Source organism: Puntigrus tetrazona, chromosome 2, assembly GCF_018831695.1.
Source record: "Puntigrus tetrazona isolate hp1 chromosome 2, ASM1883169v1, whole genome shotgun sequence".
Taxonomy (NCBI): Eukaryota; Metazoa; Chordata; class Actinopteri; order Cypriniformes; family Cyprinidae; genus Puntigrus; species Puntigrus tetrazona.
Window position 1 is genome coordinate 6,000,353 of NC_056700.1, and position 72,089 is coordinate 6,072,441.

At 42.0% G+C, this 72,089-nt stretch overlaps 9 non-coding genes across 9 annotated transcripts; all 9 read left to right on the plus strand.

Annotated features, from left to right (window-relative positions):
* The first annotated feature begins 262 nt into the window (after positions 1 to 262).
* On the plus strand, positions 263 to 337 carry trnag-gcc. Its single transcript has one exon. It is a non-coding gene; the product is annotated as a tRNA-Gly (tRNA).
* A 3,992-nt stretch (positions 338 to 4,329) lies between these two features.
* trnag-gcc lies at positions 4,330 to 4,404 on the plus strand. The gene has a single exon. It is a non-coding gene; the product is annotated as a tRNA-Gly (tRNA).
* Positions 4,405 to 7,981: 3,577 nt separating this feature from the next.
* Positions 7,982 to 8,056, plus strand: trnag-gcc. Its single transcript has one exon. It is a non-coding gene; the product is annotated as a tRNA-Gly (tRNA).
* Positions 8,057 to 20,613: 12,557 nt separating this feature from the next.
* Positions 20,614 to 20,688, plus strand: trnag-gcc. Its single transcript has one exon. It is a non-coding gene; the product is annotated as a tRNA-Gly (tRNA).
* Positions 20,689 to 26,521: 5,833 nt separating this feature from the next.
* trnag-gcc lies at positions 26,522 to 26,596 on the plus strand. Its single transcript has one exon. It is a non-coding gene; the product is annotated as a tRNA-Gly (tRNA).
* A 4,417-nt stretch (positions 26,597 to 31,013) lies between these two features.
* On the plus strand, positions 31,014 to 31,088 carry trnag-gcc. The gene has a single exon. It is a non-coding gene; the product is annotated as a tRNA-Gly (tRNA).
* Positions 31,089 to 33,050: 1,962 nt separating this feature from the next.
* trnag-gcc lies at positions 33,051 to 33,125 on the plus strand. Its single transcript has one exon. It is a non-coding gene; the product is annotated as a tRNA-Gly (tRNA).
* A 4,828-nt stretch (positions 33,126 to 37,953) lies between these two features.
* On the plus strand, positions 37,954 to 38,028 carry trnag-gcc. The gene has a single exon. It is a non-coding gene; the product is annotated as a tRNA-Gly (tRNA).
* An 11,571-nt stretch (positions 38,029 to 49,599) lies between these two features.
* On the plus strand, positions 49,600 to 49,674 carry trnag-gcc. Its single transcript has one exon. It is a non-coding gene; the product is annotated as a tRNA-Gly (tRNA).
* The last annotated feature ends 22,415 nt before the right edge of the window (positions 49,675 to 72,089 follow it).

The window sequence follows — 72,089 nt, forward strand, 5'->3', positions numbered from 1 at the left end:
CTTACAAACCTGTTTCTCTCTCACCTTTGGGACTGTCTTTGAAGCTGCTGCCACAGAAACGGTAACATCATATATCAGTTTCTGTGAGGAAATATGCATGCATTCCTACCAGGACTTATTTAACTTATAACAACGACAAACCATGGTTCACTGGTAAATGAGCATGCTGTTCTCCAACGGGTTCGCTTCCCAAAATACACAGACTGAACGGAGTGTCTTTCAGGGGTTTGACTCTAGCACAATGGCACACCCCGCCCACGTGGCGGTCCTTGGTGGTTCAGTGGTAGAATTCTCGCCTGCCACGCGGGAGACCCGGGTTCGATTCCCGGCCAATGCTGGCAAAACCATTGCCTATGCAGTGGCGGACGAGAACACAACCTGGTTTAGCTCTCCTTAAAATTGAACCTGAAATTAAGTTCTACTCATAAAATACCTGCGAATGTCATTGTTTTTTTTTTTTAATTTAACATTGGTCAATAATACCTTCCTGATAGAGACTGGAAGAATTCTCGCCTGCCACACGGGAACCCGTTACCGATTCCCGCCAATTAAAAAAAAAAAGGTTACCATTATTTCAGAATTGTGAGTCTTTAAAACTCTTCTTAACACTAAAGCATGTTTTGCTTAAGGGACGTTCGTCTTCCTTTTCAGTCACGTGATTCATCAGTCTGTCCAACGAGCTGCTTTGGGAGCTCCTGTTTACTGCTTGGGCCATCTCATAACGACTCACAGATAAGAGCTGAAAACAGCTATACCTGTGCTTAGGATTGTAAAACAATGGACTAACGAAACAGAGACAACCTTACAAACCTGTTTCTCTCTCACCTTTGGGACTGTCTTTGAAGCTGCTGCCACAGAAACGGTAACATCATATAATCAGTTTCTGTGAGGACATATGCATTCCTACCAGGACTTATTTAACTTATAACAACGATAAACCATGGTTCACTGGTAAATGAGCGTGCTGTTCTCTGAAATGAGGTTTCCTTTTTCAGAATTATTAGTCTTTAAAACTCTTCTTAACGCTAAAGCATGTTTTGCTAAAGGGACTTCTCTCTTCCTTTTCGGTCACGTGACTCATCAGTCTGTCCAATTAGCTGCTTTGGGAGCTCCTGTTTACTGCTTGGTTCCTCTCATAACGACTCTACAGATAAGAGCTGAAAACAGCTATACCTGTGCTTAGGATTGTAAAACAATGGTCTAACGAAACAGAGACAAACTTACAAACCTGTTTCTCTCTCCTTTGGGACTGTCTTTGAAGCTGCTGCCACAGAAACGGTAACATCATATATCAGTTTCTGTGAGGAAATATGCATTCCTACCAGGACTTATTTAACTTATAACAACGATAAACCATGGTTCACTGGTAAATGAGCATGCTGTTCTCCAACGGGTTCGCTTCCCAAAATACACAGACTGAACGGAGTGTCTTTCAGGGTTTGACTCTAGCACAATGGCACACCACGCCCACGTGGCGGTCCTTGGTGGTTCAGTGGTAGAATTCTCGCCTGCCACGCGGGAGACCCGGTTCGATTCCCGCCAATGCTGGCAGAACCATTGCCTATGCAGTGGCGGACGAGAACACAACCTGGTTTAGCTCTCCTTAAAATTGAACCTGAAATTAAGTTCTACTCATAAAATACCTGCGAATGTCATTTTTTTTTTTTTTTAATTTAACATTGGTCAATAATACCTTCCTGATAGAGACTGGAAGAATTTCGCCTGCCACACGGAAACCCAAGTACCGATTCCCGCCAATTAAAAAAAGGTTTACCATTATTTCAGAATTGTGAGTCTTTAAAACTCTTCTTAACACTAAAGCATGTTTTGCTTAAGGGACGTTCGCCTTCCTTTTCAGTCACGTGATTCATCAGTCTGTCCAACGAGCTGCTTTGGGAGCTCCTGTTTACTGCTTGGTCCATCTCATAACGACTCTACAGATAAGAGCTGAAAACAGCTATACCTGTGCTTAGGATTGTAAAACAATGGACTAACGAAACAGAGACAACCTTACAAACCTGTTTCTCTCTCTCACCTTTGGGACTGTCTTTGAAGCTGCTGCCACAGAAACGGTAACATCATATAATCAGTTTCTGTGAGGACATATGCATTCCTACCAGGACTTATTTAACTTATAACAACGATAAAACCATGGTTCACTGGTAAATGAGCGTGCTGTTCTCTGAAATGAGGTTTCCTTTTTCAGAATTATTAGTCTTTAAAACTCTTCTTAACGCTAAAGCATGTTTTGCTAAAGGGACTTCTCTCTTCCTTTTCGGTCACGTGACTCATCAGTCTGTCCAATTAGCTGCTTTGGGAGCTCCTGTTTACTGCTTGGTTCCTCTCTCATAACGACTCTACAGATAAGAGCTGAAAACAGCTATACCTGTGCTTAGGATTGTAAAACAATGGTCTAACGAAACAGAGACAAACTTACAAACCTGTTTCTCTCTCACCTTTGGGACTGTCTTTGAAGCTGCTGCCACAGAAACGGTAACATCATATATCAGTTTCTGTGAGGACATATGCATTCCTACCAGGACTTATTTAACTTATAACAACGACAAACCATGGTTCACTGGTAAATGAGCGTGCTGTTCTCCAACGGGGTTCGCTTCCCAAAATACACAGACTGAACGGAGTGTCTTTCAGGGGTTTGACTCTAGCACAATGGCACACCCCTGCCCACGTGGCGGTCCTTGGTGGTTCAGTGGTAGAATTCTCGCTCCTGCCACGCGGAGACCCGGTTCGATTCCCGCCAATGCTGGCAAAACCATTGCCTATGCAGTGGCGGACGAGAACACAACCTGGTTTAGCTCTCCTTAAAATTGAACCTGAAATTAAGTTCTACTCATAAAATACCTGCGAATGTCATTGTTTTTTTTTTTAATTTAACATTGGTCAATAATACCTTCCTGATAGAGACTGGAAGAATTCTCGCCTGCCACACGGAAACCCGTTATCGATTCCCGCCAATTAAAAAAATTAAAAAAAGGTTACCATTATTTCAGAATTGTGAGTCTTTAAAACTCTTCTTAACACTAAAGCATGTTTTGCTTAAGGGACATTCGTCTTCCTTTTCAGGCACGTGATTCATCAGTCTGTCCAACGAGCTGCTTTGGGAGCTCCTGTTTACTGCTTGGGCCATCTCATAACGACCTACAGATAAGAGCTGAAAACAGCTATACCTGTGCTTAGGATTGTAAAACAATGGACTAACGAAACAGAGACAACCTTACAAACCTGTTTCTCTCTCACCTTTGGGACTGTCTTTGAAGCTGCTGCCACAGAAACGGTAACATCATATAATCAGTTTCTGTGAGGACATATGCATTCCTACCAGGACTTATTTAACTTATAACAACGACAAACCATGGTTCACTGGTAAATGAGCGTGCTGTTCTCTGAAATGAGGTTTCCTTTTTTCAGAATTATTAGTCTTTAAAACTCTTCTTAACGCTAAAGCATGTTTTGCTAAAGGGACTTCTCTCTTCCTTTTCGGTCACGTGACTCATCAGTCTGTCCAATTAGCTGCTTTGGGAGCTCCTGTTTACTGCTTGGTTCCTCTCATAACGACCTACAGATAAGAGCTGAAAACAGCTATACCTGTGTTTAGGATTGTAAAACAATGGACTAACGAAACAGAGACAACCTTACAAACCTGTTTCTCTCTCACCTTTGGGACTGTCTTTGAAGCTGCTGCCACAGAAACGGTAACATCATATAATCAGTTTCTGTGAGGACATATGCATTCCTACCAGGACTTATTTAACTTATAACAACGACAAACCATGGTTCACTGGTAAATGAGCGTGCTGTTCTCTGAAATGAGGTTTCCTTTTTCAGAATTATTAGTCTTTAAAACTCTTCTCTAACGCTAAAGCATGTTTTGCTAAAGGGACTTCTCTCTTCCTTTTCGGTCACGTGACTCATCAGTCTGTCCAATTAGCTGCTTTGGGAGCTCCTGTTTACTGCTTGGTTCCTCTCATAACGACCTACAGATAAGAGCTGAAAACAGCTATACCTGTGTTTAGGATTGTAAAACAATGGTCTAACGAAACAGAGACAAACTTACAAACCTGTTTCTCTCTCACCTTTGGGACTGTCTCTGAAGCTGCTGCCACAGAAACGGTAACATCATATATCAGTTTCTGTGAGGACATATGCATTCCTACCAGGACTTATTTAACTTATAACAACGACAAACCATGGTTCACTGGTAAATGACCGTGCTGTTCTCCAACGGGGTTCGCTTCCCAAAATACACCAACTGAACGGAGTGTCTTTCAGGGGTTTGACTCTAGCACAATGGCACACCCCGCCCACGTGGCGGTCCTTGGTGGTTCAGTGGTAGAATTCTCGCCTGCCACGCGGGAGACCCGGGTTCGATTCCCGGCCAATGCTGGCAAAACCATTGCCTATGCAGTGGCGGACGAGAACACAACCTGGTTTAGCTCTCCTTAAAATTGAACCTGAAATTAAGTTCTACTCATAAAATACCTGCGAATGTCATTGTTTTTTTTTTTTTTAATTTAACATTGGTCAATAATACCTTCCTGATAGAGACTGGAAGAATTCTCGCCTGCCACACGGGAACCCGTTACCGATTCCCGGCCAATTAAAAAAAAAAGGTTACCATTATTTCAGAATTGTGAGTCTTTAAAACTCTTCTTAACACTAAAGCATGTTTTGCTTAAGGGACATTCGTCTTCCTTTTCAGGCACGTGATTCATCAGTCTGTCCAACGAGCTGTTTTGGGAGCTCCTGTTTACTGCTTGGGCCATCTCATAACGACCTACAGATAAGAGCTGAAAACAGCTATACCTGTGCTTAGGATTGTAAAACAATGGACTAACGAAACAGAGACAACCTTACAAACCTGTTTCTCTCTCACCTTTGGGACTGTCTTTGAAGCTGCTGCCACAGAAACGGTAACATCATATAATCAGTTTCTGTGAGGACATATGCATTCCTACCAGGACTTATTTAACTTATAACAACGACAAACCATGGTTCACTGGTAAATGAGCGTGCTGTTCTCTGAAATGAGGTTTCCTTTTTCAGAATTATTAGTCTTTAAAACTCTTCTTAACGCTAAAGCATGTTTTGCTAAAGGGACTTCTCTCTCCTTTTCGGTCACGTGACTCATCAGTCTGTCCAATTAGCTGCTTTGGGAGCTCCTGTTTACTGCTTTGGTTCCTCTCTCATAACGACTCCACAGATAAGAGCTGAAAACAGCTATACCTGTGCTTAGGATTGTAAAACAATGGTCTAACGAAACAGAGACAAACTTACAAACCTGTTTCTCTCTCACCTTTGGGACTGTCTTTGAAGCTGCTGCCACAGAAACGGTAACATCATATATCAGTTTCTGTGAGGACATATGCATTCCTACCAGGACTTATTTAACTTATAACAACGACAAACCATGGTTCACTGGTAAATGAGCGCGCTGTTCTCCAACGGGTTCGCTTCCCAAAATACACAGACTGAACGGAGTGTCTTTCAGGGGTTTGACTCTAGCACAATGGCACACCCGCCCACGTGGCGGTCCTTGGTGGTTCAGTGGTAGAATTCTCGCCTGCCACGCGGGAGACCCGGTTCGATTCCCGCCAATGCTGGCAAAACCATTGCCTATGCAGTGGCGGACGAGAACACAACCTGGTTTAGCTCTCCTTAAAATTGAACCTGAAATTAAGTTCTACTCATAAAATACCTGCGAATGTCATTGTTTTTTTTTTTTTTTAATTTAACATTGGTCAATAATACCTTCCTGATAGAGACTGGAAGAATTTCTCGCCTGCCACACGGGAAACCCGTTACCGATTCCCGGCCAATTAAAAAAAAAAGGTTACCATTATTTCAGAATTGTGAGTCTTTAAAACTCTTCTTAACACTAAAGCATGTTTTGCTTAAGGAACTTTCGTCTTCCTTTTCAGTCACGTGATTCATCAGTCTGTCCAACGAGCTGCTTTGGGAGCTCCTGTTTACTGCTTGGGCCATCTCAAAACGACTCTACAGATAAGAGCTGAAAACAGCTATACCTGTGCTTAGGATTGTAAAACAATGGACTAACGAAACAGAGACAACCTTACAAACCTGTTTCTCTCTCACCTTTGGGACTGTCTTTGAAGCTGCTGCCACAGAAACGGTAACATCATATAATCAGTTTCTGTGAGGACATATGCATTCCTACCAGGACTTATTTAACTTATAACAACGACAAACCATGGTTCACTGGTAAATGAGCGTGCTGTTCTCTGAAATGAGGTTTCCTTTTTCAGAATTATTAGTCTTTAAAACTCTTCTTAACGCTAAAGCATGTTTTGCTAAAGGGACTTCTCCTTTCCTTTTCGGTCACGTGACTCATCAGTCTGTCCAATTAGCTGCTTTGGGAGCTCCTGTTTACTGCTTGGTTCCTCTCATAACGACCTACAGATAAGAGCTGAAAACAGCTATACCTGTGCTTAGGATTGTAAAACAATGGTCTAACGAAACAGAGACAAACTTACAAACCTGTTTCTCTCTCACCTTTGGGACTGTCTTTGAAGCTGCTGCCACAGAAACGGTAACATCATATATCAGTTTCTGTGAGGACATATGCATTCCTACCAGGACTTATTTAACTTATAACAACGACAAACCATGGTTCACTGGTAAATGAGCGTGTGTTCTCCAACGGGTTCGCTTCCCAAAATACACAGACTGAACGGAGTGTCTTTCAGGGGTTTGACTCTACCACAATGGCACACCCCGCCCACGTGGCGGTCCTTGGTGGTTCAGTGGTAGAATTCTCGCCTGCCACGCGGAGACCCGGTTCGATTCCCGCCAATGCTGGCAAAACCATTGCCTATGCAGTGGCGGACGAGAACACAACCTGGTTTAGCTCTCCTTAAAATTGAACCTGAAATTAAGTTCTACTCATAAAATACCTGCGAATGTCATTGTTTTTTTTTTTTTTAATTTAACATTGGTCAATAATACCTTCCTGATAGAGACTGGAAGAATTTCTCGCCTGCCACACGGAACCCGCACGATTCCCGCCAATTAAAAAAAAAAAAAGGTTACCATTATTTCAGAATTGTGAGTCTTTAAAACTCTTCTTAACACTAAAGCATGTTTTGCTTAAGGGACATTCGCCTTCCTTTTCAGGCACGTGATTCATCAGTCTGTCCAACGAGCTGCTTTGGGAGCTCCTGTTTACTGCTTGGGCCATCTCATAACGACCTACAGATAAGAGCTGAAAACAGCTATACCTGTGCTTAGGATTGTAAAACAATGGACTAACGAAACAGAGACAACCTTACAAACCTGTTTCTCTCTCACCTTTGGGACTGTCTTTGAAGCTGCTGCCACAGAAACGGTAACATCATATAATCAGTTTCTGTGAGGACATATGCATTCCTACCAGGACTTATTTAACTTATAACAACGACAAACCATGGTTCACTGGTAAATGAGCGTGCTGTTCTCTGAAATGAGGTTTCCTTTTTTCAGAATTATTAGTCTTTAAAACTCTTCTTAACGCTAAAGCATGTTTTGCTAAAGGGACTTCTCCTCTTCCTTTTCGGTCACGTGACTCATCAGTCTGTCCAATTAGCTGCTTTGGGAGCTCCTGTTTACTGCTTTGGTTCCTCTCATAACGACCTACAGATAAGAGCTGAAAACAGCTATACCTGTGCTTAGGATTGTAAAACAATGGTCTAACGAAACAGAGACAAACTTACAAACCTGTTTCTCTCTCACCTTTGGGACTGTCTTTGAAGCTGCTGCCACAGAAACGGTAACATCATATATCAGTTTCTGTGAGGACATATGCATTCCTACCAGGACTTATTTAACTTATAACAACGACAAACCATGGTTCACTGGTAAATGAGCGTGCTGTTCTCCAACGGGGTTCGCTTCCCAAAATACACAGACTGAACGGAGTGTCTTTCAGGGGTTTGACTCTACCACAATGGCACACCCTGCCCACGTGGCGGTCCTTGGTGGTTCAGTGGTAGAATTCTCGCCTGCCACGCGGGAGACCCGGGTTCGATTCCCGGCCAATGCTGGCAAAACCATTGCCTATGCAGTGGCGGTAGAGAACACAACCTGGTTTAGCTCTCCTTAAAATTGAACCTGAAATTAAGTTCTACTCATAAAATACCTGCGAATGTCATTGTTTTTTTTTTTAATTTAACATTGGTCAATAATACCTTCCTGATAGAGACTGGAAGAATTCTCGCCTGCCACACTGGAACCCGTTACCGATTCCCGGCCAATTAAAAAAAAAAGGTTACCATTATTTCAGAATTGTGAGTCTTTAAAACTCTTCTTAACACTAAAGCATGTTTTGCTTAAGGGACATTCGCCTTCCTTTTCAGTCACGTGATTCATCAGTCTGTCCAACGAGCTGCTTTGGGAGCTCCTGTTTACTGCTTGGGCCATCTCATAACGACCTACAGATAAGAGCTGAAAACAGCTATACCTGTGCTCAGGATTGTAAAACAATGGACTAACGAAACAGAGACAACCTTACAAACCTGTTTCTCTCTCACCTTTGGGACTGTCTTTGAAGCTGCTGCCACAGAAACGGTAACATCATATAATCAGTTTCTGTGAGGACATATGCATTCCTACCAGGACTTATTTAACTTATAACAACGACAAACCATGGTTCACTGGTAAATGAGCGTGCTGTTCTCTGAAATGAGGTTTTTTTTTCAGAATTATTAGTCTTTAAAACTCTTCTTAACGCTAAAGCATGTTTTGCTAAAGGGACTTCTCTCTTCCTTTTCGGTCACGTGACTCATCAGTCTGTCCAATTAGCTGCTTTGGGAGCTCCTGTTTACTGCTTGGTTCCTCTCATAACGACTACAGATAAGAGCTGAAAACAGCTATACCTGTGTTTAGGATTGTAAAACAATGGACTAACGAAACAGAGACAACCTTACAAACCTGTTTCTCTCTCACCTTTGGGACTGTCTTTGAAGCTGCTGCCACAGAAACGGTAACATCATATAATCAGTTTCTGTGAGGACATATGCATTCCTACCAGGACTTATTTAACTTATAACAACGACAAACCATGGTTCACTGGTAAATGAGCGTGCTGTTCTCTGAAATGAGGTTTCCTTTTTTCAGAATTATTAGTCTTTAAAACTCTTCTTAACGCTAAAGCATGTTTTGCTAAAGGGACTTCTCTTTCCTTTTCGGTCACGTGACTCATCAGTCTGTCCAATTAGCTGCTTTGGGAGCTCCTGTTTACTGCTTGGTTCCTCTCATAACGACTCCACAGATAAGAGCTGAAAACAGCTATACCTGTGTTTAGGATTGTAAAACAATGGTCTAACGAAACAGAGACAAACTTACAAACCTGTTTCTCTCTCACCTTTGGGACTGTCTCTGAAGCTGCTGCCACAGAAACGGTAACATCATATATCAGTTTCTGTGAGGACATATGCATTCCTACCAGGACTTATTTAACTTATAACAACGACAAACCATGGTTCACTGGTAAATGAGCGTGCTGTTCTCCAACGGGTTCGCTTCCCAAAATACACAGACTGAACGGAGTGTCTTTCAGGGTTTGACTCTAGCACAATGGCACACCCCGCCCACGTGGCGGTCCTTGGTGGTTCAGTGGTAGAATTCTCGCCTGCCACGCGGAGACCCGGTTCGATTCCCGCCAATGCTGGCAAAACCATTGCCTATGCAGTGGCGGACGAGAACACAACCTGGTTTAGCTCTCCTTAAAATTGAACCTGAAATTAAGTTCTACTCATAAAATACCTGCGAATGTCATTGTTTTTTTTTTTTTTTTAATTTAACATTGGTCAATAATACCTTCCTGATAGAGACTGGAAGAATTCTCGCCTGCCACACGGGAAACCCGTTACGATTCCCGCCAATTAAAAAAAAAAAGGTTACCATTATTTCAGAATTGTGAGTCTTTAAAACTCTTCTTAACACTAAAGCATGTTTTGCTTAAGGGACATTCGCCTTCCTTTTCAGTCACGTGATTCATCAGTCTGTCCAACGAGCTGCTTTGGGAGCTCCTGTTTACTGCTTGGGCCATCTCATGACGACTCTACAGATAAGAGCTGAAAACAGCTATACCTGTGCTTAGGATTGTAAAACAATGGACTAACGAAACAGAGACAACCTTACAAACCTGTTTCTCTCTCACCTTTGGGACTGTCTTTGAAGCTGCTGCCACAGAAACGGTAACATCATATAATCAGTTTCTGTGAGGACATATGCATTCCTACCAGGACTTATTTAACTTATAACAACGACAAACCATGGTTCACTGGTAAATGAGCGTGCTGTTCTCTGAAATGAGGTTTCCTTTTTTCAGAATTATTAGTCTTTAAAACTCTTCTTAACGCTAAAGCATGTTTTGCTAAAGGGACTTCTCTCTTCCTTTTCGGTCACGTGACTCATCAGTCTGTCCAATTAGCTGCTTTGGGAGCTCCTGTTTACTGCTTGGTTCCTCTCATAACGACCTACAGATAAGAGCTGAAAACAGCTATACCTGTGTTTAGGATTGTAAAACAATGGTCTAACGAAACAGAGACAAACTTACAAACCTGTTTCTCTCTCACCTTTGGGACTGTCTTTGAAGCTGCTGCCACAGAAACGGTAACATCATATATCAGTTTCTGTGAGGACATATGCATTCCTACCAGGACTTATTTAACTTATAACAACGACAAACCATGGTTCACTGGTAAATGAGCGTGCTGTTCTCCAACGGGTTCGCTTCCCAAAATACACAGACTGAACGGAGTGTCTTTCAGGGTTTGACTCTACCACAATGGCACACCCCGCCCACGTGGCGGTCCTTGGTGGTTCAGTGGTAGAATTCTCGCCTGCCACGCGGAGACCCGGTTCGATTCCCGGCCAATGCTGGCAAAACCATTGCCTATGCAGTGGCGGACGAGAACACAACCTGGTTTAGCTCTCCTTAAAATTGAACCTGAAATTAAGTTCTACTCATAAAATACCTGCGAATGTCATTGTTTTTTTTTTTTTTTTTAATTTAACATTGGTCAATAATACCTTCCTGATAGAGACTGGAAGAATTCTCGCTGCCACACGGGAACCCGTTACCGATTCCCGCCAATTAAAAAAAAAAAAAAGGTTACCATTATTTCAGAATTGTGAGTCTTTAAAATCTTCTTAACACTAAAGCATGTTTTGCTTAAGGGACATTCGTCTTCCTTTTCAGGCACGTGATTCATCAGTCTGTCCAACGAGCTGCTTTGGGAGCTCCTGTTTACTGCTTGGGCCATCTCATAACGACCTACAGATAAGAGCTGAAAACAGCTATACCTGTGCTTAGGATTGTAAACAATGGACTAACGAAACAGAGACAACCTTACAAACCTGTTTCTCTCTCACCTTTGGGACTGTCTTTGAAGCTGCTGCCACAGAAACGGTAACATCATATAATCAGTTTCTGTGAGGACATATGCATTCCTACCAGGACTTATTTAACTTATAACAACGACAAACCATGGTTCACTGGTAAATGAGCGTGCTGTTCTCTGAAATGAGGTTTCCTTTTTTCAGAATTATTAGTCTTTAAAACTCTTCTTAACGCTAAAGCATGTTTTGCTAAAGGGACTTCTCTCTTCCTTTTCGGTCACGTGACTCATCAGTCTGTCCAATTAGCTGCTTTGGGAGCTCCTGTTTACTGCTTGGTTCCTCTCATAACGACTCCACAGATAAGAGCTGAAAACAGCTATACCTGTGTTTAGGATTGTAAAACAATGGACTAACGAAACAGAGACAACCTTACAAACCTGTTTCTCTCTCCCTTTGGGACTGTCTTTGAAGCTGCTGCCACAGAAACGGTAACATCATATAATCAGTTTCTGTGAGGACATATGCATTCCTACCAGGACTTATTTAACTTATAACAACGACAAACCATGGTTCACTGGTAAATGAGCGTGCTGTTCTCTGAAATGAGGTTTCCTTTTTTCAGAATTATTAGTCTTTAAAACTCTTCTTAACGCTAAAGCATGTTTTGCTAAAGGGACTTCTCTCTTCCTTTTCGGTCACGTGACTCATCAGTCTGTCCAATTAGCTGCTTTGGGAGCTCCTGTTTACTGCTTGGTTCCTCTCATAACGACCTACAGATAAGAGCTGAAAACAGCTATACCTGTGTTTAGGATTGTAAAACAATGGTCTAACGAAACAGAGACAAACTTACAAACCTGTTTCTCTCTCACCTTTGGGACTGTCTCTGAAGCTGCTGCCACAGAAACGGTAACATCATATATCAGTTTCTGTGAGGACATATGCATTCCTACCAGGACTTATTTAACTTATAACAACGACAAACCATGGTTCACTGGTAAATGAGCGTGCTGTTCTCTGAAATGAGGTTTCCTTTTTTCAGAATTATTAGTCTTTAAAACTCTTCTTAACGCTAAAGCATGTTTTGCTAAAGGGACTTCTCTCTTCCTTTTCGGTCACGTGACTCATCAGTCTGTCCAATTAGCTGCTTTGGGAGCTCCTGTTTACTGCTTGGTTCCTCTCATAACGACTCTACAGATAAGAGCTGAAAACAGCTATACCTGTGCTTAGGATTGTAAAACAATGGTCTAACGAAACAGAGACAAACTTACAAACCTGTTTCTCTCTCACCTTTGGGACTGTCTTTGAAGCTGCTGCCACAGAAACGGTAACATCATATATCAGTTTCTGTGAGGACATATGCATTCCTACCAGGACTTATTTAACTTATAACAACGACAAACCATGGTTCACTGGTAAATGAGCGTGCTGTTCTCCAACGGGGTTCGCTTCCCAAAATACACAGACTGAACGGAGTGTCTTTCAGGGGTTTGACTCTACCACAATGGCACACCCCGCCCACGTGGCGGTCCTTGGTGGTTCAGTGGTAGAATTCTCGCCTGCCACGCGGGAGACCCGGTTCGATTCCCGCCAATGCTGGCAAAACCATTGCCTATGCAGTGGCGGACGAGAACACAACCTGGTTTAGCTCTCCTTAAAATTGAACCTGAAATTAAGTTCTACTCATAAAATACCTGCGAATGTCATTGTTTTTTTTTTTTTTAATTTAACATTGGTCAATAATACCTTCCTGATAGAGACTGGAAGAATTCTCGCCTGCCACACGGGAAACCCGTTACCGATTCCCGGCCAATTAAAAAAAAAAGGTTACCATTATTTCAGAATTGTGAGTCTTTAAAACTCCTTCTTAACACTAAAGCATGTTTTGCTTAAGGGACATTCGTCTTCCTTTTCAGTCACGTGATTCATCAGTCTGTCCAACGAGCTGCTTTGGGAGCTCCTGTTTACTGCTTGGGCCATCTCATGACGACCTACAGATAAGAGCTGAAAACAGCTATACCTGTGCTTAGGATTGTAAAACAATGGACTAACGAAACAGAGACAACCTTACAAACCTGTTTCTCTCTCACCTTTGGGACTGTCTTTGAAGCTGCTGCCACAGAAACGGTAACATCATATAATCAGTTTCTGTGAGGACATATGCATTCCTACCAGGACTTATTTAACTTATAACAACGACAAACCATGGTTCACTGGTAAATGAGCGTGCTGTTCTCTGAAATGAGGTTTCCTTTTTTCAGAATTATTAGTCTTTAAAACTCTTCTTAACGCTAAAGCATGTTTTGCTAAAGGGACTTCTCTCTTCCTTTTCGGTCACGTGACTCATCAGTCTGTCCAATTAGCTGCTTTGGGAGCTCCTGTTTACTGCTTTGGTTCCTCTCATAACGACCTACAGATAAGAGCTGAAAACAGCTATACCTGTGCTTAGGATTGTAAAACAATGGTCTAACGAAACAGAGACAAACTTACAAACCTGTTTCTCTCACCTTTGGGACTGTCTTTGAAGCTGCTGCCACAGAAACGGTAACATCATATATCAGTTTCTGTGAGGACATATGCATTCCTACCAGGACTTATTTAACTTATAACAACGACAAACCATGGTTCACTGGTAAATGAGCGTGCTGTTCTCCAACGGGGTTCGCTTCCCAAAATACAGACTGAACGGAGTGTCTTTCAGGGGTTTGACTCTAGCACAATGGCACACCCCGCCCACGTGGCGGTCCTTGGTGGTTCAGTGGTAGAATTCTCGCCTGCCACGCGGAGACCCGGTTCGATTCCCGCCAATGCTGGCAAAACCATTGCCTATGCAGTGGCGGACGAGAACACAACCTGGTTTAGCTCTCCTTAAAATTGAACCTGAAATTAAGTTCTACTCATAAAATACCTGCGAATGTCATTGTTTTTTTTTTAATTTAACATTGGTCAATAATACCTTCCTGATAGAGACTGGAAGAATTCTCGCCTGCCACACTGGAACCCATTACGATTCCCGCCAATTAAAAAAAAAAAAAAGGTTACCATTATTTCAGAATTGTGAGTCTTTAAAACTCTTCTTAACACTAAAGCATGTTTTGCTTAAGGGACATTCGCCTCTTCCTTTTCAGGCACGTGATTCATCAGTCTGTCCAACGAGCTGCTTTGGGAGCTCCTGTTTACTGCTTGGGCCATCTCATAACGACCTACAGATAAGAGCTGAAAACAGCTATACCTGTGCTTAGGATTGTAAAACAATGGACTAACGAAACAGAGACAACAATTACAAACCTGTTTCTCTCTCACCTTTGGGACTGTCTTTGAAGCTGCTGCCACAGAAACGGTAACATCATATAATCAGTTTCTGTGAGGACATATGCATTCCTACCAGGACTTATTTAACTTATAACAACGACAAACCATGGTTCACTGGTAAATGAGCGTGCTGTTCTCTGAAATGAGGTTTCCTTTTTCAGAATTATTAGTCTTTAAAACTCTTCTTAACGCTAAAGCATGTTTTGCTAAAGGGACTTCTCCTTTCCTTTTCGGTCACGTGACTCATCAGTCTGTCCAATTAGCTGCTTTGGGAGCTCCTGTTTACTGCTTGGTTCCTCTCATAACGACCTACAGATAAGAGCTGAAAACAGCTATACCTGTGTTTAGGATTGTAAAACAATGGACTAACGAAACAGAGACAACCTTACAAACCTGTTTCTCTCTCACCTTTGGGACTGTCTTTGAAGCTGCTGCCACAGAAACGGTAACATCATATAATCAGTTTCTGTGAGGACATATGCATTCCTACCAGGACTTATTTAACTTATAACAACGACAAACCATGGTTCACTGGTAAATGAGCGTGCTGTTCTCTGAAATGAGGTTTCCTTTTTTCAGAATTATTAGTCTTTAAAACTCTTCTTAACGCTAAAGCATGTTTTGCTAAAGGGACTTCTCTCCTTTTCGGTCACGTGACTCATCAGTCTGTCCAATTAGCTGCTTTGGGAGCTCCTGTTTACTGCTTGGTTCCTCTCATAACGACCTACAGATAAGAGCTGAAAACAGCTATACCTGTGTTTAGGATTGTAAAACAATGGTCTAACGAAACAGAGACAAACTTACAAACCTGTTTCTCTCTCACCTTTGGGACTGTCTCTGAAGCTGCTGCCACAGAAACGGTAACATCATATATCAGTTTCTGTGAGGACATATGCATTCCTACCAGGACTTATTTAACTTATAACAACGACAAACCATGGTTCACTGGTAAATGACCGTGCTGTTCTCCAACGGGTTCGCTTCCCAAAATACACAGACTGAACGGAGTGTCTTTCAGGGGTTTGACTCTAGCACAATGGCACACCCCGCCCACGTGGCGGTCCTTGGTGGTTCAGTGGTAGAATTCTCGCCTGCCACGCGAGACCCGGTTCGATTCCCGCCAATGCTGCTGGCAAAACCATTGCCTATGCAGTGGCGGACGAGAACACAACCTGGTTTAGCTCTCCTTAAAATTGAACCTGAAATTAAGTTCTACTCATAAAATACCTGCGAATGTCATTGTTTTTTTTTTTAATTTAACATTGGTCAATAATACCTTCCTGATAGAGACTGGAAGAATTCTCGCCTGCCACACGGAAACCCGTTACGATTCCCGCCAATTAAAAAAAAAAAGGTTACCATTATTTCAGAATTGTGAGTCTTTAAAACTCTTCTTAACACTAAAGCATGTTTTGCTTAAGGGACATTCGTCTTCCTTTTCAGTCACGTGATTCATCAGTCTGTCCAACGAGCTGCTTTGGGAGCTCCTGTTTACTGCTTGGGCCATCTCATGACGACTCTACAGATAAGAGCTGAAAACAGCTATACCTGTGCTTAGGATTGTAAAACAATGGACTAACGAAACAGAGACAACCTTACAAACCTGTTTCTCTCTCACCTTTGGGACTGTCTTTGAAGCTGCTGCCACAGAAACGGTAACATCATATAATCAGTTTCTGTGAGGACATATGCATTCCTACCAGGACTTATTTAACTTATAACAACGACAAACCATGGTTCACTGGTAAATGAGCGTGCTGTTCTCTGAAATGAGGTTTCCTTTTTCAGAATTATTAGTCTTTAAAACTCTTCTTAACGCTAAAGCATGTTTTGCTAAAGGGACTTCTCTCTTCCTTTTCGGTCACGTGACTCATCAGTCTGTCCAATTAGCTGCTTTGGGAGCTCCTGTTTACTGCTTGGTTCCTCTCATAACGACTCTACAGATAAGAGCTGAAAACAGCTATACCTGTGTTTAGGATTGTAAAACAATGGTCTAACGAAACAGAGACAAACTTACAAACCTGTTTCTCTCTCACCTTTGGGACTGTCTTTGAAGCTGCTGCCACAGAAACGGTAACATCATATATCAGTTTCTGTGAGGACATATGCATTCCTACCAGGACTTATTTAACTTATAACAACGACAAACCATGGTTCACTGGTAAATGAGCGTGCTGTTCTCCAACGGGGTTCGCTTCCCAAAATACACAGACTGAACGGAGTGTCTTTCAGGGGTTTGACTCTACCACAATGGCACACCCCGCCCACGTGGCGGTCCTTGGTGGTTCAGTGGTAGAATTCTCGCCTGCCACGCGGAGACCCGGTTCGATTCCCCGGCCAATGCTGGCAAAACCATTGCCTATGCAGTGGCGGACGAGAACACAACCTGGTTTAGCTCTCCTTAAAATTGAACCTGAAATTAAGTTCTACTCATAAAATACCTGCGAATGTCATTGTTTTTTTTTTTTTAATTTAACATTGGTCAATAATACCTTCCTGATAGAGACTGGAAGAATTCTCGCTTGCCACACGGAACCCGCTACCGATTCCCGGCCAATTAAAAAAAAAGGTTACCATTATTTCAGAATTGTGAGTCTTTAAAACTCTTCTTAACACTAAAGCATGTTTTGCTTAAGGGACATTCGTCTTCCTTTTCAGGCACGTGATTCATCAGTCTGTCCAACGAGCTGCTTTGGGAGCTCCTGTTTACTGCTTGGGCCATCTCATAACGACCTACAGATAAGAGCTGAAAACAGCTATACCTGTGCTTAGGATTGTAAAACAATGGACTAACGAAACAGAGACAACCTTACAAACCTGTTTCTCTCTCACCTTTGGGACTGTCTTTGAAGCTGCTGCCACAGAAACGGTAACATCATATAATCAGTTTCTGTGAGGACATATGCATTCCTACCAGGACTTATTTAACTTATAACAACGACAAACCATGGTTCACTGGTAAATGAGCGTGCTGTTCTCTGAAATGAGGTTTCCTTTTTCAGAATTATTAGTCTTTAAAACTCTTCTTAACGCTAAAGCATGTTTTGCTAAAGGGACTTCTCTCTCCTTTTCGGTCACGTGACTCATCAGTCTGTCCAATTAGCTGCTTTGGGAGCTCCTGTTTACTGCTTGGTTCCTCTCATAACGACCTACAGATAAGAGCTGAAAACAGCTATACCTGTGTTTAGGATTGTAAAACAATGGACTAACGAAACAGAGACAACCTTACAAACCTGTTTCTCTCTCACCTTTGGGACTGTCTTTGAAGCTGCTGCCACAGAAACGGTAACATCATATAATCAGTTTCTGTGAGGACATATGCATTCCTACCAGGACTTATTTAACTTATAACAACGACAAACCATGGTTCACTGGTAAATGAGCGTGCTGTTCTCTGAAATGAGGTTTCCTTTTTTCAGAATTATTAGTCTTTAAAACTCTTCTTAACGCTAAAGCATGTTTTGCTAAAGGGACTTCTCTCTTCCTTTTCGGTCACGTGACTCATCAGTCTGTCCAATTAGCTGCTTTGGGAGCTCCTGTTTACTGCTTGGTTCCTCTCATAACGACCTACAGATAAGAGCTGAAAACAGCTATACCTGTGTTTAGGATTGTAAAACAATGGTCTAACGAAACAGAGACAAACTTACAAACCTGTTTCTCTCTCACCTTTGGGACTGTCTCTGAAGCTGCTGCCACAGAAACGGTAACATCATATATCAGTTTCTGTGAGGACATATGCATTCCTACCAGGACTTATTTAACTTATAACAACGACAAACCATGGTTCACTGGTAAATGAGCGTGCTGTTCTCTGAAATGAGGTTTCCTTTTTTCAGAATTATTAGTCTTTAAAACTCTTCTTAACGCTAAAGCATGTTTTGCTAAAGGGACTTCTCTCTTCCTTTTCGGTCACGTGACTCATCAGTCTGTCCAATTAGCTGCTTTGGGAGCTCCTGTTTACTGCTTGGTTCCTCTCATAACGACCTACAGATAAGAGCTGAAAACAGCTATACCTGTGCTTAGGATTGTAAAACAATGGTCTAACGAAACAGAGACAAACTTACAAACCTGTTTCTCTCTCACCTTTGGGACTGTCTTTGAAGCTGCTGCCACAGAAACGGTAACATCATATATCAGTTTCTGTGAGGACATATGCATTCCTACCAGGACTTATTTAACTTATAACAACGACAAACCATGGTTCACTGGTAAATGAGCGTGCTGTTCTCCAACGGGTTCGCTTCCCAAAATACACAGACTGAACGGAGTGTCTTTCAGGGTTTGACTCTAGCACAATGGCACACCCCGCCCACGTGGCGGTCCTTGGTGGTTCAGTGGTAGAATTCTCGCCTGCCACGCGGAGACCCGGTTCGATTCTCGCCAATGCTGGCAAAACCATTGCCTATGCAGTGGCGGACGAGAACACAACCTGGTTTAGCTCTCCTTAAAATTGAACCTGAAATTAAGTTCTACTCATAAAATACCTGCGAATGTCATTGTTTTTTTTTTTTTAATTTAACATTGGTCAATAATACCTTCCTGATAGAGACTGGAAGAATTCTCGCCTGCCACACGGAAACCCGCACGATTCTCGCCAATTAAAAAAAAAAAAAAAGGTTACCATTATCTCAGAATTGTGAGTCTTTAAAACTCTTCTTAACACTAAAGCATGTTTTGCTTAAGGGACGTTTGTCTTCCTTTTCAGTCACGTGATTCATCAATCTGTCCAACGAGCTGCTTTGGGAGCTCCTGTTTACTGCTTGGTCCATCTCATAACGACCTACAGATAAGAGCTGAAAACAGCTATACCTGTGCTTAGGATTGTAAACAATGGACTAACGAAACAGAGACAACCTTACAAACCTGTTTCTCTCTCACCTTTGGGACTGTCTTTGAAGCTGCTGCCACAGAAACGGTAACATCATATATCAGTTTCTGTGAGGACATATGCATTCCTACCAGGACTTATTTAACTTATAACAACGACAAACCATGGTTCACTGGTAAATGAGCGTGCTGTTCTCTGAAATGAGGTTTCCTTTTTCAGAATTATTAGTCTTTAAAACTCTTCTTAACGCTAAAGCATGTTTTGCTAAAGGGACTTCTCTCTTCCTTTTCGGTCACGTGACTCATCAGTCTGTCCAATTAGCTGCTTTGGGAGCTCCTGTTTACTGCTTGGTTCCTCTCATAACGACTCTACAGATAAGAGCTGAAAACAGCTATACCTGTGCTTAGGATTGTAAAACAATGGACTAACGAAACAGAGACAACCTTACAAACCTGTTTCTCTCACCTTTGGGACTGTCTTTGAAGCTGCTGCCACAGAAACGGTAACATCATATAATCAGTTTCTGTGAGGACATATGCATTCCTACCAGGACTTATTTAACTTATAACAACGACAAACCATGGTTCACTGGTAAATGAGCGTGCTGTTCTCTGAAATGAGGTTTCCTTTTTCAGAATTATTAGTCTTTAAAACTCTTCTTAACGCTTAAAGCATGTTTTGCTAAAGGGACTTCTCTCTTCCTTTTCGGTCACGTGACTCATCAGTCTGTCCAATTAGCTGCTTTGGGAGCTCCTGTTTACTGCTTGGTTCCTCTCATAACGACCTACAGATAAGAGCTGAAAACAGCTATACCTGTGTTTAGGATTGTAAAACAATGGTCTAACGAAACAGAGACAAACTTACAAACCTGTTTCTCTCTCACCTTTGGGACTGTCTCTGAAGCTGCTGCCACAGAAACGGTAACATCATATATCAGTTTCTGTGAGGACATATGCATTCCTACCAGGACTTATTTAACTTATAACAACGACAAACCATGGTTCACTGGTAAATGAGCGTGCTGTTCTCCAACGGGGTTCGCTTCCCAAAATACACAGACTGAACGGAGTGTCTTTCAGGGGTTTGACTCTAGCACAATGGCACACCCCGCCCACGTGGCGGTCCTTGGTGGTTCAGTGGTAGAATTCTCGCCTGCCACGCGGGAGACCCGGGTTCGATTCCCGGCCAATGCTGGCAAAACCATTGCCTATGCAGTGGCGGACGAGAACACAACCTGGTTTAGCTCTCCTTAAAATTGAACCTGAAATTAAGTTCTACTCATAAAATACCTGCGAATGTCATTGTTTTTTTTTTTTTTTCTATTTAACATTGGTCAATAATACCTTCCTGATAGAGACTGGAAGAATTCTCGCTGCGCCACACGGAACCTGTTACCGATTCCCAGCCAATTAAAAAAAAAAAAAAAAAAAATGTTACCATTATTTCAGAATTGTGAGTCTTTAAAACTCTTCTTAACACTAAAGCATGTTTTGCTTAAGGGACGTTCGTCTTCCTTTTCAGTCACGTGATTCATCAGTCTGTCCAATTAGCTGCTTTGGGAGCTCCTGTTTACTGCTTGGTCCATCTCATAACGACCTACAGATAAGAGCTGAAAACAGCTATACCTGTGCTTAGGATTGTAAAACAATGGACTAACGAAACAGAGACAACCTTACAAACCTGTTTCTCTCTCACCTTTGGGACTGTCTTTGAAGCTGCTGCCACAGAAACGGTAACATCATATAATCAGTTTCTGTGAGGACATATGCATTCCTACCAGGACTTATTTAACTTATAACAACGACAAACCATGGTTCACTGGTAAATGAGCGTGCTGTTCTCTGAAATGAGGTTTCCTTTTTTCAGAATTATTAGTCTTTAAAACTCTTCTTAACGCTAAAGCATGTTTTGCTAAAGGGACTTCTCTCTTCCTTTTCGGTCACGTGACTCATCAGTCTGTCCAATTAGCTGCTTTGGGAGCTCCTGTTTACTGCTTTGGTTCCTCTCATAACGACCTACAGATAAGAGCTGAAAACAGCTATACCTGTGCTTAGGATTGTAAAACAATGGTCTAACGAAACAGAGACAAACTTACAAACCTGTTTCTCTCTCACCTTTGGGACTGTCTTTGAAGCTGCTGCCACAGAAACGGTAACATCATATATCAGTTTCTGTGAGGAAATATGCATTCCTACCAGGACTTATTTAACTTATAACAACGACAAACCATGGTTCACTGGTAAATCAGCATGCTGTTCTCCAACGGGGTTCGCTTCCCAAAATACACAGACTGAACAGAGTGTCTTTCAGGGGTTTGACTCTAGCACAATGGCACACCCAGCCCACGTGGCGTTCCTTGGTGGTTCAGTGGTAGAATTCTCACCTGCCACACGGGAAACCCGTTACCGATTCCCGGCCAATTAAAAAAAAAAGATTACCATTATTTCAGAATTGTGAGTCTTTAAAACTATTCTTAACACTAAAGCATGTTTTGCTTAAGGGACGTTCGTCTTCCTTTTCAGTCACGTGATTCATCAGTCTGTCCAACGAGCTGCTTTGGGAGCTCCTGTTTACTGCTTGGTCCATCTCATAACGACCTACAGATAAGAGCTGAAAACAGCTATACCTGTGCTTAGGATTGTAAAACAATGGACTAACGAAACAGAGACAACCTTAAAAACCTGTTTCTCTCTCACCTTTGGGACTGTCTTTGAAGCTGCTGCCACAGAAACGGTAACATCATATAATCAGTTTCTGTGAGGACATATGCATTCCTACCAGGACTTATTTAACTTATAACAACGATAAACCATGGTTCACTGGTAAATGAGCGTGCTGTTCTCTGAAATGAGGTTTCCTTTTTCAGAATTATTAGTCTTTAAAACTCTTCTTAACGCTAAAGCATGTTTTGCTAAAGGGACTTCTCTCTTCCTTTTCGGTCACGTGACTCATCAGTCTGTCCAATTAGCTGCTTTGGGAGCTCCTGTTTACTGCTTGGTTCCTCTCATAACGACCTACAGATAAGAGCTGAAAACAGCTATACCTGTGCTTAGGATTGTAAAACAATGGTCTAACGAAACAGAGACAAACTTACAAACCTGTTTCTCTCTCACCTTTGGGACTGTCTTTGAAGCTGCTGCCACAGAAACGGTAACATCATATATCAGTTTCTGTGAGGACATATGCATTCCTACCAGGACTTATTTAACTTATAACAACGACAAACCATGGTTCACTGGTAAATGAGCGTGCTGTTCTCCAACGGGGTTCGCTTCCCAAAATACACAGACTGAACGGAGTGTCTTTCAGGGTTTGACTCTCTAGCACAATGGCACACCCCGCCCACGTGGCGGTCCTTGGTGGTTCAGTGGTAGAATTCTCTCGCCTGCCACGCTGGAGACCCGGTTCGATTTCCGCCAATGCTGGCAAAACCATTGCCTATGCAGTGGCGGACGAGAACACAACCTGGTTTAGCTCTCCTTAAAATTGAACCTGAAATTAAGTTCTACTCATAAAATACCTGCGAATGTCATTGTTTTTTTTTTTTTAATTTAACATTGGTCAATAATACCTTCCTGATAGAGACTGGAAGAATTCTCGCCTGCCACACGGAAACCCGCACCGATTCTCGCCAATTAAAAAAAAAAAAAAGGTTACCATTATCTCAGAATTGTGAGTCTTTAAACTCTTCTTAACACTAAAGCATGTTTTGCTTAAGGGACGTTTGTCTTCCTTTTCAGTCACGTGATTCATCAATCTGTCCAACGAGCTGCTTTGGGAGCTCCTGTTTACTGCTTGGTCCATCTCATAACGACCTACAGATAAGAGCTGAAAACAGCTATACCTGTGCTTAGGATTGTACAACAATGGACTAACGAAACAGAGACAACCTTACAAACCTGTTTCTCTCTCACCTTTGGGACTGTCTTTGAAGCTGCTGCCACAGAAACGGTAACATCATATATCAGTTTCTGTGAGGACATATGCATTCCTACCAGGACTTATTTAAGTTATAACAACGACAAACCATGGTTCACTGGTAAATGAGCGTGCTGTTCTCTGAAATGAGGTTTCCTTTTTTCAGAATTATTAGTCTTTAAAACTCTTCTTAACGCTAAAGCATGTTTTGCTAAAGGACTTCTCTCTTCCTTTTCGGTCACGTGACTCATCAGTCTGTCCAATTAGCTGCTTTGGGAGCTCCTGTTTATTGCTTGGTTCCTCTCATAACGACCTACAGATAAGAGCTGAAAACAGCTATACCTGTGCTTAGGATTGTAAAACAATGGACTAACGAAACAAAGACAACCTTACAAACCTGTTTCTCTCTCACCTTTGGGACTGTCTTTGAAGCTGCTGCCACAGAAACGGTAACATCATATAATCAGTTTCTGTGAGGACATATGCATTCCTACCAGGACTTATTTAACTTATAACAACGACAAACCATGGTTCACTGGTAAATGAGCGTGCTGTTCTCTGAAATGAGGTTTCCTTTTTTCAGAATTATTAGTCTTTAAAACTCTTCTTAACGCTTAAAGCATGTTTTGCTAAAGGGACTTCTCTCTTCCTTTTCGGTCACGTGACTCATCAGTCTGTCCAATTAGCTGCTTTGGGAGCTCCTGTTTACTGCTTGGTTCCTCTCATAACGACCTACAGATAAGAGCTGAAAACAGCTATACCTGTGTTTAGGATTGTAAAACAATGGTCTAACGAAACAGAGACAAACTTACAAACCTGTTTCTCTCTCACCTTTGGGACTGTCTCTGAAGCTGCTGCCACAGAAACGGTAACATCATATATCAGTTTCTGTGAGGACATATGCATTCCTACCAGGACTTATTTAACTTATAACAACGACAAACCATGGTTCACTGGTAAATGAGCGTGCTGTTCTCCAACGGGTTCGCTTCCCAAAATACACAGACTGAACGGAGTGTCTTTCAGGGTTTGACTCTACCACAATGGCACACCCCGCCCACGTGGCGGTCCTTGGTGGTTCAGTGGTAGAATTCTCGCCTGCCACGCGGAGACCCGGTTCGATTCCCGGCCAATGCTGGCAAAACCATTGCCTATGCAGTGGCGGACGAGAACACAACCTGGTTTAGCTCTCCTTAAAATTGAACCTGAAATTAAGTTCTACTCATAAAATACCTGCGAATGTCATTGTTTTTTTTTTTTTTTAACATTGGTCAATAATACCTTCCTGATAGAGACTGGAAGAATTCTCGCCTGCCACACGGGAACCTGTTACCGATTCCCAGCCAATTAAAAAAAAAAGGTTACCATTATTTCAGAATTGTGAGTCTTTAAAACTCTTCTTAACACTAAAGCATGTTTTGCTTAAGGGACGTTCGTCTTCCTTTTCAGTCACGTGATTCATCAGTCTGTCCAACGAGCTGCTTTGGGAGCTCCTGTTTACTGCTTGGTCCATCTCATAACGACCTACAGATAAGAGCTGAAAACAGCTATACCTGTGCTTAGGATTGTAAAACAATGGACTAACGAAACAGAGACAACCTTACAAACCTGTTTCTCTCTCACCTTTGGGACTGTCTTTGAAGCTGCTGCCACAGAAACGGTAACATCATATAATCAGTTTCTGTGAGGACATATGCATTCCTACCAGGACTTATTTAACTTATAACAACGACAAACCATGGTTCACTGGTAAATGAGCGTGCTGTTCTCTGAAATGAGGTTTCCTTTTTCAGAATTATTAGTCTTTAAAACTCTTCTTAACGCTAAAGCATGTTTTGCTAAAGGGACTTCTCTTCCTTTTCGGTCACGTGACTCATCAGTCTGTCCAATTAGCTGCTTTGGGAGCTCCTGTTTACTGCTTGGTTCCTCTCATAACGACTCTACAGATAAGAGCTGAAAACAGCTATACCTGTGTTTAGGATTGTAAAACAATGGACTAACGAAACAGAGACAACCTTACAAACCTGTTTCTCTCACCTTTGGGACTGTCTTTGAAGCTGCTGCCACAGAAACGGTAACATCATATAATCAGTTTCTGTGAGGACATATGCATTCCTACCAGGACTTATTTAACTTATAACAACGACAAACCATGGTTCACTGGTAAATGAGCGTGCTGTTCTCTGAAATGAGGTTTCCTTTTTTCAGAATTATTAGTCTTTAAAACTCTTCTTAACGCTAAAGCATGTTTTGCTAAAGGGACTTCTCTCTTCCTTTTCGGTCACGTGACTCATCAGTCTGTCCAATTAGCTGCTTTGGGAGCTCCTGTTTACTGCTTGGTTCCTCTCATAACGACTCTACAGATAAGAGCTGAAAACAGCTATACCTGTGTTTAGGATTGTAAAACAATGGTCTAACGAAACAGAGACAAACTTACAAACCTGTTTCTCTCTCACCTTTGGGACTGTCTCTGAAGCTGCTGCCACAGAAACGGTAACATCATATATCAGTTTCTGTGAGGACATATGCATTCCTACCAGGACTTATTTAACTTATAACAACGACAAACCATGGTTCACTGGTAAATGAGCGCTGCTGTTCTCTGAAATGAGGTTTCCTTTTTCAGAATTATTAGTCTTTAAAACTCTTCTTAACGCTAAAGCATGTTTTGCTAAAGGGACTTCTCTCTTCCTTTTCGGTCACGTGACTCATCAGTCTGTCCAATTAGCTGCTTTGGGAGCTCCTGTTTACTGCTTGGTTCCTCTCATAACGACCTACAGATAAGAGCTGAAAACAGCTATACCTGTGTTTAGGATTGTAAAACAATGGTCTAACGAAACAGAGACAAACTTACAAACCTGTTTCTCTCTCACCTTTGGGACTGTCTTTGAAGCTGCTGCCACAGAAACGGTAACATCATATATCAGTTTCTGTGAGGACATATGCATTCCTACCAGGACTTATTTAACTTATAACAACGACAAACCATGGTTCACTGGTAAATGAGCGTGCTGTTCTCCAACGGGGTTCGCTTCCCAAAATACACAGACTGAACGGAGTGTCTTTCAGGGGTTTGACTCTACCACAATGGCACACCCCGCCCACGTGGCGGTCCTTGGTGGTTCAGTGGTAGAATTCTCGCCTGCCACGCGGGAGACCCGGGTTCGATTCCCGGCCAATGCTGGCAAAACCATTGCCTATGCAGTGGCGGACGAGAACACAACCTGGTTTAGCTCTCCTTAAAATTGAACCTGAAATTAAGTTCTACTCATAAAATACCTGCGAATGTCATTGTTTTTTTTTTTTTTTTTAATTTAACATTGGTCAATAATACCTTCCTGATAGAGACTGGAAGAATTTCTCGCTGCCACACGGAAACCCGCTACCGATTCCCGGCCAATTAAAAAAAAAAAAAGGTTACCATTATTTCAGAATTGTGAGTCTTTAAAACTCTTCTTAACACTAAAGCATGTTTTGCTTAAGGGACATTCGTCTTCCTTTTCAGTCACGTGATTCATCAGTCTGTCCAACGAGCTGCTTTGGGAGCTCCTGTTTACTGCTTGGGCCATCTCATAACGACCTACAGATAAGAGCTGAAAACAGCTATACCTGTGCTTAGGATTGTAAAACAATGGACTAACGAAACAGAGACAACCTTACAAACCTGTTTCTCTCTCACCTTTGGGACTGTCTTTGAAGCTGCTGCCACAGAAACGGTAACATCATATAATCAGTTTCTGTGAGGACATATGCATTCCTACCAGGACTTATTTAACTTATAACAACGACAAACCATGGTTCACTGGTAAATGAGCGTGCTGTTCTCTGAAATGAGGTTTCCTTTTATCAGAATTATTAGTCTTTAAAACTCTTCTTAACGCTAAAGCATGTTTTGCTAAAGGGACTTCTCTCTTCCTTTTCGGTCACGTGACTCATCAGTCTGTCCAATTAGCTGCTTTGGGAGCTCCTGTTTACTGCTTGGTTCCTCTCATAACGACTCCACAGATAAGAGCTGAAAACAGCTATACCTGTGTTTAGGATTGTAAAACAATGGTCTAACGAAACAGAGACAAACTTACAAACCTGTTTCTCTCTCTCACCTTTGGGACTGTCTTTGAAGCTGCTGCCACAGAAACGGTAACATCATATATCAGTTTCTGTGAGGACATATGCATTCCTACCAGGACTTATTTAACTTATAACAACGACAAACCATGGTTCACTGGTAAATGAGCGTGTGCTGTTCTCCAACGGGGTTCGCTTCCCAAAATACACAGACTGAACGGAGTGTCTTTCAGGGGTTTGACTCTACCACAATGGCACACCCCGCCCACGTGGCGGTCCTTGGTGGTTCAGTGGTAGAATTCTCGCCTGCCACGCGGAGACCCGGTTCGATTCCCGCCAATGCTGGCAAAACCATTGCCTATGCAGTGGCGGACGAGAACACAACCTGGTTTAGCTCTCCTTAAAATTGAACCTGAAATTAAGTTCTACTCATAAAATACCTGCGAATGTCATTGTTTTTTTTTTTTAATTTAACATTGGTCAATAATACCTTCCTGATAGAGACTGGAAGAATTCTCGCTTCGCCACACGGAACCCGCTACGATTCCCGCCAATTAATTAAAAAAAGGTTACCATTATTTCAGAATTGTGAGTCTTTAAAACTCTTCTTAACACTAAAGCATGTTTTGCTTAAGGGATATTCGTCTTCCTTTTCAGGCACGTGATTCATCAGTCTGTCCAACGAGCTGCTTTGGGAGCTCCTGTTTACTGCTTGGTCCATCTCATAACGACCTACAGATAAGAGCTGAAAACAGCTATACCTGTGCTTAGGATTGTAAAACAATGGACTAACGAAACAGAGACAACCTTACAAACCTGTTTCTCTCTCACCTTTGGGACTGTCTTTGAAGCTGCTGCCACAGAAACGGTAACATCATATAATCAGTTTCTGTGAGGACATATGCATTCCTACCAGGACTTATTTAACTTATAACAACGACAAACCATGGTTCACTGGTAAATGAGCGTGCTGTTCTCTGAAATGAGGTTTCTTTTTCAGAATTATTAGTCTTTAAAACTCTTCTTAACGCTAAAGCATGTTTTGCTAAAGGGACTTCTCCTTTCCTTTTCGGTCACGTGACTCATCAGTCTGTCCAATTAGCTGCTTTGGGAGCTCCTGTTTACTGCTTGGTTCTCTCTCATAACGACTCTACAGATAAGAGCTGAAAACAGCTATACCTGTGTTTAGGATTGTAAAACAATGGACTAACGAAACAGAGACAACCTTACAAACCTGTTTCTCTCTCACCTTTGGGACTGTCTTTGAAGCTGCTGCCACAGAAACGGTAACATCATATAATCAGTTTCTGTGAGGACATATGCATTCCTACCAGGACTTATTTAACTTATAACAACGACAAACCATGGTTCACTGGTAAATGAGCGTGCTGTTCTCTGAAATGAGGTTTCCTTTTTTCAGAATTATTAGTCTTTAAAACTCTTCTTAACGCTAAAGCATGTTTTGCTAAAGGGACTTCTCTCTTCCTTTTCAGTCACGTGACTCATCAGTCTGTCCAATTAGCTGCTTTGGGAGCTCCTGTTTACTGCTTGGTTCCTCTCATAACGACTCTACAGATAAGAGCTGAAAACAGCTATACCTGTGTTTAGGATTGTAAAACAATGGTCTAACGAAACAGAGACAAACTTACAAACCTGTTTCTCTCTCACCTTTGGGACTGTCTCTGAAGCTGCTGCCACAGAAACGGTAACATCATATATCAGTTTCTGTGAGGACATATGCATTCCTACCAGGACTTATTTAACTTATAACAACGACAAACCATGGTTCACTGGTAAATGAGCGTGCTGTTCTCTGAAATGAGGTTTCCTTTTTTCAGAATTATTAGTCTTTAAAACTCTTCTTAACGCTAAAGCATGTTTTGCTAAAGGGACTTCTCTCTTCCTTTTCGGTCACGTGACTCATCAGTCTGTCCAATTAGCTGCTTTGGGAGCTCCTGTTTACTGCTTGGTTCCTCTCATAACGACCTACAGATAAGAGCTGAAAACAGCTATACCTGTGTTTAGGATTGTAAAACAATGGTCTAACGAAACAGAGACAAACTTACAAACCTGTTTCTCTCTCACCTTTGGGACTGTCTTTGAAGCTGCTGCCACAGAAACGGTAACATCATATATCAGTTTCTGTGAGGACATATGCATTCCTACCAGGACTTATTTAACTTATAACAACGACAAACCATGGTTCACTGGTAAATGAGCGTGCTGTTCTCCAACGGGGTTCGCTTCCCAAAATACACAGACTGAACGGAGTGTCTTTCAGGGGTTTGACTCTACCACAATGGCACACCCCGCCCACGTGGCGGTCCTTGGTGGTTCAGTGGTAGAATTCTCGCCTGCCACGCGGAGACCCGGTTCGATTCCCGCCAATGCTGGCAAAACCATTGCCTATGCAGTGGCGGACGAGAACACAACCTGGTTTAGCTCTCCTTAAAATTGAACCTGAAATTAAGTTCTACTCATAAAATACCTGCGAATGTCATTGTTTTTTTTTTTTAATTTAACATTGGTCAATAATACCTTCCTGATAGAGACTGGAAGAATTCTCGCTTCGCCACACGGAAACCCGCACCGATTCCCGCCAATTAAAAAAAAAAAAAAAAAGTTACCATTATTTCAGAATTGTGAGTCTTTAAAACTCTTCTTAACACTAAATCATGTTTTGCTTAAGGGACATTCGTCTTCCTTTTCAGTCACGTGATTCATCAGTCTGTCCAACGAGCTGCTTTGGGAGCTCCTGTTTACTGCTTGGGCCATCTCATGACGACCTACAGATAAGAGCTGAAAACAGCTATACCTGTGCTTAGGATTGTAAAACAATGGACTAACGAAACAGAGACAACCTTACAAACCTGTTTCTCTCTCACCTTTGGGACTGTCTTTGAAGCTGCTGCCACAGAAACGGTAACATCATATAATCAGTTTCTGTGAGGACATATGCATTCCTACCAGGACTTATTTAACTTATAACAACGACAAACCATGGTTCACTGGTAAATGAGCGTGCTGTTCTCTGAAATGAGGTTTCCTTTTTCAGAATTATTAGTCTTTAAAACTCTTCTTAACGCTAAAGCATGTTTTGCTAAAGGGACTTCTCTTCCTTTTCGGTCACGTGACTCATCAGTCTGTCCAATTAGCTGCTTTGGGAGCTCCTGTTTACTGCTTGGTTCCTCTCATAACGACCTACAGATAAGAGCTGAAAACAGCTATACCTGTGTTTAGGATTGTAAAACAATGGTCTAACGAAACAGAGACAAACTTACAAACCTGTTTCTCTCTCACCTTTGGGACTGTCTTTGAAGCTGCTGCCACAGAAACGGTAACATCATATATCAGTTTCTGTGAGGACATATGCATTCCTACCAGGACTTATTTAACTTATAACAATGACAAACCATGGTTCACTGGTAAATGAGCGTGCTGTTCTCCAACGGGGTTCGCTTCCCAAAATACACAGACTGAACGGAGTGTCTTTCAGGGGTTTGACTCTACCACAATGGCACACCCCGCCCACGTGGCGGTCCTTGGTGGTTCAGTGGTAGAATTCTCGCCTGCCACGCGGGAGACCCGGGTTCGATTCCCGGCCAATGCTGGCAAAACCATTGCCTATGCAGTGGCGGACGAGAACACAACCTGGTTTAGCTCTCCTTAAAATTGAACCTGAAATTAAGTTCTACTCATAAAATACCTGCGAATGTCATTGTTTTTTTTTTAATTTAACATTGGTCAATAATACCTTCCTGATAGAGACTGGAAGAATTCTCGCCTGCCACACGGGAACCCGTTACGATTCCCGCCAATTAAAAAAAAAAAGGTTACCATTATTTCAGAATTGTGAGTCTTTAAAACTCTTCTTAACACTAAAGCATGTTTTGCTTAAGGGATATTCGCCTTCCTTTTCAGGCACGTGATTCATCAGTCTGTCCAACGAGCTGCTTTGGGAGCTCCTGTTTACTGCTTGGGCCATCTCATAACGACTCTACAGATAAGAGCTGAAAACAGCTATACCTGTGCTTAGGATTGTAAAACAATGGACTAACGAAACAGAGACAACCTTACAAACCTGTTTCTCTCTCACCTTTGGGACTGTCTTTGAAGCTGCTGCCACAGAAACGGTAACATCATATAATCAGTTTCTGTGAGGACATATGCATTCCTACCAGGACTTATTTAACTTATAACAACGACAAACCATGGTTCACTGGTAAATGAGCGTGCTGTTCTCTGAAATGAGGTTTCTTTTTCAGAATTATTAGTCTTTAAAATCTTCTTAACGCTAAAGCATGTTTTGCTAAAGGGACTTCTCTCCTTTTCGGTCACGTGACTCATCAGTCTGTCCAATTAGCTGCTTTGGGAGCTCCTGTTTACTGCTTGGTTCCTCTCATAACGACTCTACAGATAAGAGCTGAAAACAGCTATACCTGTGTTTAGGATTGTAAAACAATGGACTAACGAAACAGAGACAACCTTACAAACCTGTTTCTCTCTCACCTTTGGGACTGTCTTTGAAGCTGCTGCCACAGAAACGGTAACATCATATAATCAGTTTCTGTGAGGACATATGCATTCCTACCAGGACTTATTTAACTTATAACAACGACAAACCATGGTTCACTGGTAAATGAGCGTGCTGTTCTCTGAAATGAGGTTTCCTTTTTTCAGAATTATTAGTCTTTAAACTCTTTCTTAACGCTAAAGCATGTTTGCTAAAGGACTTCTCTTCCTTTTCAGTCACGTGACTCATCAGTCTGTCCAATTAGCTGCTTTGGGAGCTCCTGTTTACTGCTTGGTTCCTCTCATAACGACCTACAGATAAGAGCTGAAAACAGCTATACCTGTGTTTAGGATTGTAAAACAATGGTCTAACGAAACAGAGACAAACTTACAAACCTGTTTCTCTCTCACCTTTGGGACTGTCTCTGAAGCTGCTGCCACAGAAACGGTAACATCATATATCAGTTTCTGTGAGGACATATGCATTCCTACCAGGACTTATTTAACTTATAACAACGACAAACCATGGTTCACTGGTAAATGAGCGTGCTGTTCTCTGAAATGAGGTTTCCTTTTTTCAGAATTATTAGTCTTTAAAACTCTTCTTAACGCTAAAGCATGTTTTGCTAAAGGGACTTCTCTCTTCCTTTTCGGTCACGTGACTCATCAGTCTGTCCAATTAGCTGCTTTGGGAGCTCCTGTTTACTGCTTGGTTCCTCTCATAACGACCTACAGATAAGAGCTGAAAACAGCTATACCTGTGTTTAGGATTGTAAAACAATGGTCTAACGAAACAGAGACAAACTTACAAACCTGTTTCTCTCTCACCTTTGGGACTGTCTTTGAAGCTGCTGCCACAGAAACGGTAACATCATATATCAGTTTCTGTGAGGACATATGCATTCCTACCAGGACTTATTTAACTTATAACAACGACAAACCATGGTTCACTGGTAAATGAGCGTGCTGTTCTCCAACGGGTTCGCTTCCCAAATACACAGACTGAACGGAGTGTCTTTCAGGGGTTTGACTCTACCACAATGGCACACCCGCCCACGTGGCGGTCCTTGGTGGTTCAGTGGTAGAATTCTCGCCTGCCACGCGGGAGACCCGGGTTCGATTCCCGGCCAATGCTGGCAAAACCATTGCCTATGCAGTGGCGGACGAGAACACAACCTGGTTTAGCTCTCCTTAAAATTGAACCTGAAATTAAGTTCTACTCATAAAATACCTGCGAATGTCATTGTTTTTTTTTTTTTTTTTAATTTAACATTGGTCAATAATACCTTCCTGATAGAGACTGGAAGAATTCTCGCTTGCCACACGGAACCCGCACGATTCCCGCCAATTAAAAAAAAAAAAAAAGGTTACCATTATTTCAGAATTGTGAGTCTTTAAAACTCTTCTTAACACTAAAGCATGTTTTGCTTAAGGGACATTCGTCTTCCTTTTCAGGCACGTGATTCATCAGTCTGTCCAACGAGCTGCTTTGGGAGCTCCTGTTTACTGCTTGGGCCATCTCATAACGACTCTACAGATAAGAGCTGAAAACAGCTATACCTGTGCTTAGGATTGTAAAACAATGGACTAACGAAACAGAGACAACCTTACAAACCTGTTTCTCTCTCACCTTTGGGACTGTCTTTGAAGCTGCTGCCACAGAAACGGTAACATCATATAATCAGTTTCTGTGAGGACATATGCATTCCTACCAGGACTTATTTAACTTATAACAACGATAAAACCATGGTTCACTGGTAAATGAGCGTGCTGTTCTCTGAAATGAGGTTTCTTTTTTCAGAATTATTAGTCTTTAAAACTCTTCTTAACGCTAAAGCATGTTTTGCTAAAGGGACTTCTCTCTTCCTTTTCGGTCACGTGACTCATCAGTCTGTCCAATTAGCTGCTTTGGGAGCTCCTGTTTACTGCTTGGTTCCTCTCATAACGACCTACAGATAAGAGCTGAAAACAGCTATACCTGTGTTTAGGATTGTAAAACAATGGACTAACGAAACAGAGACAACCTTACAAACCTGTTTCTCTCTCACCTTTGGGACTGTCTTTGAAGCTGCTGCCACAGAAACGGTAACATCATATAATCAGTTTCTGTGAGGACATATGCATTCCTACCAGGACTTATTTAACTTATAACAACGACAAACCATGGTTCACTGGTAAATGAGCGTGCTGTTCTCTGAAATGAGGTTTCCTTTTTTCAGAATTATTAGTCTTTAAAACTCTTCTTAACGCTAAAGCATGTTTTGCTAAAGGGACTTCTCTCTTCCTTTTCAGTCACGTGACTCATCAGTCTGTCCAATTAGCTGCTTTGGGAGCTCCTGTTTACTGCTTGGTTCCTCTCATAACGACCTACAGATAAGAGCTGAAAACAGCTATACCTGTGTTTAGGATTGTAAAACAATGGTCTAACGAAACAGAGACAAACTTACAAACCTGTTTCTCTCTCACCTTTGGGACTGTCTCTGAAGCTGCTGCCACAGAAACGGTAACATCATATATCAGTTTCTGTGAGGACATATGCATTCCTACCAGGACTTATTTAACTTATAACAACGACAAACCATGGTTCACTGGTAAATGAGCGTGTTGTTCTCTGAAATGAGGTTTCCTTTTTCAGAATTATTAGTCTTTAAAACTCTTCTTAACGCTAAAGCATGTTTTGCTAAAGGGACTTCTCTCTTCCTTTTCGGTCACGTGACTCATCAGTCTGTCCAATTAGCTGCTTTGGGAGCTCCTGTTTACTGCTTGGTTCCTCTCATAACGACTCCACAGATAAGAGCTGAAAACAGCTATACCTGTGCTTAGGATTGTAAAACAATGGTCTAACGAAACAGAGACAAACTTACAAACCTGTTTCTCTCTCACCTTTGGGACTGTCTTTGAAGCTGCTGCCACAGAAACGGTAACATCATATATCAGTTTCTGTGAGGACATATGCATTCCTACCAGGACTTATTTAACTTATAACAACGACAAACCATGGTTCACTGGTAAATGAGCGTGCTGTTCTCCAACGGGTTCGCTTCCCAAAATACACAGACTGAACGGAGTGTCTTTCAGGGTTTGACTCTACCACAATGGCACACCCCGCCCACGTGGCTGTCTTTGGTGGTTCAGTGGTAGAATTCTCGCCTGCCACGCGGAGACCCGGTTCGATTCCCGCCAATGCTGGCAAAACCATTGCCTATGCAGTGGCGGACGAGAACACAACCTGGTTTAGCTCTCCTTAAAATTGAACCTGAAATTAAGTTCTACTCATAAAATACCTGCGAATGTCATTGTTTTTTTTTTTTATTTAACATTGGTCAATAATACCTTCCTGATAGAGACTGGAAGAATTCTCGCTGCCACACGGAAACCCGCTACGATTCCCGCCAATTAAAAAAAAAAAGGTTACCATTATTTCAGAATTGTGAGTCTTTAAAACTCTTCTTAACACTAAAGCATGTTTTGCTTAAGGGACATTCGTCTTCCTTTTCAGGCACGTGATTGATCAGTCTGTCCAACGAGCTGCTTTGGGAGCTCCTGTTTACTGCTTGGGCCATCTCATAACAACCTACAGATAAGAGCTGAAAACAGCTATACCTGTGCTTAGGATTGTAAAACAATGGACTAACGAAACAGAGACAACCTTACAAACCTGTTTCTCTCTCACCTTTGGGACTGTCTTTGAAGCTGCTGCCACAGAAACGGTAACATCATATAATCAGTTTCTGTGAGGAGGATATGCATTCCTACCAGGACTTATTTAACTTATAACAACGACAAACCATGGTTCACTGGTAAATGAGCGTGCTGTTCTCTGAAATGAGGTTTTTTTTTCAGAATTATTAGTCTTTAAAACTCTTCTTAACGCTTAAAGCATGTTTTGCTAAAGGGACTTCTCTCTTCCTTTTCGGTCACGTGACTCATCAGTCTGTCCAATTAGCTGCTTTGGGAGCTCCTGTTTACTGCTTGGTTCCTCTCATAACGACTCTACAGATAAGAGCTGAAAACAGCTATACCTGTGCTTAGGATTGTAAAACAATGGTCTAACGAAACAGAGACAAACTTACAAACCTGTTTCTCTCTCACCTTTGGGACTGTCTTTGAAGCTGCTGCCACAGAAACGGTAACATCATATATCAGTTTCTGTGAGGACATATGCATTCCTACCAGGACTTATTTAACTTATAACAACGACAAACCATGGTTCACTGGTAAATGAGCGTGCTGTTCTCCAACGGGGTTCGCTTCCCAAAATACACAGACTGAACGGAGTGTCTTTCAGGGGTTTGACTCTAGCACAATGGCACACCCGCCCACGTGGCGGTCCTTGGTGGTTCAGTGGTAGAATTCTCGCCTGCCACGCGGAGACCCGGGTTCGATTCCCGCCAATGCTGGCAAAACCATTGCCTATGCAGTGGCGGACAAGAACACAACCTGGTTTAGCTCTCCTTAAAATTGAACCTGAAATTAAGTTCTACTCATAAAATACCTGCGAATGTCATTGTTTTTTTTTTTTTTTTAATTTAACATTGGTCAATAATACCTTCCTGATAGAGACTGGAAGAATTCTCGCCGCCACACGGAACCCGCTACCGATTCCCGCCAATTAAAAAAAAAAAAAAGGTTACCATTATTTCAGAATTGTGAGTCTTTAAAACTCTTCTTAACACTCTTCTTAACACTTTGCTTAAGGGACGTTCTGCCTTCCTTTTCAGTCACGTGATTCATCAGTCTGTCCAACGAGCTGCTTTGGGAGCTCCTGTTTACTGCTTGGTCCATCTCATAACGACTCTACAGATAAGAGCTGAAAACAGCTATATCTGTGCTTAGGATTGTAAAACAATGGACTAACGAAACAGAGACAACCTTACAAACCTGTTTCTCTCTCACCTTTGGGACTGTCTTTGAAGCTGCTGCCACAGAAACGGTAAAATCATATAATCAGTTTCTGTGAGGACATATGCATTCCTACCAGGACTTATTTAACTTATAACAACGACAAACCATGGTTCACTGGTAAATGAGCGTGCTGTTCTCTGAAATGAGGTTTCCTTTTTTCAGAATTGTGAGTCTTTAAAACTCTTCTTAACACTAAAGCATGTTTTGCTTAAGGGACGTTCGTCTTCCTTTTCAGTCACGTGATTCATCAGTCTGTCCAACGAGCTGCTTTGGGAGCTCCTGTTTACTGCTTGGTCCATCTCATAACGACTCTACAGATAAGAGCTGAAAACAGCTATACCTGTGCTTAGGATTGTAAAACAATGGACTAACGAAACAGAGACAACCTTACAAACCTGTTTCTCTCTCACCTTTGGGACTGTCTTTGAAGCTGCTGCCACAGAAACGGTAACATCATATAATCAGTTTCTGTGAGGACATATGCATTCCTACCAGGACTTATTTAACTTATAACAACGACAAACCATGGTTCACTGGTAAATGAGCGTGCTGTTCTCTGAAATGAGGTTTTTTTTCAGAATTATTAGTCTTTAAAACTCTTCTTAACGCTAAAGCATGTTTTGCTAAAGGGACTTCTCTTCCTTTTCGGTCACGTGACTCATCAGTCTGTCCAATTAGCTGCTTTGGGAGCTCCTGTTTACTGCTTGGTTCCTCTCATAACGACCTACAGATAAGAGCTGAAAACAGCTATACCTGTGCTTAGGATTGTAAAACAATGGTCTAACGAAACAGAGACAAACTTACAAACCTGTTTCTCTCTCACCTTTGGGACTGTCTCTGAAGCTGCTGCCACAGAAACGGTAACATCATATATCAGTTTCTGTGAGGACATATGCATTCCTACCAGGACTTATTTAACTTATAACAACGACAAACCATGGTTCACTGGTAAATGAGCGTGCTGTTCTCCAACGGGGTTCGCTTCCCAAAATACACAGACTGAACGGAGTGTCTTTCAGGGGTTTGACTCTACCACAATGGCACACCCCGCCCACGTGGCGGTCCTTGGTGGTTCAGTGGTAGAATTCTCGCCTGCCACGCGGGAGACCCGGGTTCGATTCCCGGCCAATGCTGGCAAAACCATTGCCTATGCAGTGGCGGACGAGAACACAACCTGGTTTAGCTCTCCTTAAAATTGAACCTGAAATTAAGTTCTACTCATAAAATACCTGCGAATGTCATTGTTTTTTTTTTTTTTTTTAACATTGGTCAATAATACCTTCCTGATAGAGACTGGAAGAATTCTCGCCTGCCACACGGGAAACCCGTACTTCGATTCCCGCCAATTAAAAAAAAAGGTTACCATTATTTCAGAATTGTGAGTCTTTAAAACTCTTCTTAACACTAAATCATGTTTTGCTTAAGGGACATCTCGTCTTCCTTTTCAGTCACGTGATTCATCAGTCTGTCCAACGAGCTGCTTTGGGAGCTCCTGTTTACTGCTTGGGCCATCTCATGACGACTCCACAGATAAGAGCTGAAAACAGCTATACCTGTGCTTAGGATTGTAAAACAATGGACTAACGAAAGAGAGACAACCTTACAAACCTGTTTCTCTCTCACCTTTGGGACTGTCTTTGAAGCTGCTGCCACAGAAACGGTAACATCATATAATCAGTTTCTGTGAGGACATATGCATTCCTACCAGGACTTATTTAACTTATAACAACGACAAACCATGGTTCACTGGTAAATGAGCGTGCTGTTCTCTGAAATGAGGTTTCCTTTTTTCAGAATTATTAGTCTTTAAAACTCTTCTTAACGCTAAAGCATGTTTTGCTAAAGGGACTTCTCTCTTCCTTTTCGGTCACGTGACTCATCAGTCTGTCCAATTAGCTGCTTTGGGAGCTCCTGTTTACTGCTTGGTTCCTCTCATAACGACCTACAGATAAGAGCTGAAAACAGCTATACCTGTGTTTAGGATTGTAAAACAATGGTCTAACGAAACAGAAACAAACTTACAAACCTGTTTCTCTCTCACCTTTGGGACTGTCTTTGAAGCTGCTGCCACAGAAACGGTAACATCATATATCAGTTTCTGTGAGGACATATGCATTCCTACCAGGACTTATTTAACTTATAACAATGACAAACCATGGTTCACTGGTAAATGAGCGTGCTGTTCTCCAACGGGGTTCGCTTCCCAAAATACACAGACTGAACGGAGTGTCTTTCAGGGGTTTGACTCTACCACAATGGCACACCCGCCCACGTGGCGGTCCTTGGTGGTTCAGTGGTAGAATTCTCGCCTGCCACGCGGAGACCCGGTTCGATTCCCGCCCAATGCTGGCAAAACCATTGCCTATGCAGTGGCGGACGAGAACACAACCTGGTTTAGCTCTCCTTAAAATTGAACCTGAAATTAAGTTCTACTCATAAAATAGCTGCGAATGTCATTGTTTTTTTTTAATTTAACATTGGTCAATAATACCTTCCTGATAGAGACTGGAAGAATTCTCGCCTGCCACACGGGAACCCGCTACTGATTCCCGCCAATTAAAAAAAAAAAAAAAAAAGGTTACCATTATTTCAGAATTGTGAGTCTTTAAAACTCTTCTTAACACTAAAGCATGTTTTGCTTAAGGGACATTCGTCTTCCTTTTCAGTCACGTGATTCATCAGTCTGTCCAACGAGCTGCTTTGGGAGCTCCTGTTTACTGCTTGGGCCATCTCATAACGACTCTACAGATAAGAGCTGAAAACAGCTATACCTGTGCTTAGGATTGTAAAACAATGGACTAACGAAACAGAGACAACCTTACAAACCTGTTTCTCTCTCACCTTTGGGACTGTCTTTGAAGCTGCTGCCACAGAAACGGTAACATCATATAATCAGTTTCTGTGAGGACATATGCATTCCTACCAGGACTTATTTAACTTATAACAACGACAAACCATGGTTCACTGGTAAATGAGCGTGCTGTTCTCTGAAATGAGGTTTCCTTTTTCAGAATTATTAGTCTTTAAAACTCTTCTTAACGCTAAAGCATGTTTTGCTAAAGGGACTTCTCTCTTCCTTTTCGGTCACGTGACTCATCAGTCTGTCCAATTAGCTGCTTTGGGAGCTCCTGTTTACTGCTTGGTTCCTCTCATAACGACCTACAGATAAGAGCTGAAAACAGCTATACCTGTGTTTAGGATTGTAAAACAATGGACTAACGAAACAGAGACAACCTTACAAACCTGTTTCTCTCTCACCTTTGGGACTGTCTTTGAAGCTGCTGCCACAGAAACGGTAACATCATATAATCAGTTTCTGTGAGGACATATGCATTCCTACCAGGACTTATTTAACTTATAACAACGACAAACCATGGTTCACTGGTAAATGAGCGTGCTGTTCTCTGAAATGAGGTTTCCTTTTTTCAGAATTATTAGTCTTTAAAACTCTTCTTAACGCTAAAGCATGTTTTGCTAAAGGGACTTCTCTCTTCCTTTTCAGTCACGTGACTCATCAGTCTGTCCAATTAGCTGCTTTGGGAGCTCCTGTTTACTGCTTGGTTCCTCTCATAACGACTCTACAGATAAGAGCTGAAAACAGCTATACCTGTGTTTAGGATTGTAAAACAATGGTCTAACGAAACAGAGACAAACTTACAAACCTGTTTCTCTCTCACCTTTGGGACTGTCTCTGAAGCTGCTGCCACAGAAACGGTAACATCATATATCAGTTTCTGTGAGGACATATGCATTCCTACCAGGACTTATTTAACTTATAACAACGACAAACCATGGTTCACTGGTAAATGAGCGTGCTGTTCTCTGAAATGAGGTTTCCTTTTTCAGAATTATTAGTCTTTAAAACTCTTCTTAACGCTTAAAGCATGTTTTGCTAAAGGGACTTCTCTCTTCCTTTTCGGTCACGTGACTCATCAGTCTGTCCAATTAGCTGCTTTGGGAGCTCCTGTTTACTGCTTGGTTCCTCTCATAACGACCTACAGATAAGAGCTGAAAACAGCTATACCTGTGTTTAGGATTGTAAAACAATGGTCTAACGAAACAGAGACAAACTTACAAACCTGTTTCTCTCTCACCTTTGGGACTGTCTTTGAAGCTGCTGCCACAGAAACGGTAACATCATATATCAGTTTCTGTGAGGACATATGCATTCCTACCAGGACTTATTTAACTTATAACAATGACAAACCATGGTTCACTGGTAAATGAGCGTGCTGTTCTCCAACGGGGTTCGCTTCCCAAAATACACAGACTGAACGGAGTGTCTTTCAGGGTTTGACTCTACCACAATGGCACACCCGCCCACGTGGCGGTCCTTGGTGGTTCAGTGGTAGAATTCTCGCCTGCCACGCGGGAGACCCGGTTCGATTCCGCCAATGCTGGCAAAACCATTGCCTATGCAGTGGCGGACGAGAACACAACCTGGTTTAGCTCTCCTTAAAATTGAACCTGAAATTAAGTTCTACTCATAAAATACCTGCGAATGTCATTGTTTTTTTTTTTAATTTAACATTGGTCAATAATACCTTCCTGATAGAGACTGGAAGAATTCTCGCTGCCACACGGAACCCGTTACATCGATTCCCGCCAATTAAAAAAAAAAAGGTTACCATTATTTCAGAATTGTGAGTCTTTAAAACTCTTCTTAACACTAAAGCATGTTTTGCTTAAGGGACATTCGTCTTCCTTTTCAGGCACGTGATTCATCAGTCTGTCCAACGAGCTGCTTTGGGAGCTCCTGTTTACTGCTTGGGCCATCTCATAACGACTCTACAGATAAGAGCTGAAAACAGCTATACCTGTGCTTAGGATTGTAAAACAATGGACTAACGAAACAGAGACAACCTTACAAACCTGTTTCTCTCTCACCTTTGGGACTGTCTTTGAAGCTGCTGCCACAGAAACGGTAACATCATATAATCAGTTTCTGTGAGGACATATGCATTCCTACCAGGACTTATTTAACTTATAACAACGATAAACCATGGTTCACTGGTAAATGAGCGTGCTGTTCTCTGAAATGAGGTTTCCTTTTTCAGAATTATTAGTCTTTAAAACTCTTCTTAACGCTAAAGCATGTTTTGTCAAAGGGACTTCTCTCTTCCTTTTCGGTCACGTGACTCATCAGTCTGACCAATTAGCTGCTTTGGGAGCCCTGTTTACTGCTTGGTTCTCTCATAACGACCTACAGATAAGAGCTGAAAACAGCTATACCTGTGCTTGACTGTAAAACAATGGTCTAACGGGAAACAGAGACAAACTTCTACAAACCTGTTTCTCCCACCTTTGGGACTGTCTTTGAAGCTGCTGCCACAGAAACGGTAACATCATATATCAGCTGCCGGGTGAGGAATATGCATTCCACTTCAGACTTATTTAACTTATGCACAACGATAAAACCATGGTTCACTGGTAAATGAGCATGTTGCTCTCCAACGGCTCGCTTCCCAAAATACACAGACTGAACGGAGTGTCTTTCAGGGTTTGACTCTAGCACAATGGCACACCCCGCCCACGTGGCGGTCCTTGGTGGTTCAGTGGTAGAATTCTCGCCTGCCACGCTGAGACCCGGGTTCGATTCCCGCCACTGCTGGCAGAACCATTGCTCCATGCAGGGCGGACGAGAACACAAACCTGGTTTAGCTGTCCCAAATTGAACCTGAAATTCAAGTTCTACTCATAAAATACCTGCGAATGTCATTGTTTTTTTTTTACTTTAACATTGGTCAATAATACTTTCCTCCTGATAGAGACTGAAGAATTCTCGCTGCCACACGGGAACCCTACCGATTCCCGCCAATTAAAAAAAGGTTACCATTATTTCAGAATTGTGAGTCTATAAAACTCTTCTTAACACTAAAGCATGTTTTGCTTAAGGAACTTTCGCTCTTCCTTTTCAGTCACGCATTCATCAGTCTGTCCAACGAGCTGCTTTGGGAGCCCTGTTTACTGTGGCTTGGTCCATTCATAACGACTACAGATAAGAGCTGAAAACAGCTACCTGTGCTTAGGATTGTAAAACAATGGACTAACAAAACAGAGAGACACCCATAAACCTGTTTCTTCTCCTACCTGGGACTGTCTTGAAGCTGCCACAGAAACGGTAACATCATATAATCAGTTTCTGTGGAGGACATATGCATTCCTACCAGGACTTATTTAACTTATAACAACGACAAACCATGGTTCACTGGTAAATGAGCTGCTGTTCTCTGAAATGAGTTTCCTTTTTCAGAATTATTAAATTTTTAAACTCTTCGTAGGCCAAAGCATGTTTTGCTGTATGACTTCTTCTCTCTTCCTTTTCGGTCACGTGACTCATCAGTCTGTCCAATTAGCTGATTTGGGAGCCCTGTTTACTGCTTGGCTCTCCCCATAACGACCTACAGATAAGAGCTGAAAACAGCTATACCTGTGCTTAGATTGTAAAACAATGGTCTAAATTTAAACAGAAACAAACTTACAAACCTGTTTCTCTCTCTTACCTTGGGACTGGTTCAGCTGCCGCCACAGAAACGGTAACATCATATATCAGTTTCCCTGTGAGGAAATATGCATTCCTACCAGGACTTATTTAACTTATAACAACGACAAACCATGGTTCACTGGGTAAATGAGCGCATGTTCTCCAACGGGTTCGCCTCCCAAAATACAGACTGAACGATGTCTTCAGGGGCCTAATTTCAGCACAATGGCACACCCCGCCCACGTGGCGGTCTTTGTGTTCAGTGGTAGACCTCGCCTGCTACGCGGGAGACCTGGTTCAATTCCCACAATGCTGGCAAAACGCATTGCCTATGCAGTGGCGACGAGAACACAACCTGGTTTAGCTCTCCCAAAATTGAACCTGAAATTAAGTTCTACCTATAAAATACCTGCGACGTCATTACTTTTTAACTTAATGATTGGTCAATAATATCTTCCTGATAGAGACTGGAAGAATTCTCGCTTCGCCAAGCACGGAACCTATACTACCCCGCCAATTAAAAAAAAAAAAAGGTTACCATTATTCCAGACCAGGAGTCTTTAAACCTTCTTAACACTCAGCATGTTGTGCTTATGGACGTTCGCCTTCCTTTTCAGTCACGCCGATTCATCAGTCTGTCCAACGCAGCCGTTTTGGGAGCCCTACTTACTAAGTTTCTTACATCTTATCTCATAACGACCTACAGATAAGAGCTGAAAACAGCTATACCTGCTTAGATTGTAAACAATGGACTAACGTAACAGAGACAACCTTACAAACCTGTTTCTCTCTCACCTTTGGGACTGTCTTTGAAGCTGCTGCCACAGAAACGGGGTTATTCATATATAATCAGTTTTCAGAGACATGCGCATTCCTACCAGGACTTATTTAACTTAGAATAACGACAAACCATGGTTCACTGGTAAATGAGCGTGCTGTTCTCTCTGAAATGAGGTTTCCTTTATCAGAATTAGTTCTAAACTCTTAACGCTTACATGTTTTGCTAAAGGGACTTCCTTTCCTTTCGGTCACGTGACTCATCAGTCTGTCCTAATTAGCTGCTTTAAGCGGTTTACTGCTTGGTTCCTCATAACGACTTCACAGATAAGAGCTGAAAACAGCTATACCTGTGCTTAGGATTGTAAACAATGGTCTAACTAACAGAGAAACTTACAAACCTGTTTCTCTCTCACCTTTGGGACTGTCTTTGGGCTGCTGCCACAGAAACGGTAAATATCATATATCAGTTTCAGAGGAAATATATCTCCTACCAGGACTTATTTAACTTATAATAACGATTGTAAAACTATGGTTCACTGGGTAAATGAGCGTGCTGTTCTCCAACGGGGCCCGCCTCCCAAAATACTGGGCTGGTAGACTGAACGGAGGTTCAGGGGTTTAATTTCAGGCAATGGCACACCCTGCCCACGTGATGTCTTTGTTCAGTGAATTCTCGGCTCGCCACGCGGGAGACCTGCTCGACCTGCCACAATGCTGGTAAACCATTGCCTATGCAGTGGCGACGAACACAACCTGGTTTAGCTCTCCTTAAAATTGAACCTGAAATTAAGTCTCATCTATAAAATACCCATGTATCAACATTGTTTTTTTTAATTTAACATTGTCAATAATACCTTCCTGATAGAGACTGAAGAATTCTCGCTGCCACACGAACCTCTATACTGATTCCCCGCCAATTAAAAAAAAAGGCAGCCATTATTTCAGAATTGTGAGTCTTTAAAATCCTTCTTAACACTAAAGCATGTTGTGCTTTAAGTGATGCCCGGTCCTCCTTTTCAGTCAATGTTGATTCATCAGTCTGTCCAACGAGCTGCTTTGGGAGCTCCTGTTTACTGCTTGGTCCATCTCATAACGACTCACAGATATGAGCTGAAAACAGCTATACTCTGTGCTTTAGGGATTGTAAAAATAATGGACTAATCGTAACAGAGACAACTCATAAACCTGTTTCTCTCTCACCTTTGGGACTGTCTTTGAAGCTGCCGTTACAGAAACGGTAACATCATATAATCAGTTTCGTGGAGGACATATGCATTCCTACCAGGACTTATTTAACTTAAGGCAACAACGAGCAAACCATGGTTCACTGGTAAATGAGCGCGCTGTTCTCTGAAATGAGGTTTCCTTTATCAGAATTAGTCTTTAAAACTCCTTCTAACGTTTAAAGCATGTTTTGCTAAAGGACTTCTCCTTCTTTCGGGTCACGTGACTCATCAGTCTGTCCAATTAGCTGCTTTGGGAGCTCCGGTTTACTGCTTGGTTCCTCTCATAACGACCTACAGATAAGAGCTGAAAACAGCTATACCTGTGCTATAGGGATTGTAAAACAATGGTTCAACGGGAACAGAGACAAACTGGTAAACCTGTTTCTCTCTCACCTTTGGGACTGTCTTTAGAAGCTGCTGCCACAGAAAACGGTAACATCATATATCATTTCTGTGAGGAAATATGCATTCCTACCAGGACTTATTTAACTTATAACAACGGCCAAACCATGGTTCACTGCAATGAGCGCTGTTCTCCAACGGGTTCGCTTCCCAAAACACACAGACTGAATGAGTGTCTTCAGGTTTGACTCTAGTACAATGGCACACCCGTCCATTTATGGTCCTTGTGGTCTTTTATGGTAGAATTCTCGCCTGCCACGCGTGAGACCTGGGTTCGATTCCCGGCCAATGCTGGTAGAACCATTGCCTATGCAGTGGCGGACGAGAACACAAACCTGGTTTAGCTGTCCTTAAAATTGAAATCCTGAAATTAAGTTCTACTCTATAAAATAGCTGCGAATGTCATTGTTTTTTTTTAATTTAATATCAATAATAATACTTGATGGAGACTGAAGAATTTTGGCCTACACGGAAACCCAGCTACGATTCCCGCCAATTAAAAAGGTTACCATTATTTAAATAGGAGTTCTAAACTTTGCTACTTGTAGCGTTGCTGGTGAACTGACTTAAATACTGTAGATTATTAGTCTGGTCAACAGCTGCTGGAGCTCTGAGCCACTGCTTGGGCCATCTTGATAACGACCTACAGATAAGACGCCGAAAACAGCTATACCTGTGCTCAGATTGTAAATACCGGACTAACGAAACAGAGACAACTCATAAACCTGTTTCTCTCACCTTGGGACTGTCTCGAAGCCACACAGAAACGGGTAACATCATATAATCAGTTTCTGTGAGGATACATGTATCTTACCAGGACTTATTTAACTTATAACAACGATAAACCATGGTTCATCATGGCAATGAGCGCATGTTCTCTGAAATGAGGCTTCCTTTTCTAGAATTATTAGTCTTTAAAACTCTTCTTAACGCTAAAGCATGTTTTGCTAAAGGGACTTCCCCCTTCTTCCTCGGTCACGCGTGACTCATCAGTCTGTCCAATTAGCTGCTTTGGGAGCTCCTGTTTACTGCTTGGTTCCTCTCATAACGACTCTACAGATAAGAGCTGAAAACAGCTATACCTGTGCTTAGGATTGTAAAACAATGGTCTAAACGAAACAGAGACAAACTTACAAACCTGTTTCTCTCTCACCTTGGGACTGTCTTTGAAGCTGCTGCCACAGAAACGGTAACATCATATATCAGTTTCTGTGAGGAAATATGCATTCCTACCAGGACTTATTTAACTTATAACAACGATAAACCATGGTTCACTGGTAAATGAGCATGCTGTTCTCCAACGGGTTCGCTCCCAAAATACACAGACTGAACGGAGTGTCTTTCAGGGGTTTGACTTCTAGCACAATGGCACACCCTGCCCACGTGGCGGTCCTTGGTGGTTCAGTGGTAGAATTCTCCGCCTGCCACGCGGAGACCCGGTTCGATTCTCCGCCAATGCTGGCAAAACCATTGCCTCATGCAGTGGCGGACGAGAACACAACCTGGTTTAGCTGTCCTTAAAATTGAACCTGAAATTAAGTTCTACTCATAAAATACCTGCGAATGTCATTGTTTTTTTTACTTTAACATTGGTCAATAATACCTTCCTGATAGAGACTGGAAGAATTTCTCGCTTGCCACACGGAAACCCGTGACCGATTCCCGCCAATTAAAAAAAAAAAGGTTACCATTATTTCAGAATTGTGAGTCTTTAAAACTCTTCTTAACACTAAAGCATGTTTTGCTTAAGGAACTTTCGCTTCCTTTTCAGTCACGTGATTCATCAGTCTGTCCAACGAGCTGCTTTGGGAGCTCCTGTTTACTGCTTGGTCCATCTCATAACGACTCCACAGATAAGAGCTGAAAACAGCTATACCTGTGCTTAGGATTGTAAAACAATGGACTAACGAAACAGAGACAACCTTACAAACCTGTTTCTCTCACCTTTGGGACTGTCTTTGAAGCTGCTGCCACAGAAACGGTAACATCATATAATCAGTTTCTGTGAGGACATATGCATTCCTACCAGGACTTATTTAACTTATAACAACGACAAACCATGGTTCACTGGTAAATGAGCGTGCTGTTCTCTGAAATGAGGTTTCCTTTTTCAGAATTATTAGTCTTTAAAACTCTTCTTAACGCTAAAGCATGTTTTGCTAAAGGGACTTCTCTTCCCTTTTCGGTCACGTGACTCATCAGTCTGTCCAATTAGCTGCTTTGGGAGCTCCTGTTTACTGCTTGGTTCCTCTCATAACGACTCCACAGATAAGAGCTGAAAACAGCTATACCTGTGCTTAGGATTGTAAAACAATGGTCTAACGAAACAGAGACAAACTTACAAACCTGTTTCTCTCTCACCTTTGGGACTGTCTTTGAAGCTGCTGCCACAGAAACGGTAACATCATATATCAGTTTCTGTGAGGAAATATGCATTCCTACCAGGACTTATTTAACTTATAACAACGATAAACCATGGTTCACTGGTAAATGAGCGCTGCTGTTCTCCAACGGGGTTCGCTTCCCAAAATACACAGACTGAACGGAGTGTCTTTCAGGGTTTGACTCTAGCACAATGGCACACCCCGCCCACGTGGCGGTCCTGGTGGTTCAGTGGTAGAATTCTCGCCTGCCACGCGGAGACCCGGTTCGATTCCCGCCAATGCTGGCAGAACCATTGCCTATGCAGTGGCGGACGAGAACACAACCTGGTTTAGCTGTCCTTAAAATTGAACCTGAAATTAAGTTCTACTCATAAAATACCTAATGTCAATGTCATTTTTTTTTTTTTTTTAATTTAACATTGGTCAATAATACCTTCCTGATAGAGACTGGAAGAATTTCTCGCTGCCACACGGAAACCCAAGCACCGATTCCCGCCAATTAAAAAAAAAAAAAGGGTTACCATTATTTCAGAATTGTGAGTCTTTAAAACTCTTCTTAACACTAAAGCATGTTTTGCTTAAGGGACGCTCGCCTTCCTTTTCAGTCACGTGATTCATCAGTCTGTCCAACGAGCTGCTTTGGGAGCTCCTGTTTACTGCTTGGTCCATCTCATAACGACTTACAGATAAGAGCTGAAAACAGCTATACCTGTGCTTAGGATTGTAAAACAATGGACTAACGAAACAGAGACAACCTTACAAACCTGTTTCTCTCACCTTTGGGACTGTCTTTGAAGCTGCTGCCACAGAAACGGTAACATCATATAATCAGTTTCTGTGAGGACATATGCATTCCTACCAGGACTTATTTAACTTATAACAACGATAAACCATGGTTCACTGGTAAATGAGCGTGCTGTTCTCTGAAATGAGGTTTCCTTTTTCAGAATTATTAGTCTTTAAAACTCTTCTTAACGCTAAAGCATGTTTTGCTAAAGGGACTTCTCTTCCTTTTCGGTCACGTGACTCATCAGTCTGTCCAATTAGCTGCTTTGGGAGCTCCTGTTTACTGCTTGGTTCCTCTCATAACGACTCTACAGATAAGAGCTGAAAACAGCTATACCTGTGCTTAGGATTGTAAAACAATGGTCTAACGAAACAGAGACAAACTTACAAACCTGTTTCTCTCTCACCTTTGGGACTGTCTTTGAAGCTGCTGCCACAGAAACGGTAACATCATATATCAGTTTCTGTGAGGAAATATGCATTCCTACCAGGACTTATTTAACTTATAACAACGATAAACCATGGTTCACTGGTAAATGAGCATGCTGTTCTCCAACGGGGTTCGCTTCCCAAAATACACAGACTGAACGGAGTGTCTTTCAGGGGTTTGACTCTAGCACAATGGCACACCCCGCCCACGTGGCGGTCCTTGGTGGTTCAGTGGTAGAATTCTCGCCTGCCACGCGGGAGACCCGGGTTCGATTCCCGGCCAATGCTGGCAAAACCATTGCCTATGCAGTGGCGGACGAGAACAACACAACCTGGTTTAGCTGTCCTTAAAATTGAACCTGAAATTAAGTTCTACTCATAAAATACCTGCGAATGTCATTGTTTTTTTTTTTTTTTTAATTTAACATTGGTCAATAATACCTTCCTGATAGAGACTGGAAGAATTCTCGCCTGCCACACGGGAAACCCGTTACCGATTCCCGGCCAATTAAAAAAAAAAGGTTACCATTATTTCAGAATTGTGAGTCTTTAAAACTCTTCTTAACACTAAAGCATGTTTTGCTTAAGGGACTTTCGCCTTCCTTTTCAGTCACGTGATTCATCAGTCTGTCCAACGAGCTGCTTTGGGAGCTCCTGTTTACTGCTTGGTCCATCTCATAACGACTCACAGATAAGAGCTGAAAACAGCTATACCTGTGCTTAGGATTGTAAAACAATGGACTAACGAAACAGAGACAACCTTACAAACCTGTTTCTCTCTCACCTTTGGGACTGTCTTTGAAGCTGCTGCCACAGAAACGGTAACATCATATAATCAGTTTCTGTGAGGACATATGCATTCCTACCAGGACTTATTTAACTTATAACAACGACAAACCATGGTTCACTGGTAAATGAGCGTGCTGTTCTCTGAAATGAGGTTTCTTTTTCAGAATTATTAGTCTTTAAAACTCTTCTTAACGCTAAAGCATGTTTTGCTAAAGGGACTTCTCTCTTCCTTTTCGGTCACGTGACTCATCAGTCTGTCCAATTAGCTGCTTTGGGAGCTCCTGTTTACTGCTTGGTTCCTCTCATAACGACTCTACAGATAAGAGCTGAAAACAGCTATACCTGTGCTTAGGATTGTAAAACAATGGTCTAACGAAACAGAGACAAACTTACAAACCTGTTTCTCTCACCTTTGGGACTGTCTTTGAAGCTGCTGCCACAGAAACGGTAACATCATATATCAGTTTCTGTGAGGAAATATGCATTCCTACCAGGACTTATTTAACTTATAACAACGACAAACCATGGTTCACTGGTAAATGAGCATGCTGTTCTCCAACGGGTTCGCTTCCCAAAATACACAGACTGAACGGAGTGTCTTTCAGGGTTTGACTTAGCACAATGGCACACCCCGCCCACGTGGCGGTCCTTGGTGGTTCAGTGGTAGAATTCTCGCCTGCCACGCGGAGACCCGGTTCGATTCCCGCCAATGCTGGCAGAACCATTGCCTATGCAGTGGCGGACGAGAACACAACCTGGTTTAGCTGTCCTTAAAATTGAACCTGAAATTAAGTTCTACTCATAAAATACCTGCGAATGTCATTTTTTTTTTTTAATTTAACATTGGTCAATAATACCTTCCTGATAGAGACTGGAAGAATTCTCGCTTGCCACACGGAAACCCGCTACGATTCCCGCCAATTAAAAAAAAAAAAAAGGTTACCATTATTTCAGAATTGTGAGTCTTTAAAACTCTTCTTAACACTAAAGCATGTTTTGCTTAAGGGACGCTTTCTCTTCCTTTTCAGTCACGTGATTCATCAGTCTGTCCAACGAGCTGCTTTGGGAGCTCCTGTTTACTGCTTGGTCCATCTCATAACGACTCACAGATAAGAGCTGAAAACAGCTATACCTGTGCTTAGGATTGTAAAACAATGGACTAACGAAACAGAGACAACCTTACAAACCTGTTTCTCTCTCACCTTTGGGACTGTCTTTGAAGCTGCTGCCACAGAAACGGTAACATCATATAATCAGTTTCTGTGAGGACATATGCATTCCTACCAGGACTTATTTAACTTATAACAACGACAAACCATGGTTCACTGGTAAATGAGCGTGCTGTTCTTCTCTGAAATGAGGTTTTTTCAGAATTATTAGTCTTTAAAACTCTTTCTTAACGCTAAAGCATGTTTTGCTAAAGGGACTTCTCTTCCTTTTCGGTCACGTGACTCATCAGTCTGTCCAATTAGCTGCTTTGGGAGCTCCTGTTTACTGCTTGGTTCCTCTCATAACGACTCCAGATAAGAGCTGAAAACAGCTATACCTGTGCTTAGGATTGTAAAACAATGGTCTAACGAAACAGAGACAAACTTACAAACCTGTTTCTCTCTCACCTTTGGGACTGTCTTTGAAGCTGCTGCCACAGAAACGGTAACATCATATATCAGTTTCTGTGAGGAAATATGCATTCCTACCAGGACTTATTTAACTTATAACAACGATAAACCATGGTTCACTGGTAAATGAGCATGCTGTTCTCCAACGGGTTCGCTTCCCAAAATACACAGACTGAACGGAGTGTCTTTCAGGGTTTGACTTCAGCACAATGGCACACCCCGCCCACGTGGCGGTCCTTGGTGGTTCAGTGGTAGAATTCTCGCCTGCCACGCGGAGACCCGGTTCGATTCCCGCCAATGCTGGCAAAACCATTGCCTATGCAGTGGCGGACGAGAACACAACCTGGTTTAGCTGTCCTTAAAATTGAACCTGAAATTAAGTTCTACTCATAAAATACCTGCGAATGTCATTGTTTTTTTTTTTTTTTTTAATTTAACATTGGTCAATAATACCTTCCTGATAGAGACTGGAAGAATTCTCGCCTGCCACACGGGAAACCCGCACCGATTCCCGCCAATTAAAAAAAAAAAAAGGTTACCATTATTTCAGAATTGTGAGTCTTTAAAACTCTTCTTAACACTAAAGCATGTTTTGCTTAAGGAACGCTTCGCCTTCCTTTTCAGTCACGTGATTCATCAGTCTGTCCAACGAGCTGCTTTGGGAGCTCCTGTTTACTGCTTGGTCCATCTCATAACGACTCTACAGATAAGAGCTGAAAACAGCTATACCTGTGCTTAGGATTGTAAAACAATGGACTAACGAAACAGAGACAACCTTACAAACCTGTTTCTCTCTCACCTTTGGGACTGTCTTTGAAGCTGCTGCCACAGAAACGGTAACATCATATAATCAGTTTCTGTGAGGACATATGCATTCCTACCAGGACTTATTTAACTTATAACAACGATAAACCATGGTTCACTGGTAAATGAGCGCTGTTCTTCTGAAATGAGGTTTCCTTTTTCAGAATTATTAGTCTTTAAAACTCTTCTTAACGCTAAAGCATGTTTTGCTAAAGGGACTTCTCTTCCTTTTCGGTCACGTGACTCATCAGTCTGTCCAATTAGCTGCTTTGGGAGCTCCTGTTTACTGCTTGGTTCCTCTCATAACGACTCTACAGATAAGAGCTGAAAACAGCTATACCTGTGCTTAGGATTGTAAAACAATGGTCTAACGAAACAGAGACAAACTTACAAACCTGTTTCTCTCACCTTTGGGACTGTCTTTGAAGCTGCTGCCACAGAAACGGTAACATCATATATCAGTTTCTGTGAGGAAATATGCATTCCTACCAGGACTTATTTAACTTATAACAACGATAAACCATGGTTCACTGGTAAATGAGCGTGCTGTTCTCCAACGGGTTCGCTTCCCAAAATACACAGACTGAACGGAGTGTCTTTCAGGGGTTTGACTTAGCACAATGGCACACCCCGCCCACGTGGCGGTCCTGGTGGTTCAGTGGTAGAATTCTCGCCTGCCACGCGGAGACCCGGTTCGATTCCCGCCAATGCTGGCAGAACCATTGCCTATGCAGTGGCGGACGAGAACACAACCTGGTTTAGCTGTCCTTAAAATTGAACCTGAAATTAAGTTCTACTCATAAAATACCTGCGAATGTCATTGTTTTTTTTTTTTTTAACATTGGTCAATAATACCTTCCTGATAGAGACTGGAAGAATTCTCGCTGCCACACGGGAAACCCGCACCGATTCCCGCCAATTAAAAAAAAAAAGGTTACCATTATTTCAGAATTGTGAGTCTTTAAAACTCTTCTTAACACTAAAGCATGTTTTGCTTAAGGAACTTTCGCTTCCTTTTCAGTCAGTCACGTGATTCATCAGTCTGTCCAACGAGCTGCTTTGGGAGCTCCTGTTTACTGCTTGGTCCATCTCATAACGACTCACAGATAAGAGCTGAAAACAGCTATACCTGTGCTTAGGATTGTAAAACAATGGACTAACGAAACAGAGACAACCTTACAAACCTGTTTCTCTCTCACCTTTGGGACTGTCTTTGAAGCTGCTGCCACAGAAACGGTAACATCATATAATCAGTTTCTGTGAGGACATATGCATTCCTACCAGGACTTATTTAACTTATAACAACGATAAACCATGGTTCACTGGTAAATGAGCGTGCTGTTCTCTGAAATGAGGTTTCCTTTTTCAGAATTATTAGTCTTTAAAACTCTTCTTAACGCTAAAGCATGTTTTGCTAAAGGGACTTCTCTTCTTCCTTTCGGTCACGTGACTCATCAGTCTGTCCAATTAGCTGCTTTGGGAGCTCCTGTTTACTGCTTGGTTCCTCTCATAACGACTCTACACAGATAAGAGCTGAAAACAGCTATACCTGTGCTTAGGATTGTAAAACAATGGTCTAACGAAACAGAGACAAACTTACAAACCTGTTTCTCTCTCACCTTTGGGACTGTCTTTGAAGCTGCTGCCACAGAAACGGTAACATCATATATCAGTTTCTGTGAGGAAATATGCATTCCTACCAGGACTTATTTAACTTATAACAACGATAAACCATGGTTCACTGGTAAATGAGCATGCTGTTCTCCAACGGGTTCGCTTCCCAAAACACAGACTGAACGGAGTGTCTTTCAGGGGTTTGACTTCTAGCACAATGGCACACCCCGCCCACGTGGCGGTCCTTGGTGGTTCAGTGGTAGAATTCTCGCCTGCCACGCGGAGACCCGGTTCGATTCCCGCCAATGCTGGCAAACCATTGCCTATGCAGTGGCGGACGAGAACACAACCTGGTTTAGCTGTCCTTAAAATTGAACCTGAAATTAAGTTCTACTCATAAAATACCTGCGAATGTCATTGTTTTTTTTTTTTTTTTATTTAACATTGGTCAATAATACCTTCCTGATAGAGACTGGAAGAATTCTCGCTGCCACACGGAAACCCGCTACCGATTCCCGCCAATTAAAAAAAAAAAGGTTACCATTATTTCAGAATTGTGAGTCTTTAAAACTCTTCTTAACACTAAAGCATGTTTTGCTTAAGGAACTTTCGTCTTCCTTTTCAGTCACGTGATTCATCAGTCTGTCCAACGAGCTGCTTTGGGAGCTCCTGTTTACTGCTTGGTCCATCTCATAACGACCTACAGATAAGAGCTGAAAACAGCTATACCTGTGCTTAGGATTGTAAAACAATGGACTAACGAAACAGAGACAACCTTACAAACCTGTTTCTCTCTCACCTTTGGGACTGTCTTTGAAGCTGCTGCCACAGAAACGGTAACATCATATAATCAGTTTCTGTGAGGACATATGCATTCCTACCAGGACTTATTTAACTTATAACAACGACAAAACCATGGTTCACTGGTAAATGAGCGTGCTGTTCTCTGAAATGAGGTTTCCTTTTTCAGAATTATTAGTCTTTAAAACTCTTCTTAACGCTAAAGCATGTTTTGCTAAAGGGACTTCTCTCTTCCTTTTCGGTCACGTGACTCATCAGTCTGTCCAATTAGCTGCTTTGGGAGCTCCTGTTTACTGCTTGGTTCCTCTCATAACGACTCACAGATAAGAGCTGAAAACAGCTATACCTGTGCTTAGGATTGTAAAACAATGGTCTAACGAAACAGAGACAAACTTACAAACCTGTTTCTCTCTCACCTTTGGGACTGTCTTTGAAGCTGCTGCCACAGAAACGGTAACATCATATATCAGTTTCTGTGAGGAAATATGCATTCCTACCAGGACTTATTTAACTTATAACAACGACAAACCCATGGTTCACTGGTAAATGAGCGTGCTGTTCTCTGAAATGAGGTTTCCTTTTTCAGAATTATTAGTCTTTAAAACTCTTCTTAACGCTTTGGGTTTGACTTAGCATGTTTTGCTAGCATGTTTTGCTAAAGGGACTTCTCTTCCTTTTCGGTCACGTGACTCATCAGTCTGTCCAATTAGCTGCTTTGGGAGCTCCTGTTTACTGCTTGGTTCCTCTCATAACGACTCTACAGATAAGAGCTGAAAACAGCTATACCTGTGCTTAGGATTGTAAAACAATGGTCTAACGAAACAGAGACAAACTTACAAACCTGTTTCTCTCTCACCTTTGGGACTGTCTTTGAAGCTGCTGCCACAGAAACGGTAACATCATATATCAGTTTCTGTGAGGAAATATGCATTCCTACCAGGACTTATTTAACTTATAACAACGATAAACCATGGTTCACTGGTAAATGAGCGTGCTGTTCTCCAACGGGTTCGCTTCCCAAAATACACAGACTGAACGGAGTGTCTTTCAGGGGTTTGACTCTAGCACAATGGCACACCCCGCCCACGTGGCGGTCCTTGGTGGTTCAGTGGTAGAATTCTCGCCTGCCACGCGGCAGACCCGGGTTCGATTCCCGGCCAATGCTGGCAGAACCATTGCCTATGCAGTGGCGGACGAGAACACAACCTGGTTTAGCTGTCCTTAAAATTGAACCTGAAATTAAGTTCTACTCATAAAATACCTGCGAATGTCATTGTTTTTTTTTTTTTTAATTTAACATTGGTCAATAATACCTTCCTGATAGAGACTGGAAGAATTCTCGCCGCCACACGGAAACCCGTGACCGATTCCCGCCAATTAAAAAAAAAAAAAAAAGGTTACCATTATTTCAGAATTGTGAGTCTTTAAAACTCTTCTTAACACTAAAGCATGTTTTGCTTAAGGAACGTTCTCGCCTTCCTTTTCAGTCACGTGATTCATCAGTCTGTCCAACGAGCTGCTTTGGGAGCTCCTGTTTACTGCTTGGTCCATCTCATAACGACTCCAGATAAGAGCTGAAAACAGCTATACCTGTGCTTAGGATTGTAAAACAATGGACTAACGAAACAGAGACAACCTTACAAACCTGTTTTTCTCACCTTTGGGACTGTCTTTGAAGCTGCTGCCACAGAAACGGTAACATCATATAATCAGTTTCTGTGAGGACATATGCATTCCTACCAGGACTTATTTAACTTATAACAACGACAAACCATGGTTCACTGGTAAATGAGCGTGCTGTTCTCTGAAATGAGGTTTCCTTTTTCAGAATTATTAGTCTTTAAAACTCTTCTTAACGCTAAAGCATGTTTTGCTAAAGGGACTTCTCTCTTCCTTTTCGGTCACGTGACTCATCAGTCTGTCCAATTAGCTGCTTTGGGAGCTCCTGTTTACTGCTTGGTTCCTCTCATAACGACTCTACAGATAAGAGCTGAAAACAGCTATACCTGTGCTTAGGATTGTAAAACAATGGTCTAACGAAACAGAGACAAACTTACAAACCTGTTTCTCTCTCACCTTTGGGACTGTCTTTGAAGCTGCTGCCACAGAAACGGTAACATCATATATCAGTTTCTGTGAGGAAATATGCATTCCTACCAGGACTTATTTAACTTATAACAACGACAAACCATGGTTCACTGGTAAATGAGCATGCTGTTCTCCAACGGGGTTCGCTTCCCAAAATACACAGACTGAACGGAGTGTCTTTCAGGGGTTTGACTCTAGCACAATGGCACACCCCGCCCACGTGGCGGTCCTGGTGGTTCAGTGGTAGAATTCTCGCCTGCCACGCGGAGACCCGGTTCGATTCCCGCCAATGCTGGCAAAACCATTGCCTATGCAGTGGCGGACGAGAACACAACCTGGTTTAGCTCTCCTTAAAATTGAACCTGAAATTAAGTTCTACTCATAAAATACCTGCGAATGTCATTGTTTTTTTTTTTTTTTAATTTAACATTGGTCAATAATACCTTCCTGATAGAGACTGGAAGAATTCTCGCTGCCACACGGGAATCCCGTGACCGATTCCCGGCCAATTAAAAAAAAAGGTTACCATTATTTCAGAATTGTGAGTCTTTAAAACTCTTCTTAACACTAAAGCATGTTTTGCTTAAGGAACTTTCGCCTTCCTTTTTTTCAGTCACGTGATTCATCAGTCTGTCCAACGAGCTGCTTTGGGAGCTCCTGTTTACTGCTTGGTCCATCTCATAACGACTCACAGATAAGAGCTGAAAACAGCTATACCTGTGCTTAGGATTGTAAAACAATGGACTAACGAAACAGAGACAACCTTACAAACCTGTTTCTCTCTCACCTTTGGGACTGTCTTTGAAGCTGCTGCCACAGAAACGGTAACATCATATAATCAGTTTCTGTGAGGACATATGCATTCCTACCAGGACTTATTTAACTTATAACAACGATAAACCATGGTTCACTGGTAAATGAGCGTGCTGTTCTCTGAAATGAGGTTTTTTTTTCAGAATTATTAGTCTTTAAAACTCTTCTTAACGCTAAAGCATGTTTTGCTAAAGGGACTTCTCTCTTCCTTTTCGGTCACGTGACTCATCAGTCTGTCCAATTAGCTGCTTTGGGAGCTCCTGTTTACTGCTTGGTTCCTCTCATAACGACTACACAGATAAGAGCTGAAAACAGCTATACCTGTGCTTAGGATTGTAAAACAATGGTCTAACGAAACAGAGACAAACTTACAAACCTGTTTCTCTCTCACCTTTGGGACTGTCTTTGAAGCTGCTGCCACAGAAACGGTAACATCATATATCAGTTTCTGTGAGGAAATATGCATTCCTACCAGGACTTATTTAACTTATAACAACGACAAACCATGGTTCACTGGTAAATGAGCATGCTGTTCTCCAACGGGTTCGCTTCCCAAAATACACAGACTGAACGGAGTGTCTTTCAGGGTTTGACTCTAGCACAATGGCACACCCCGCCCACGTGGCGGTCCTTGGTGGTTCAGTGGTAGAATTCTCGCCTGCCACGCGGAGACCCGGTTCGATTCCCGCCAATGCTGGCAAAACCATTGCCTATGCAGTGGCGGACGAGAACACAACCTGGTTTAGCTGTCCTTAAAATTGAACCTGAAATTAAGTTCTACTCATAAAATACCTGCGAATGTCATTGTTTTTTTTTTTTTTTTTAACATTGGTCAATAATACCTTCCTGATAGAGACTGGAAGAATTCTCGCTCTGCCACACGGAAACCCGCACCGATTCCCGCCAATTAAAAAAAAAAAAAGGTTACCATTATTTCAGAATTGTGAGTCTTTAAAACTCTTCTTAACACTAAAGCATGTTTTGCTTAAGGGACTTTCGCCTTCCTTTTCAGTCACGTGATTCATCAGTCTGTCCAACGAGCTGCTTTGGGAGCTCCTGTTTACTGCTTGGTCCATCTCATAACGACTTACAGATAAGAGCTGAAAACAGCTATACCTGTGCTTAGGATTGTAAAACAATGGACTAACGAAACAGAGACAACCTTACAAACCTGTTTCTCTCTCACCTTGGGACTGTCTTTGAAGCTGCTGCCACAGAAACGGTAACATCATATAATCAGTTTCTGTGAGGACATATGCATTCCTACCAGGACTTATTTAACTTATAACAACGACAAACCATGGTTCACTGGTAAATGAGCGTGCTGTTCTCTGAAATGAGGTTTCCTTTTTCCAGAATTATTAGTCTTTAAAACTCTTCTTAACGCTAAAGCATGTTTTGCTAAAGGGACTTCTCTCTTCCTTTTCGGTCACGTGACTCATCAGTCTGTCCAATTAGCTGCTTTGGGAGCTCCTGTTTACTGCTTGGTTCCTCTCATAACGACCTACAGATAAGAGCTGAAAACAGCTATACCTGTGCTTAGGATTGTAAAACAATGGTCTAACGAAACAGAGACAAACTTACAAACCTGTTTCTCTCTCACCTTTGGGACTGTCTTTGAAGCTGCTGCCACAGAAACGGTAACATCATATATCAGTTTCTGTGAGGAAATATGCATTCCTACCAGGACTTATTTAACTTATAACAACGATAAACCATGGTTCACTGGTAAATGAGCATGCTGTTCTCCAACGGGTTCGCTTCCCAAAATACACAGACTGAACGGAGTGTCTTTCAGGGGTTTGACTTCTAGCACAATGGCACACCCCGCCCACGTGGCGGTCCTTGGTGGTTCAGTGGTAGAATTCTCGCCTGCCACGCGGAGACCCGGTTCGATTCCCGCCAATGCTGGCAAACCATTGCCTATGCAGTGGCGGACGAGAACACAACCTGGTTTAGCTGTCCTTAAAATTGAACCTGAAATTAAGTTCTACTCATAAAATACCTGCGAATGTCATTGTTTTTTTTTTAATTTAACATTGGTCAATAATACCTTCCTGATAGAGACTGGAAGAATTTCTCGCTGCCACACGGAAACCCGCTACCGATTCCCGCCAATTAAAAAAAGGTTACCATTATTTCAGAATTGTGAGTCTTTAAAACTCTTCTTAACACTAAAGCATGTTTTGCTTAAGGGACTTTTCGTCTTCCTTTTCAGTCACGTGATTCATCAGTCTGTCCAACGAGCTGCTTTGGGAGCTCCTGTTTACTGCTTGGTCCATCTCATCTCATAACGACTCTACAGATAAGAGCTGAAAACAGCTATACCTGTGCTTAGGATTGTAAAACAATGGACTAACGAAACAGAGACAACCTTACAAACCTGTTTCTCTCTCACCTTTGGGACTGTCTTTGAAGCTGCTGCCACAGAAACGGTAACATCATATATCAGTTTCTGTGAGGACATATGCATTCCTACCAGGACTTATTTAACTTATAACAACGATAAACCATGGTTCACTGGTAAATGAGCTTGCTGTTCTCTGAAATGAGGTTTCCTTTTTCAGAATTATTAGTCTTTAAAACTCTTCTTAACGCTAAAGCATGTTTTGCTAAAGGGACTTCTCTCCTTTTTTTCAGTCACGTGACTCATCAGTCTGTCCAATTAGCTGCTTTGGGAGCTCCTGTTTACTGCTTGGTTCCTCTCATAACGACTCTACAGATAAGAGCTGAAAACAGCTATACCTGTGCTTAGGATTGTAAAACAATGGTCTAACGAAACAGAGACAAACTTACAAACCTGTTTCTCTCTCACCTTTGGGACTGTCTTTGAAGCTGCTGCCACAGAAACGGTAACATCATATATCAGTTTCTGTGAGGACATATGCATTCCTACCAGGACTTATTTAACTTATAACAACGACAAACCATGGTTCACTGGTAAATGAGCGTGCTGTTCTCTGAAATGAGGTTTCTTTTTCAGAATTATTAGTCTTTAAAACTCTTCTTAACGCTAAAGCATGTTTTGCTAAAGGGACTTCTCTCTTCCTTTTCGGTCACGTGACTCATCAGTCTGTCCAATTAGCTGCTTTGGGAGCTCCTGTTTACTGCTTGGTTCCTCTCATAACGACTCTACAGATAAGAGCTGAAAACAGCTATACCTGTGCTTAGGATTGTAAAACAATGGTCTAACGAAACAGAGACAAACTTACAAACCTGTTTCTCTCTCACCTTTGGGACTGTCTTTGAAGCTGCTGCCACAGAAACGGTAACATCATATATCAGTTTCTGTGAGGAAATATGCATTCCTACCAGGACTTATTTAACTTATAACAACGATAAACCATGGTTCACTGGTAAATGAGCATGCTGTTCTCCAACGGGTTCGCTTCCCAAAATACACAGACTGAACGGAGTGTCTTTCAGGGGTTTGACTCTAGCACAATGGCACACCCGCCCACGTGGCGGTCCTTGGTGGTTCAGTGGTAGAATTCTCGCCTGCCACGCGGAGACCCGGTTCGATTCCCGCCAATGCTGGCAAAAACCATTGCCTATGCAGTGGCGGACGAGAACACAACCTGGTTTAGCTCTCCTTAAAATTGAACCTGAAATTAAGTTCTACTCATAAAATACCTGCGAATGTCATTGTTTTTTTTTTTTTTTAATTTAACATTGGTCAATAATACCTTCCTGATAGAGACTGGAAGAATTCTCGCCTGCCACACGGAAACCCGCTACCGATTCCCGCCAATTAAAAAAAAAAAAAGGTTACCATTATTTCAGAATTGTGAGTCTTTAAAACTCTTCTTAACACTAAAGCATGTTTTGCTTAAGGGACGTTCGCCTTCCTTTTCAGTCACGTGATTCATCAGTCTGTCCAACGAGCTGCTTTGGGAGCTCCTGTTTACTGCTTGGTCCATCTCATAACGACTCACAGATAAGAGCTGAAAACAGCTATACCTGTGCTTAGGATTGTAAAACAATGGACTAACGAAACAGAGACAACCTTACAAACCTGTTTCTCTCTCACCTTTGGGACTGTCTTTGAAGCTGCTGCACAGAAACGGTAACATCATATAATCAGTTTCTGTGAGGACATATGCATTCCTACCAGGACTTATTTAACTTATAACAACGATAAACCATGGTTCACTGGTAAATGAGCGTGCTGTTCTCTGAAATGAGGTTTCCTTTTTCAGAATTATTAGTCTTTAAAACTCTTCTTAACGCTAAAGCATGTTTTGCTAAAGGGACTTCTCTCTTTCTTTTCGGTCACGTGACTCATCAGTCTGTCCAATTAGCTGCTTTGGGAGCTCCTGTTTACTGCTTGGTTCCTCTCATAACGACTCTACAGATAAGAGCTGAAAACAGCTATACCTGTGCTTAGGATTGTAAAACAATGGTCTAACGAAACAGAGACAAACTTACAAACCTGTTTCTCTCACCTTTGGGACTGTCTTTGAAGCTGCTGCCACAGAAACGGTAACATCATATATCAGTTTCTGTGAGGACATATGCATTCCTACCAGGACTTATTTAACTTATAACAACGATAAACCATGGTTCACTGGTAAATGAGCGTGCTGTTCTCTGAAATGAGGTTTTTTTTTTCAGAATTATTAGTCTTTAAAACTCTTCTTAACGCTAAAGCATGTTTTGCTAAAGGGACTTCTCTCTTCCTTTTCGGTCACGTGACTCATCAGTCTGTCCAATTAGCTGCTTTGGGAGCTCCTGTTTACTGCTTGGTTCCTCTCATAACGACTCTACAGATAAGAGCTGAAAACAGCTATACCTGTGCTTAGGATTGTAAAACAATGGTCTAACGAAACAGAGACAAACTTACAAACCTGTTTCTCTCTCACCTTTGGGACTGTCTTTGAAGCTGCTGCCACAGAAACGGTAACATCATATATCAGTTTCTGTGAGGAAATATGCATTCCTACCAGGACTTATTTAACTTATAACAACGATAAACCATGGTTCACTGGTAAATGAGCATGCTGTTCTCCAACGGGGTTCGCTTCCCAAAATACACAGACTGAACGGAGTGTCTTTCAGGGGTTTGACTCTAGCACAATGGCACACCCCGCCCACGTGGCGGTCCTTGGTGGTTCAGTGGTAGAATTCTCGCCTGCCACGCGGAGACCCGGTTCGATTCCCGCCAATGCTGGCAGAACCATTGCCTATGCAGTGGCGGACGAGAACACAACCTGGTTTAGCTGTCCTTAAAATTGAACCTGAAATTAAGTTCTACTCATAAAATACCTGCGAATGTCATTGTTTTTTTTAATTTAACATTGGTCAATAATACCTTCCTGATAGAGACTGGAAGAATTCTCGCTTGCCACACGGGAAACCCGCTACCGATTCCCGCCAATTAAAAAAAAAAAGGTTACCATTATTTCAGAATTGTGAGTCTTTAAAACTCTTCTTAACACTAAAGCATGTTTTGCTTAAGGGACGCTTTCGCCTTCCTTTTCAGTCACGTGATTCATCAGTCTGTCCAACGAGCTGCTTTGGGAGCTCCTGTTTACTGCTTGGTCCATCTCATAACGACTCTACAGATAAGAGCTGAAAACAGCTATACCTGTGCTTAGGATTGTAAAACAATGGACTAACGAAACAGAGACAACCTTACAAACCTGTTTCTCTCACCTTTGGGACTGTCTTTGAAGCTGCTGCCACAGAAACGGTAACATCATATAATCAGTTTCTGTGAGGACATATGCATTCCTACCAGGACTTATTTAACTTATAACAACGATAAACCATGGTTCACTGGTAAATGAGCGTGCTGTTCTCTGAAATGAGGTTTCTTTTTCAGAATTATTAGTCTTTAAAACTCTTCTTAACGCTAAAGCATGTTTTGCTAAAGGGACTTCTCTCTTCCTTTTCGGTCACGTGACTCATCAGTCTGTCCAATTAGCTGCTTTGGGAGCTCCTGTTTACTGCTTGGTTCCTCTCATAACGACTCTACAGATAAGAGCTGAAAACAGCTATACCTGTGCTTAGGATTGTAAAACAATGGTCTAACGAAACAGAGACAAACTTACAAACCTGTTTCTCTCTCACCTTTGGGACTGTCTTTGAAGCTGCTGCCACAGAAACGGTAACATCATATATCAGTTTCTGTGAGGAAATATGCATTCCTACCAGGACTTATTTAACTTATAACAACGATAAACCATGGTTCACTGGTAAATGAGCATGCTGTTCTCCAACGGGTTCGCTTCCCAAAATACACAGACTGAACGGAGTGTCTTTCAGGGGTTTGACTCTAGCACAATGGCACACCCCGCCCACGTGGCGGTCCTGGTGGTTCAGTGGTAGAATTCTCGCCTGCCACGCGGAGACCCGGTTCGATTCCCGCCAATGCTGGCAAAACCATTGCCTCATGCAGTGGCGGACGAGAACACAACCTGGTTTAGCTGTCCTTAAAATTGAACCTGAAATTAAGTTCTACTCATAAAATACCTGCGAATGTCATTGTTTTTTTTTTTTTTTTTTAATTTAACATTGGTCAATAATACCTTCCTGATAGAGACTGGAAGAATTCTCGCCTGCCACACGGAAACCCGCACCGATTCCCGCCAATTAAAAAAAAAAAAAGGTTACCATTATTTCAGAATTGTGAGTCTTTAAAACTCTTCTTAACACTAAAGCATGTTTTGCTTAAGGAACTTTCGCCTTCCTTTTCAGTCACGTGATTCATCAGTCTGTCCAACGAGCTGCTTTGGGAGCTCCTGTTTACTGCTTGGTCCATCTCATAACGACTCTACAGATAAGAGCTGAAAACAGCTATACCTGTGCTTAGGATTGTAAAACAATGGACTAACGAAACAGAGACAACCTTACAAACCTGTTTCTCTCTCACCTTTGGGACTGTCTTTGAAGCTGCTGCCACAGAAACGGTAACATCATATATCAGTTTCTGTGAGGACATATGCATTCCTACCAGGACTTATTTAACTTATAACAACGATAAACCATGGTTCACTGGTAAATGAGCGTGCTGTTCTCTGAAATGAGGTTTCCTTTTTCAGAATTATTAGTCTTTAAAACTTCTTAACGCTAAAGCAGCATGTTTTGCTAAAGGGACTTCTCTCTTCCTTTTCGGTCACGTGACTCATCAGTCTGTCCAATTAGCTGCTTTGGGAGCTCCTGTTTACTGCTTGGTTCCTCTCATAACGACTCTACAGATAAGAGCTGAAAACAGCTATACCTGTGCTTAGGATTGTAAAACAATGGTCTAACGAAACAGAGACAAACTTACAAACCTGTTTCTCTCTCACCTTTGGGACTGTCTTTGAAGCTGCTGCCACAGAAACGGTAACATCATATATCAGTTTCTGTGAGGAAATATGCATTCCTACCAGGACTTATTTAACTTATAACAACGATAAACCATGGTTCACTGGTAAATGAGCTGTGTTGTTCTCTGAAATGAGGTTTCCTTTTTCAGAATTATTAGTCTTTAAAACTCTTCTTAACGCTAAAGCATGTTTTGCTAAAGGGACTTCTCTCTTCCTTTTCGGTCACGTGACTCATCAGTCTGTCCAATTAGCTGCTTTGGGAGCTCCTGTTTACTGCTTGGTTCCTCTCATAACGACCTACAGATAAGAGCTGAAAACAGCTATACCTGTGCTTAGGATTGTAAAACAATGGTCTAACGAAACAGAGACAAACTTACAAACCTGTTTCTCTCTCACCTTTGGGACTGTCTTTGAAGCTGCTGCCACAGAAACGGTAACATCATATATCAGTTTCTGTGAGGAAATATGCATTCCTACCAGGACTTATTTAACTTATAACAACGACAAACCATGGTTCACTGGTAAATGAGCGTGCTGTTCTCCAACGGGGTTCGCTTCCCAAAATACACAGACTGAACGGAGTGTCTTTCAGGGGTTTGACTCTAGCACAATGGCACACCCCGCCCACGTGGCGGTCCTTGGTGGTTCAGTGGTAGAATTCTCGCCTGCCACGCGGAGACCCGGTTCGATTCCCGCCAATGCTGGCAGAACCATTGCCTCATGCAGTGGCGGACGAGAACACAACCTGGTTTAGCTGTCCTTAAAATTGAACCTGAAATTAAGTTCTACTCATAAAATACCTGCGAATGTCATTGTTTTTTTTTTTTTAACATTGGTCAATAATACCTTCCTGATAGAGACTGGAAGAATTCTCGCTGCCACACGGGAAACCCGCTACCGATTCCCGCCAATTAAAAAAAAAAAAAGGTTACCATTATTTCAGAATTGTGAGTCTTTAAAACTCTTCTTAACACTAAAGCATGTTTTGCTTAAGGGACTTTCTCGCCTTCCTTTTCAGTCACGTGATTCATCAGTCTGTCCAACGAGCTGCTTTGGGAGCTCCTGTTTACTGCTTGGTCCATCTCATAACGACTCTACAGATAAGAGCTGAAAACAGCTATACCTGTGCTTAGGATTGTAAAACAATGGACTAACGAAACAGAGACAACCTTACAAACCTGTTTCTCTCTCACCTTTGGGACTGTCTTTGCTGCTGCCACAGAAACGGTAACATCATATAATCAGTTTCTGTGAGGACATATGCATTCCTACCAGGACTTATTTAACTTATAACAACGATAAACCATGGTTCACTGGTAAATGAGCGTGCTGTTCTCTGAAATGAGGTTTCCTTTTTCAGAATTATTAGTCTTTAAAACTCTTCTTAACGCTAAAGCATGTTTTGCTAAAGGGACTTCTCTTCCTTTTCAGTCACGTGACTCATCAGTCTGTCCAATTAGCTGCTTTGGGAGCTCCTGTTTACTGCTTGGTTCCATCTCATAACGACTCTACAGATAAGAGCTGAAAACAGCTATACCTGTGCTTAGGATTGTAAAACAATGGTCTAACGAAACAGAGACAAACTTACAAACCTGTTTCTCTCACCTTTGGGACTGTCTTTGAAGCTGCTGCCACAGAAACGGTAACATCATATATCAGTTTCTGTGAGGACATATGCATTCCTACCAGGACTTATTTAACTTATAACAACGATAAACCATGGTTCACTGGTAAATGAGCGTGCTGTTCTCTGAAATGAGGTTTTTTTTCAGAATTATTAGTCTTTAAAACTCTTCTTAACGCTAAAGCATGTTTTGCTAAAGGGACTTCTCTCTCCTTTTCGGTCACGTGACTCATCAGTCTGTCCAATTAGCTGCTTTGGGAGCTCCTGTTTACTGCTTGGTTCCTCTCATAACGACTCTACAGATAAGAGCTGAAAACAGCTATACCTGTGCTTAGGATTGTAAAACAATGGTCTAACGAAACAGAGACAAACTTACAAACCTGTTTCTCTCTCACCTTTGGGACTGTCTTTGAAGCTGCTGCCACAGAAACGGTAACATCATATATCAGTTTCTGTGAGGAAATATGCATTCCTACCAGGACTTATTTAACTTATAACAACGACAAACCATGGTTCACTGGTAAATGAGCATGCTGTTCTCCAACGGGGTTCGCTTCCCAAAATACACAGACTGAACGGAGTGTCTTTCAGGGGTTTGACTCTAGCACAATGGCACACCCCGCCCACGTGGCGGTCCTTGTGGTTCAGTGGTAGAATTCTCGCCTGCCACGCGGAGACCCGGTTCGATTCCCGCCAATGCTGGCAGAACCATTGCCTATGCAGTGGCGGACGAGAACACAACCTGGTTTAGCTGTCCTTAAAATTGAACCTGAAATTAAGTTCTACTCATAAAATACCTGCGAATGTCATTGTTTTTTTTTTTTTAATTTAACATTGGTCAATAATACCTTCCTGATAGAGACTGGAAGAATTCTCGCCTGCCACACGGGAAACCCGTTACTGATCGATTCCCGCCAATTAAAAAAAAAAAAAGGTTACCATTATTTCAGAATTGTGAGTCTTTAAAACTCTTCTTAACACTAAAGCATGTTTTGCTTAAGGAACTTTCGCCTTCCTTTTCAGTCACGTGATTCATCAGTCTGTCCAACGAGCTGCTTTGGGAGCTCCTGTTTACTGCTTGGTCCATCTCATAACGACTCACAGATAAGAGCTGAAAACAGCTATACCTGTGCTTAGGATTGTAAAACAATGGACTAACGAAACAGAGACAACCTTACAAACCTGTTTCTCTCTCACCTTTGGGACTGTCTTTGAAGCTGCTGCCACAGAAACGGTAACATCATATAATCAGTTTCTGTGAGGACATATGCATTCCTACCAGGACTTATTTAACTTATAACAACGATAAACCATGGTTCACTGGTAAATGAGCGTGCTGTTCTCTGAAAATGAGGTTTCTTTTTCAGAATTATTAGTCTTTAAAACTCTTCTTAACGCTAAAGCATGTTTTGCTAAAGGGACTTCTCTCTTCCTTTTCGGTCACGTGACTCATCAGTCTGTCCAATTAGCTGCTTTGGGAGCTCCTGTTTACTGCTTGGTTCCTCTCATAATAACGACTCTACAGATAAGAGCTGAAAACAGCTATACCTGTGCTTAGGATTGTAAAACAATGGTCTAACGAAACAGAGACAAACTTACAAACCTGTTTCTCTCTCCCTTTGGGACTGTCTTTGAAGCTGCTGCCACAGAAACGGTAACATCATATATCAGTTTCTGTGAGGAAATATGCATTCCTACCAGGACTTATTTAACTTATAACAACGATAAACCATGGTTCACTGGTAAATGAGCATGCTGTTCTCCAACGGGTTCGCTTCCCAAAATACACAGACTGAACGGAGTGTCTTTCAGGGTTTGACTTCTAGCACAATGGCACACCCCGCCCACGTGGCGGTCCTTGGTGGTTCAGTGGTAGAATTCTCGCCTGCCACGCGGAGACCCGGTTCGATTCCCGCCAATGCTGGCAGAACCATTGCCTATGCAGTGGCGGACGAGAACACAACCTGGTTTAGCTGTCCTTAAAATTGAACCTGAAATTAAGTTCTACTCATATAAAATACCTGCGAATGTCATTGTTTTTTTTTTTTTTTTAACATTGGTCAATAATACCTTCCTGATAGAGACTGGAAGAATTCTCGCCTGCCACACGGGAAACCCGCACCGATTCCCGCCAATTAAAAAAAAAAAAAAAGGTTACCATTATTTCAGAATTGTGAGTCTTTAAAACTCTTCTTAACACTAAAGCATGTTTTGCTTAAGGAACTTTCGCCTTCCTTTTCAGTCACGTGATTCATCAGTCTGTCCAACGAGCTGCTTTGGGAGCTCCTGTTTACTGCTTGGTCCATCTCATAACGACTCTACAGATAAGAGCTGAAAACAGCTATACCTGTGCTTAGGATTGAAAACAATGGACTAACGAAACAGAGACAACCTTACAAACCTGTTTCTCTCTCACCTTTGGGACTGTCTTTGAAGCTGCTGCCACAGAAACGGTAACATCATATAATCAGTTTCTGTGAGGACATATGCATTCCTACCAGGACTTATTTAACTTATAACAACGACAAACCATGGTTCACTGGTAAATGAGCGTGCTGTTCTCTGAAATGAGGTTTCCTTTTTCAGAATTATTAGTCTTTAAAACTCTTCTTAACGCTAAAGCATGTTTTGCTAAAGGGACTTCTCTCTTCCTTTTCGGTCACGTGACTCATCAGTCTGTCCAATTAGCTGCTTTGGGAGCTCCTGTTTACTGCTTGGTTCCTCTCATAACGACTCTACAGATAAGAGCTGAAAACAGCTATACCTGTGCTTAGGATTGTAAAACAATGGTCTAACGAAACAGAGACAAACTTACAAACCTGTTTCTCTCTCACCTTTGGGACTGTCTTTGAAGCTGCTGCCCACAGAAACGGTAACATCATATATCAGTTTCTGTGAGGAAATATGCATTCCTACCAGGACTTATTTAACTTATAACAACGACAAACCATGGTTCACTGGTAAATGAGCATGCTGTTCTCCAACGGGGTTCGCTTCCCAAAATACACAGACTGAACGGAGTGTCTTTCAGGGGTTTGACTCTAGCACAATGGCACACCCCGCCCACGTGGCGGTCCTTGGTGGTTCAGTGGTAGAATTCTCGCCTGCCACGCGGAGACCCGGTTCGATTCCCGCCAATGCTGGCAAACCATTGCCTATGCAGTGGCGGACGAGAACACAACCTGGTTTAGCTGTCCTTAAAATTGAACCTGAAATTAAGTTCTACTCATAAAATACCTGCGAATGTCATTGTTTTTTTTTTTTTTTTAATTTAACATTGGTCAATAATACCTTCCTGATAGAGACTGGAAGAATTCTCGCCTGCCACACGGGAAACCCGCGCCGATTCCCGCCAATTAAAAAAAAAAAGGTTACCATTATTTCAGAATTGTGAGTCTTTAAAACTCTTCTTAACACTAAAGCATGTTTTGCTTAAGGGACTTTCGCCTTCCTTTTCAGTCACGTGATTCATCAGTCTGTCCAACGAGCTGCTTTGGGAGCTCCTGTTTACTGCTTGGTCCATCTCATAACGACTCACAGATAAGAGCTGAAAACAGCTATACCTGTGCTTAGGATTGTAAAACAATGGACTAACGAAACAGAGACAACCTTACAAACCTGTTTCTCTCTCACCTTTGGGACTGTCTTTGAAGCTGCTGCCACAGAAACGGTAACATCATATAATCAGTTTCTGTGAGGACATATGCATTCCTACCAGGACTTATTTAACTTATAACAACGATAAACCATGGTTCACTGGTAAATGAGCGTGCTGTTCTCTGAAATGAGGTTTCCTTTTTCAGAATTATTAGTCTTTAAAACTCTTCTTAACGCTAAAGCATGTTTTGCTAAAGGGACTTCTCTCTCTTCCTTTCGGTCACGTGACTCATCAGTCTGTCCAATTAGCTGCTTTGGGAGCTCCTGTTTACTGCTTGGTTCCTCTCATAACGACTCTACAGATAAGAGCTGAAAACAGCTATACCTGTGCTTAGGATTGTAAAACAATGGTCTAACGAAACAGAGACAAACTTACAAACCTGTTTCTCTCTCACCTTTGGGACTGTCTTTGAAGCTGCTGCCACAGAAACGGTAACATCATATATCAGTTTCTGTGAGGAAATATGCATTCCTACCAGGACTTATTTAACTTATAACAACGACAAACCATGGTTCACTGGTAAATGAGCATGCTGTTCTCCAACGGGGTTCGCTTCCCAAAATACACAGACTGAACGGAGTGTCTTTCAGGGGTTTGACTCTAGCACAATGGCACACCCCGCCCACGTGGCGGTCCTTGGTGGTTCAGTGGTAGAATTCCTCGCCTGCCACGCGGAGACCCGGTTCGATTCCCGCCAATGCTGGCAGAACCATTGCCTATGCAGTGGCGGACGAGAACACAACCTGGTTTAGCTGTCCTTAAAATTGAACCTGAAATTAAGTTCTACTCATAAAATACCTGCGAATGTCATTGTTTTTTTTTTTTTATTTAACATTGGTCAATAATACCTTCCTGATAGAGACTGGAAGAATTCTCGCCTGCCACACGGGAACCCGTTACCGATTCCCGGCCAATTAAAAAAAAAAAAAAAGGTTACCATTATTTCAGAATTGTGAGTCTTTAAAACTCTTCTTAACACTAAAGCATGTTTTGCTTAAGGAACTTTCGCCTTCCTTTTCAGTCACGTGATTCATCAGTCTGTCCAACGAGCTGCTTTGGGAGCTCCTGTTTACTGCTTGGTCCATCTCATAACGACCTACAGATAAGAGCTGAAAACAGCTATACCTGTGCTTAGGATTGTAAAACAATGGACTAACGAAACAGAGACAACCTTACAAACCTGTTTCTCTCTCACCTTTGGGACTGTCTTTGAAGCGCTGCTGCCACAGAAACGGTAACATCATATATCAGTTTCTGTGAGGACATATGCATTCCTACCAGGACTTATTTAACTTATAACAACGACAAACCATGGTTCACTGGTAAATGAGCGTGCTGTTCTCTGAAATGAGGTTTTTTTTCAGAATTATTAGTCTTTAAAACTCTTCTTAACGCTAAAGCATGTTTTGCTAAAGGGACTTCTCTCTTCCTTTTCGGTCACGTGACTCATCAGTCTGTCCAATTAGCTGCTTTGGGAGCTCCTGTTTACTGCTTGGTTCCTCTCATAACGACTCACAGATAAGAGCTGAAAACAGCTATACCTGTGCTTAGGATTGTAAAACAATGGTCTAACGAAACAG